Genomic DNA, 72,089 nt, shown 5'->3' on the forward strand with positions numbered 1-72,089 from the left:
TCCTCAAAGTTTAAGGGGAAGCTAAAAAACCATACATACATACATACATACATACATACATACATACATACATACATATTTCACAAGCTAGAATTTGTGGTGGTACACCCCTGTGATCCCAGCACTCAGGAAACTGAGGTAGGATGTTTGAGACTTGAAGGCCAGCCTGACCTATACAGCTAGCCTCTACTTCCAAAATAAAATGTCCACAACTAACACTAACCTTCATGGTCTCTTCCTTCCTTCCTTCCTTCCTTCCTTCCTTCCTTCCTTCCATTCGTTCTTCCTTCCTTCCTTTGTTTATTTCTTCAGGCTCTCACATTTCCCAGGGTGTTCTCTATGTATCCAAGGATGATCCTGAACTCCTGGTCCTCCTGTCTCTACCTCCTGGTGCTGGAATTACAGGAATGAGTTGAGATGTTCAGTTTATGTGATGCTGTGCATCAAATCCTGGGCCTTGTGCATCCTAGGCAAGTAGTCTCCCAACTGAGTAACATCTCTAGGCTAGTTTTCTCCACTTTAAACTGTCCCACATAGTTCCATCTGTAAGCAACTCTTGCTCTCCTTTCCCAGATGTTTTATAAGCCAGATGTGTTCCTTACAATTTTTCATACTTTACTACAAAGTTGGTTTCTGCATTTTACATAGAAAAGGTGTTTTAGAGCATATTGTGTTGTTCCTAAATTTGTATGTTGAGGCCTTCATCTTCACTGTAACTATATTTGGAGACTGGGCCTTTACAGGAATAATGCAGGGGCAGAGAGATATAGTTCATCAGTTAAGAATACTTGTTGCTGTCACAGGGCACCTGGGTTCAGTTCCTTGAATTCACACGATGGTTTATAACCATCTGTAACTTCAGTTCCTGGGGATCTGATATTCTCTTCTGACCTCTGTGGGAGCCAGAACAACATGTGGTACACATGTAGGCTAAATACATATATATGTATATATATATATATATATAAATACATATATATATATTTAGATTTTATACATATATAATCTAAAATTATTTTTTTAACAAAGAAACTATGATTCAATGAGTCCCTTATGGTGGATCTCTCATCAGATATGACTGGTGTCTTAATTAGTAGATTAAGAGTCCCCAGGGATGTGCTAGCATATAAAAGGCCATATAAGTATCCAGCAAGAGATTGGCCATTTGCAATCCAAGCAGAGAGGCATCAAGAGACACAAAACCTACAAACACCTTTCTAGCTGCCAGAACTGTGAGAAAATATGCTTTTGCTGGCAAGGTTACCAGTCTGTAATATTTTGCTTCTGTGACACCAGCAGAACAATGAAAGGGACTGAGGTCAACAAGCTGGTTGCCTCTTCTAAAAACTGTATGTTCACATCAATACAATTTTATTTACAGTGCAGAGCTATTTAAGGTCACTTGCATGGAGGTGAATGCTGCTGAGATTATATAGGATGTACTAGCTTTACTTATGTCTCTTTCCATAACTAAATCCATCTGAAGCCAATTTCATTTACTTTGAGCTATTTTCCTCTTCCATCCTGTGACCTCATTTCTCATTATTTCCCAGCTCTGAAGCCTGCTCAGTCTTAAAAACAAACAAACGTACTGCCTGCTCCCTTTGGTCAGAGCCAGCTGGCCTGGAACACTCTATTTCCTTGCACTTCTTGTCTCTTCCCCTCCATCAAAGAAAGGCTTGCACAGGAAGGACATTTCCCTGTAAACTCCAGTCCCTTTATGTTTGGACAGTGCTCAGCCCAAACAAAGAGGAAAACAAGATACCTATCACCCTCTGAGTACTTTTTAAATAAATAAAAAAGTGTGTGTGTCTGTGTGAAAGTGCATACCAGGGCGTGCATGTTGAGGTTAGAGGACAAGTTGCCATCTTTCATCATGTGGGTCCCAGGGATTTAACTCATATCTTCAGTGTTGATGGCAGACACCTTTACCATCTCAACAGCCCCTGGGAAAATATCTCTCTCTCTCTCTCTCTCTCTCTCTCTCTCTCTCTGTGTGTGTGTGTGTGTGTGTGTGTGTGTGTGTGTGTGTGTGTGCATGTGCTGAAAATTTAAGGGGTTCATGCATCCAGGAAAGCACTGTGCACTATTCCATGGAACTACAACCATATCTTTCAGTTCTGGAAGCCAGAAGTAGAAGTAGGGCATGAAGGTTAACAGCAGCACTGATTCTTTCCAAGGTCAATAGGGAGACTGTTTCCATGCCTGTCTCCTAGCTTCTGGTGGCCTACTGGCAATCTGGCATTTCTTGGCATGTGAGCACTTTACCTCAGTCTCTGCCTTCATCTCGACATGTTCTTCTCTCTGAGCTCCTATCTGTGTCAAAATTATACTTTTTTTTAATAAAGAGAGCAGTCATATTGGATTAGGGTCCCTCTACTCTTTGATGATCTCATTTTTAATAACTGTATCTGCAATGACTCTATTTTTTTCATTCAGTCACATTCCAAGGGGGTGGGGATTAAGACTTTATTCTATGAATTTTGGGCAACATAATTCAATCCATAACACCCACCTCATGCAAAAATATACTCAAAGGTTCCCAGAGCACTTTCAACCCATCTGCTTCTCACTGTTCCTTCACAAGAGATGAAGATGAACGAACAAACAGCAGAAAAACAATGGTGGAGAAGCCATAGCATTTGTTCTGTTGCTGTTGTTTTGGATTTTTGTTTTGTTTTGATTTGTTTTATTCTAATCAAGGCCTCAAGTAGCCAAGTCTAGTCTCTAACTCACAATGTAGCCCAGGATTCAAATTTGTGATGATCTTGCCTTAGCCTCCCAAGTGCTAGAATTGCAGGCATAAGCCTTCCACGATAAGATCAGCAACCTCTCTCTCTTTCTACACACACACACACACACACACACACACACACACACACACACACACACACGGTTGTTTAAGACAGGATTTCTCTGTGTAGCCCTGACTGTCCTGGAATTCACTCTGTAGAGCAGGCTGTCCTCAAATTCAGAAATCTGCCTGCTTCTGACCCCACCCCCAGTACTATATTAAAGCATGCACTGATATAGGATGGCAACTTTTTTCATTCTTAATATATTTTTGCTTGCTTATTTGTTTTAGACAGTCTCTTGTAGCTTAGGCTGGTCCAAGCTTAATATGTAGCTGAGGCTGGTCTTGAAATTCTGATTCCCTTGCTTCTACCTATTATGTACTGGGATTACAGATGTGAGCCACTGTTCCAGGAAGCGTACCATTTCAAAAGAGGATTTGTGAATGTATTGTCTCTGCAGTTCAGCTTTCTCATTGTGCTGTGAAGGAGCTGGGGAGCAATAGGTTGCCAAGAACCTTCAATACAAACAAACAACATTTAATGTATGAGAATTAAATACTTTTATTTCAATGATGAGCTGGGGTGAACCCAAACATCCAAGAATAGGTGCAATTGCTTAGCATGTAAATTGGCTCTGGGTTCCACCCCCAGCATCACGTAGGGGAAAAATCCAGAGTAGTAACTCTTACCCTGAGTAAGGGTTTCCACAATTCCCCCAAACTATTAGCAAAAGGTAGAGATTTTCTGCACCTCTATGCCTTATTTGAAACAACACACATTTTCTACCCAGTTTTCAAATACACCATTCTCCCTAGAGTTCTATGTTCTGGTTGAGAGACCAAAAGAATCTTCTATCCAGCAGAAGAGACTACATGGTGAATGGGGAACTCCAAGTCCCTCCTGCAACAGGACAATGTGACAAGGACACCATGTCCAAGTACAGGGCTCCCAACTTGGCTTTTCCTCCTTGTCACTGCATATGCTCTGTTCTCTTCACTCAGACTGTGCCACTCTCCACTCTTGCCCTGAGACGATTCTGTGTGTCTTTGTGGCTCAATTCTCTTAATGTCTGAACTGAGTTCTTTGTTTTCTCATCTCCAACTTCTACCCTTAGTTGAAATCTGCATCTTCTGGGACACCAGTTTCCCAAAACTCCAAATCATCCCTTTGTCACAGATCAGAGTGTGTCATGGAGGTAGGTATCATTTCTGGGCCTCTATATACCCTCCCATATTGGGTATTGAATAAAACTGTGATGGGACGTCAAGTTTGAAGGCCTCAAGAGATTAAAGCAAAGAGGAGAGCAAGCCAGTTTTACAGTATCTGTGGTCTGATCCAGGAACCTGGATTATGACAAGCTACAGGGACAGATGTAGCTTAATAAAAAGATCTTTTCTAACTGTTTGAAACAGGGCCTCAAGAATCTTAGACTGACCTCAAACAAACACCCAATGTGGCTGAAAATGACTTTGAATTCATGATCCTCCTACTTCTGTCTCCTGAGTGCTGGCATTATAACCATATGCTATCATTGCCAGTTTAGTTGGTTCAGGGGAATAAAGCCAGGGCCTCTAGCATACTAGGCAAGCACTCTGCCAAGTGAGTTACAGGCCCAGTCCCGAGCTTGATTTTTATTTTCTTTTTTATTTTTCATGGTTCTGGGGATGGAACCTAGGGCCTTGAGCATAATAGGCAAATTCTCTGCCACTGAGACATAACCCCTAGACCTATTTCAAATTTTAATTGGTAGCATGTAGTGTGAGAATTTAGATTGTCTTTGGTGCTATAACCAATTCCTTCCACTTTTATTTAATACATTTGACCATATTGATTTTTAAATTGTTAAATCCATTAAAGCATATGTATGCAATAATAATTAGTATAGTTTTTGACAGTCCATGTATGAATATTTCAAGGTTTCTGTCAAAGGTCAGTTTACATAATGATATATTTGGCATGGTGGATTTCTTAGCTAATAATTTCTATTTAGGGAGATGTTAATTGCTTTGACAGAAAGTTTAAAAATAGTTTTAAACAGAAGAAAAAGAGCTAGGCAGTAGTGGCACACAACTTTAATCCTGGCACTCAGGAGGCAGAGGCAGGCAGATCTCTGTGAGTTCAAGACCCACCTGGTCTACAGAGCAAATTCCAGAAAAGCCAGGGCTACACAGAGAAATCCTGTCTCAAAACAAACAAATAAGCAAAAAACAAAGGAAAGGAAACCCAGATATGTAATCCTAGCACTAATGACTGAAGGTAAGAGTTCAAGATTATCCTCATCCTTGGCTGCAAAGGGATTTCGAGGTAATCCTGAGAGACCCTACCAGAGAAAGAGCAGGAGGAAAGGAAGAAGAAATTCTTTTTCTTTTCCTTCCTTCCTTCCTTCCTTCTTTTCTTTCTTTCTTTTCTTTTCTTTTCTTTTCTTTTTTTTTTTTTGGTGCTCATGATTTAATATTGAGATTTTACTTGATTTTATTTTTATGTATATGAGTGTTTGTCTGAATGTGAGTCTGTGAACAATAGAGCCAGAAGAGTGTTGAATCCCCTGGGACCAGAGTTATAGATTGTGGGATACACCATGAGGGTGTTGAGAATCATCAAACCTGGATCCTCTAAAAGAGCAGCCAATGCTTTTAACTGCTGAGCCATCTCTATAGACCCTGGCACTCATGATTCAATTTCTTCCTGCCTGCTTCAGATCCCATCAACCCTATAAAGTCCCTTTCTAGTTTCTGAACCTATTTCAGTTCTTTTCACAGCTCCTCAATTGCGCACAGGTCTTAAGTATTCTGGAAGAGCCTCTCACTACCTCCTCCTGTTTACATGCTATTTCTGTACTCTATTTGTCTACTTTTCACTGCTCCACCCATTGAGCATGTGGCTAGTATATATTTCCTTTTATGCTAAAAACATCATGGTGCAGATAGAATGAGACCAAGAAGGAAGTACAATATAATAGTAACATGTAGCACCAGGGGTTTGCCAAATCTGATTTAACTGAATAACTATGAATTATAGTTGCCACTGTTCTAGGCCCCAGCTAGCCAAATTGAATCAGATGTGGCAGGTTCATTAATCAACTTCAAGTCACAGACAGTAAAGGACCCTGCCAATTTTGAAACCCAGTCATGTGACATCAGACTGTCCTTTGGCAGAATTATTTGAGGACCAAAGGAAGGTCAAGAAATTCACTGTGAGGTTGCAGAGCAGGACATATGAAATTGGGTCACATTAATTTAGATGAGGAATGAAAGAACTGGCTGTTCAGTTAGAACCTCTGGTTTGCTCCTGCATGGTCTTGGAAGCCCTATTCCCATCTTGGTCTTGCTTTCTCTTCAAAACCTGCCTGCTCAGAGTCTCTGAATAAAGAGAAGGCATCAAAAAGCCTAGTTCACATTCTCAGTAGCTACTGTAGCTTCCTCCTCTGAAGTTGCCAGTTGCACAAGTCCCCACCTAAAGCACCCAGCTTTTGATCATACTTGGACACAAACACAGCTTATGGTGGACATATCATCACCCCTTGCCTACAACTTATATATTCTCCTTGCTTTAGTTTGGGTGTACACACCTTCTCCAGCTTCGATCTCTGGGACTGGTGAACTCACCTGAGAGTTGCTTTGCTGAAATAAACCTGTTGTTATACTTTCTCAGTTGGGTTTTATCTGGCTTACCATGTCAGTGGAGAAACCTATCATAGGGGAGGGAGCACAGAAAACCTATTACTGGCAAAATGAAAGCTTTCTGGGATAATTAAATTATGACAAACATTCTGGGTCCTGGGCATTGGTGAGTATAACAAAGCTGAGAGGAAGCTAGAAACTCTTTAGTACCTGGGCAAGTGCAATGGCTCAGTGAGTAAAAGTGCTTGCTGACAAGTGTTGATGACCTGAGTTTTATCTCAGAGACCCACACTGTAGCAGAAGAGAGCCAATCCTAGTATGTTTTGAAATATTACTTTAACTAGGCAAAGATGTGTTGTATTTGTTTGTGCTGCATTTGCTTAATTATGTAAAGATGTGTTGCATTTTTTCCATATTGCCTGCCTAAGGCACTTGATTGGTCCAATTAAAAAGCTGAACAGCCAATAGCAAGTAGGAGAGACATAGGCAAGGTTGGAAGGCAGAGAGAATAACTGGGAGGAGAAATCTAGGCTGGAGTTGGGGAGAAGGAGATAATGAGGGAGAAAAAGAGGGATATGCCCCAGGCCAGAAGCCAGGCAGCCAGCTACCAGTCAGCTAGTCATGGAGATAGCAGGAAAGTAAGAGATACAGAAAGGAAGAGAGAGAGAGAGAGAAAGGGAGGGAGGGAGGGAGGGAGGGAGGGAGAGAGGGAGGGAGGAAGGAAGGAAGAAAGGAAAGAAGGAAGGAAGGTAAAAAACCCCAAGGCAAAACATAGATAAAGAGAAACCGATAAAAATAAGAGCTAAGCTAAGGCCGAGTATTCAAAACTAATAAGAAGTCTCCGTTATGACTGGGAGCAAAGCCTGATATATCATTAGTTGTTTCTGACCTCTGAATAAGAGCCATGACCCTCATGTGAACCACATCTAGCCCTTCCAAGCACCATGCTCACACAAGTGAATAAATTTTAAAATGTAATTTAAAAAAGAATTCTTCAAGCCATGATACTGCTCTGCTTATGGGATACTGGGTAGGCAAACAATTGTCCATGGGCCATAGAAAGCCAGCATAACCTCTTTTACTCTCTCTCTCTCTCTCTCTCTCTCTCTCTCTCTCTCTCCCTCCCTCCCTCCCTCCCTCTCAATCTCCCTCTCTCTCGCCTCTTCCCTCCCTGCTTCCAGCCTCCCCCTCCTTCCACTGATTTTTTTTTTTTTTTGAGACAGAGTTTCTCATAGCTCAGGCTGGCTTTAAACTCACTGTATAGTAAATAATGACCTTCAACTATTGATTATGCAGTGCTGAGGATTAAGCCCAGAGGCCAGGCATGCTAGGAAAACACTCTATCAAGTAAAATACATCCACCTCTTTGGGTTTTGTTGTTCTTTTTGCCTGTTTTGTGAAAGGATCTTATTGTGTAGCTCTGGCTGGTTTAGAACTCACTATGTGGATCAGGCTGGACTTCAATTCAGAGATGTCTTCCTCTGCCTCACAAGTGCTAGAATTAGAGGCTTTTACACCTGGCGTTGTGTGTGTGTGTGTGTGTGTGTTTGTTGTTGTTTGTTTGCTTTGTTTTTGTTTGTTTGTTTGGTTGGTTGGTTGGTTTTTTTGAACCATGGTCTCTTGCAGTCCAGGCTGACCTTGAACTCAGTATCTAGTCAAGGTTATTCTTGAACTGTTCTTTTTTATTTGATTTTAATTTGAATTTTATATTGATGTGTGTTTTCCCCTATATGTACGTCTACACAGCATGGGTGTGTCTTGTGCTCATGGAGTTCAGAAGGGTATCGTGTCCCCTGGAACTTCAGTTACAGATGATTGTGAGACATCATGCGGGTTCTGGAAATCAAACTCATGACCTCCAGAAGAGCAGCAAGTGATCTAAACCACTGAACTACTTCTCTAGTCCTCGGCCTTGAACTCTTAGATCTTCCTGCCTTCGTCTCCTAAATGCCAGGGTTAGACAAATGAGTCACTATGCCACCCTTTCTCTTTTCTCTGGTTCCTTTTAGCTTTTTGCCCTCTCTTTATTCTCTAAGAAATGAACTATGGTGTACATTTTTCTCTCTTAATTACTCATCTAAAAAAGCATGCTGCACTCAAATCTGATTTGGCAGCTCTGATTTGCCTCCAAGTCCTTGGTCTTGAAGCTCCTGCCTAATAGACTAGTCAGTTCAGTTAATGTATTTATTAGGTTTGAAATTCATCCTAATGAAATCTCCCTCTCCCTCTGTTGGTCTTTCACTCTCAACCTTCCTTTCATCTTTGAAATGGAGTCTCACTGTGTTGTCCAGGTTGTCCTCAATTTAATGTGTAGATGATTGTCTTGAACTTATATTCTACTACATCTGCCTCCCTTCTGCTAGGCTGAAGATGTATACCATGTCCAGTTCATGTGATTTATGCTGTGTTAGGAACTGAACCCAGGGCTTTATTCATGCTCAGCAAGCACTGTACCAACAGGGCTACATCCTCTACTCTCAAATGTTCTTCTAATCTCCTCAGAGTTGCCAAGGCTTTTGTCCTTAAGGAGACTACTGGTCTCCTAAACTTCGGGAGCCTCCTCAAATTAATTTAGTCCTTTGGCTATAAAATTTGTTGAGTTCTGCTAGTCATTTCCTGGTTTCTTTTTATTTATTATCTTATTTGCTGCTATGGGGCCTTGGTCTCCTTTAAGCCTTTACCTCCACATGTCTTCCAACAATGGCTTTGGCCTCTGAATGTTTCTTCCATCTCTAGTTATCTCTCTTCTTCAGTCTCTCATGAGTGGAGTTGCCAGGCGAATCTGCCTACATCACAGATTGGATCGTGTTACTGCCTAGCTAGGAAAAGCTTTATGACTGCCTATTGTCTATAAAGAAAGATGCAGTTTCTTTGTGGGATGTTAAGGGACTTTCAGGGGATGAGTTTTTGTCTGATAGACCAAGGCATGTGCAGAGTAAGTCTGGTTAGTGCTTGGGGAAGGGACTTTGAGCTTTCATGGATTCCTGTTCCAAACTATTCTCCATCTTTAGCCATTTCTGTGAAACCTCACATAACTTACTGACCATTTAGGGTTCTGTTCTGTGGATTCATTGTGTTTCACATTTTTTTTCTGGGTATAGAATATTAAACCTCTCCCACAGCCACTATGCAAGTTCTAGCCAGCTTCCAAGACCCTGTTCCATTCCAATCATTCTTTGAGGCTTCCTTAGCTCTCTGTCCCAGTGTTCTTTCCTTCTCTTGAACCTAAATGTCTTTATAGCTTATTTATTTATCTGTCAATTAATTAACTTATTTTGTGCCAAGAGTTGAACACAGGGCTTCACACATGCTAGGTAAGTGTTCTAGTACTAAGTTATATTCCTTAGTCCTTTAAGAAAACCCTTTTTATTTTGAGTCAGGGTCTCACTAACTTGCCCAGGTGGACAACTCACCCTGTAATCCAAGCAGGCCTTGAACTTTTGATCTTCTGGCTTCAGCTTTCTGAGGAGCCAAAAATACAAGCCTGTACCAGTAGGCCCAGTTTAGCATTTATTTATTATATTTAATAGACTGTTTAGTGTGGTGGCCTGAGAGAGCTTGCACACATAGGCCAGACTTCAGCCTTGTGTGTCATTTTTTCAGGAGCCATCTATCTTGATCTTTTGTGAGAGAGTCATTTACTGAGTCTTGGCAATCTCTAAATAGTCTAGGCTGATCAATGAACCCCAAGGATCTGCTCAAATATCTGCCAACATGTTCAGCATCTTTATGACAGTACTAGGGATAGAACTCAGATCCTTATGCTTGTGAGGCAACCTCTTTTGTGACTAAGCTAGCTCCTCTGCCCTTAATGTGGATTTTTTTTTTAAAATTTGTGAGCTATAAAAGGTTTCAAAATGGGCAATGACTAAAAATTAATTCAAATTTAAAGGCATAATGAATATGAAGCAATCCTGGCAGTACATGCAGACATTATGTGACATTCCTGAAGACTTGGTTCTAAAAGTACAACACATACATACACTTTGTATTGCACATGCCATCACAACACACACCAGTAAACATATCTTGGCTCAGACTCCAATTTTTAATGTTATGATATACATTATTATTACTGTACACAAAAACTATTACTTTTTTCTTTTGGGTGTTTAATTGAGACATAGTTTCTTTGTGTAACAGCCCTAGATATCCTGTAACTAGCTCTGTAGAACAGGCTGGCCTGAAACTCACAGAAATCTGCCTGTCTATGCCTTCTAAGTGCTGGAATTAAAGACATGTGCCACCACCACCTGGCCCAATCTTTTCTTCTCTTATATATATATACAAAACCCTCATAATTTGCAAAAAGTATTTTTCTAATATCATCCATCAATATTCAAGTATTAAGTTAATCTATATTTGTATTGTATAGTTAGAATGTTTGATTTAAAATTGTCTCTTTGATTGGCTGACTTGAGTTTAATAAAAATGAAACCATGGTATGGAAAAATGTCTCAGGATAGGGCACCTCTGCCATTACTGCCAAGCCTAATGACCAGAGTTCAATCCTTGGAAACCCACATGGTAGAGGAATGAGTAAACTAACTCCTGCAACTTATCCTCTGATTTCCACTGGTAATGTGCCCTGTGACACACATATCTCACACACCACACATCCATACACAGGTCCCCAAAATAATAGATGAAATGCAACAAAAGTTCTTAAAAATCATTAAGTGAATTTTGATTTGGTAGTAGGATAGAATTTCCAACAATTTATGAAACTATCCTAAATCACATTTCTGCAACTTCAAAGTGGCATTCTCCATATTGACAGTTATAAAATCAAAATATCAACCTACTCTAAAAAATAATGAAGATGCTCTATACCCTACAGCATCAGACATTTAGCCATGATATAGTTTTGGTATAAAAATAAATATGCACATTAATTTAATTAGTGTGCAAATTTCTATTTATGTTTGATAAAAGATAAAAGCTGCATATAGCAAATATGAGTTTAAAGTACATTTATTTATGTATATTATTGATGTTAGATTTGCATTTCTGGTTTGTATAACTATATACTAGGAGTAGCATGAAAATTTCATGGGTGAAAGGTACTGATGATTTTTCTTTCTGGTTCTTTTTTTATTAAATGTATTTCATTTATGTTATATGCCAACTAGTTTCCCCTCCCTTCTCTCCTCCTATTCCCTCCCCCCACCTCCCCTCTATTCTTCCCTATCTACTCTTCCTCTGTTTCTGTTCAGAGAGGGGGCAGGCCTCCAATGGGTATCAACAAAACATGGTATATATCAAATTGAGATAGGATTAAGCTCCTCCCCTTGTATTAAGGCTGGAAAAGGCAACCCAGTATGAGGAACAGGTTCCCAAAATCCAACTAAAGCATTAGGGACAGGCTCTGTTCCCACTGCTAGGAGTCCTACAAGCAGACAAAGCTACACAATTGTCACACATATGTAGAGGGCCTAGATCAGTTCCATGCCCAGGTTAGTTGTTTTTGTGGGTTCCCTTATGATGATCTTGACCCCCCCTGGTTTGTACAATTCTCCCTCCCTCTCCTCAACAAGATTCCCCGAGCTCAGCCTAGTGCTTGAATGTGGGTCTCTGCATCTGTTTCCATCAGTTACTGGATGAAGGCTCTCTGATGACAATTTGGGTAGTCACTAATCTGATTACATGAGATGGCCACTTCAGGCTACCTATCCACTATTGCTAGGAGTCTTCACTGGGGTCATCCTTGTAGATTCTTTGGTGTTTCCCTTGCCTCAGGTTTCTACCTGACATTCAAATGCCCCCATATCAAGACATCTTTTTCAGTACTCTACCCCTCTATCCACACCTCAGCCTGATCCCTCATAATTCCATCCCACCTTCCCCCAAGTCTACCCATGAGATCTCTTCTATTTCCCCTTCCCAGGGAAATCTATGCATCCCCCTTGGGTCCTTCTTGTTACCTAGCCTCTCTGGGTCTGTGGACCATGGCATGATATTCTTTATTTAACAGCTACTATTCACTTGCAAGTGAGTACACATCTTGTTTTCCTTTCTGGGTCTGCCTTACCTCACTCAGGATGATTTTTTTCTAGAACTAGCAAATTTCCTGAAAAGCACTGATTATAAGAAAAGTTTAAGAAGTCCCATTCTAGTGTTAAACACTAGATCTTGTTCTGGTGCGTCAAACTGTCAGTTTTCTCTACATTCATGTATATCTGGTGTCAAGTAAATATTGATAGATTATATAAAAGTTATATCTGACACATACCTACACAGTAATTAACATTGTTAAAGTATTTAAAGCATTTTAAGCATATAGAAAAAATACCAAAGAACCAGAGGAATGTGTGTGTAAAGGCACTTGCTCCCAAGCCTGAGTCTGATCACTGGAACCCTTACAGTGGAAGGACAGAATGGAATCCTGCTAGTTGTCCTCTGATGCACACATGTGCATATGCACACACACACACACACACACACACACACACACACACACACACAAATTAAATAATTTCTTTTTTTAAAAAAGACACCAAAATGACACACAGTCCTATTAGCAATTTCTGCTTTAACAGAGACTAAATATTTATCTAAATTTGGCTTAGAGATTTGAGGGTTGTGCAATACCTTTCATCCCAGCACTTGGTAGGCAGAAAGACAAGTAAATTTCTGTGAGTCTGAGGCTAGCCTAGTCTACATAAAGAGTTCCAGGTCAGCCAGGGCTACATAGTGAGACTTTGTCAAAAAAAAAATAAATAAAACAATACTACACACACACACATAAAATGATTGAATGAATGAACAAATAAATACAACCTGCCAAATGTACTTAGGGATTTTTAACAGAAAGAAGATTAAAAAAAAACATCACAGAGAGCATTTAAATCCCATTTTTCTGCCCCCAACCAATGTATATGACTTGCTTTTTCTGATCTCTCTCCAGAGATCCCACACACATGAAGACATTGACCCATAAAGATTGTAACTTCCAGGCTCCTTTGACAGCTATGAAGTCACTATGTCATAAAAGCTAATCTTGAGCTTCTCATCTTCCTGTCTCTACTCTAGAGTGTGATGATTACAGGTGAGTACCTCATTCCTAGCTAGAATATACATTTTACATGATGATTTGGTTTCTTACTTATTTATTTATTTATTTATTTATTTATTTATTTATTTATTGTTTTTTTCAAAACTGGGTTTCTCTGTGGAACCTTTCCTGAAACTTAGTCTGAAGACCAGGCTGGTCTTGAACTCACAGAGATCTGCCTGTCTCTTTAGATTAAAGCCACCACTGCCTGGCTAGTTACTTATTTTTCAGACATGGTCTTACTATATAGCCCTGGCTAGCATGAAAGTCACTATGTAGCCCCTTGGAAACTTTTATCAATGCTACTGCTTCTGTCTCTCAAGTGCTGGGTTTATAGTCTTATTCACTATGTACTGTAGTGATATCTTGTTTATACTCTAACAAATAAAGCTTCCCTGAAGACCAGAGGGCAGAGCTAGCCACTAATTATCCATAGAGGTCTGTACAGACAGACAGGAAGTGATGCAGCCGCAAAGAGATAAACAGTGATTAGGTGTTAGGAGATAGGAGCTCAGTCTCTCTTTGGCTGGGAACTTAAGTAGGTAAGGTGGCTGTAGTTTTGCTCCTTCATCTCTCTGATCTCTCAGCATTTCCCCTATATCTGACTCAGAGATTTTATTATTAAGAACTACTGGAACTCATGTTACAATGTAGCCCCCCCTGGGGCCTTGTATAAATCCTACTGCTTCTGCCTGTCAAGTGCTAGGTTTACAGACTTGTGAGACTTGTGCCTTCATGCCCAGTTAGCTCCATGTTCTTTTCTTAAATTTAATTTAAATTTTTGTATGTGGGTGTTTGACCTACTTGTATATCTGTGCACCACATGTATGCCTGGTGACCAAGGAGGCCAGAAGAGCACATTAGATCCTTTGGAAGTAGAGTTACAGATGGTTAGAAGCCACCATGTGTGTTCTGGGAATCAAACCTAGGTGGTCTCGAAAAGTCCATTGCTCTTGAATTCTAAGCCATCTTTCCAGATCCTAGTTTCATGTTTATAAGTTCCTCAATCTAGTTTTCCATCATTAGTGACCTCTTTTGGGATAGTCAATCACAGGTTCAGTCTTGGCTGTGGGATGACATATAAAGATGACAATTCTCTGGAACTATTAGCAACTGTTCTAGAGGCGTGTCCACGTGGTAGATGCCTTTGAGCCTGTCAGTGGGAAATTGCCTTAGAAGCCAAGTTCCCTCCTGGGGCCCAGTGCCTATAGACTTTACTTAAGGTTTATCCCCTGAGCATCACACTTGATCTCCTGGAAAATCTTACCAATTTGGGGACAGTTTCTTGGCTGTCAGGGCATTACAAAGCAAGGTTACAGATGAATGCAGAAAGGCACTAATGATGATGAAATAGGTTGCTTCCTAGGATCATTTGTATTTTAAACAGTAATCCCAAACACCATTCTGATACTTAATACAGGTACATGCAAATTACCCTCCTTCCAGAGAATTTTTTGTCTTCTTTGATTCATTTTCCAATGAGCTTATATTATTTTTCATCATCCAGAAAAATTCATTGGAGATGAAGATATTTTAAACAAGTCTGGATCAAGCTGTTTTTCCAGCTTCTTCTGGCACTGCCCCAAAGCAGCAGAATTGTTTCTAGCTGTCCCTTAGTGCCATCTGCTGACAAAGTAGCAGGCATCTGTAAGCACTTCATAGTGGAGTTTACAAGCATTTGCTTCTTTAAAGGGGAAAGAAGCCATGCATTTCCTTGGTTCAGTTAGGTCAGATTTGTTTTGCATTTTCTTGTTTCTTCTGCTGCCATATACCCATCAACCTTTCAAAAGCTGTAGGCCAGCCAAGCTAGTGTGATTACACAACCAGCAAATATCAACACTGGGGAGGCAGAGTCAGGAGAATCAGGAGCTCAAGACCAGCTTGGCCTAATTGAGACCTTGTCTCAAACAAACAAACAAACAAACAAACAAGCAAACAAACACAACACCCACAAAATAAAATCCAAAGGATCTGGAATGATAGCTCCACTGTTACTATCAAGAGTGCTTGCTGATCTTCAAAAGGATCTGAGTTTTATTCCCAGGACCCATGTCATATGGCCTACAAATGCTTATAATCCCAGTTCTGTGGGATTTGATGGCTCTGAAGGCACCAAACTCAAGTGTTCTTTCTTTCTGTCTCTCTCTCTCTCTCTCTCTCTCTCTCTCTCTCTCTCTCTCTCTCTCTCTCTCTCCTTCTTTCACATACAAAATTAAAAATAAAAGCAACAAAGGAAACAAACAAACAAAAACTGGCTACCAAGCCTGATAACCAGAGTTCTATCTCTTGAGCCCACATGGTGGGAGAAAACTAACTCCCATAAATTGTCCTCTGACTTCTATATACACACACTGTGGCATGTATGTGCCCCTACACATAATGTACACACTAAAATAGATACATATATAAAAGCATAATAATAAAAGCTTTTAGATTAGCTAAGATGGTATTGCTTATTGGGTAAACTCTATCTCAAAGGAGTATAGGCCTGAGCTAGCATGTACCCAATAAGGTTTCATGTGATGTCACGTTCCCAGATACAAGGGCCACATTTCAATTTTGACAAGATAGAAGGGAGAAGTACACATGCTAGGGTAGGGAACAATTTTGGGGAGGAGAAAGGAAACTTCCTGTTTAACCTGTGTCAAAACTGTTTTCTTTTTAGTTGACCCACAGTGCCATCTAGTGTCTCAAACACCAAGCAAACGTCTAAACTCCAAAACAGGATTCAGTTAATGGTACTGGCCTGTAATCCCAACTCAGGAGGTGGATGTAGACAAATCAGAAGGTCAAGATTATTCTCTGTTACATATTGAGCTGAGATCAACCTGGTTTATATAAGACATTGCACAAACAGGCAAATAAAGCCTGAGAACAGAACTATGTCCTTAATGGTGCAGTATATGCGGCTTGTTGGTAGTCTGCTCTAGATGAGTAAGTGAGCTCTAAATTTAGTAAGAAACCTTGTCTCAAAGGATAAGATGGCAAGATATTCAGGGAGACACTGGATGTTGACTTCTGGTTTATATACACAAGCACACATGTATCAGCATACACTCATATATACGTATAAGCCTATACACACACACTCCTCACACGAATAAATTTCTCGAGACCAGGCATTGGTGGCATGTGCCTATAATCCCGGCCCTAGGAGATCCAGAGCCTAGATATTGAGTTTAAGACTCAAATATACCCTGGTCTACATGAGATTCTGACTCAAATAAGTAAATTTCTGTTTTAAAGTCACAAATTTTGTGATAACTAGTACAACAGTTGTTAGAGATGAACATGGTATTGTCATTGTTTAGAAATCCCACCTACTGCTGTCCAGTCTATGACACAGAACACCAAAGGAGATGTAGGGAGAGAAATATTTGAGCAATTGGAGATTTTCATCCCTCCTGCCTATTACCACCACAAATACAGAAATATCTTACAGAAATTTCTTCCTTTGCAAACTAAAAGGGCAAGAGAGCTTACCAGAAAATTTTCTATACAAGTTTTTCTCAAGTTAGCAAGTTATGAGGGGGCTTGGAAGATGACCCAGTTAGTGACTGGAATGCAAGTGAGAGTTTGGATCTCCAGAAATCTTGTGAATGCTGGTTGGGCAGGGACATTGGCCCACTTGCTATCCTAGTACATAGATCCAAGGGAAAGCTGTCTAGCTGCATGAGCTGAGTAGATGAGCTCTAGGCTCAAGAGAGACACTGTTCAATAAATAAGGCAGAGCATGATCAAGGCAAAGACCTGATGTCAACCTCTGGCCTCCACATGCACCCTTACACATAGGCACACACTTTCTGTTCACGTATACAGGCCCATATACATGAAAATATGCAGATAAGGCTGGCCTCCAACTTGGGTTGATCCTCTTGTTTCTGAGAATTGAGGGTATAAGAGTATGTCACTGTACTTTGTGTTGTTGTTATTATTGTATCTGAAAAATATAACCACACTTCCTACTAAGGCATGGTCTTTCATGGCACCTACTCCCTCACAAAAGTAAAACAATTTCCACCTACATTAGGACACTGATTTTGCATGTGTTTTCTGATATTCCCTCTTAGATTGCTTCTTTGCCAAGTTACTTTTTAATCACCTTCAAAATTGGCTAAATTGAGAACGTTGCTAGGAAAATTGTCAATGGAATAAATATTCATCTAAATTCATATATTTAAACATCAGTTTCAGGACTCTATTTCATATATGTAATTAAAATTGGTGATAGCAGCTTGAATTCTCACTGGGCAGAGTCTCTGCAGGCTGATCTCTTTTATGGATCCAGTTTAAAGTTTTCATTAATTACACATTTCATCTAATTATGACTCCTACTTTGTGGTTCTCCTATCCTGTGTGCTCTGGATTTAAAGTCAGACCTGACAGTGATTGTTCTCTATGTTTATTCTATTTATGTTTTCTGAGATGAAGACTATACTAGGCTGGATTTGAAGTCCCTGTGTAGCCAAGAATGACCTTGAATTTCTGATCCTCTTGCCTCTACAAATATGCAACATTATGACATATTTGTGTGATATCTAGGGCCTCATACATGCTAGGCAGGTAAGCACTCTGCCAACTGTGCTATGTCTCTAGTCCCTATGTAATTCTTTGCTGTAGAAAGTTGGGTTTGCATCTTGAAATTCATTTTATCTGGGAAACTCTTTAAAAAACCTGTATTGTAGCTGGGGGTGGAGGGTGGTGATGGGGAGTGGGGGTGGTTGCAGATGACTTTAATCCCAGCAGAGGCAGAGGCAGAGGCAGAGGCAGAGGCAGAGGCAGAGGCAGAGGCAGAGGCAGAGGCAGAGGCAGAGGCAGAGGCAGAGGCAGAGGCAGAGGCAGAGGCAGAGGCAGAGGCAGAGGCAGGTGTATCTCTGTGAGTTCAGGGTCAGCCTGGTCTACAGTGCTAGTTCCAGCACAGCCAGAGCTACACAAAGAAACCTTCTCTCAAAAATAAATAAATAAAATGTATTGTAGTGTGTGTGTGTGTGTGTGTGTGTGTGTGTGTGTGTGTGTGTGTGTGTGTATGAATGCCATAGCACACTTGTTCTTTCCTTCCACCATGTGGATCCTGGGATAGAACTCAGATCATCACGCTTAGCAGCAAGTGGCTTTACCACTGAGTCATTTCACTGACCTCTGTCTTGGGTACCCTTCCTGGCAAATGTTGCTACCATTAATGGGAGTCTGTAGCTCCAATGATTTGTCTCTCACAAGGCCATCCTACCTGAGTTTGAGGGCCAAAGCTGTGGGAAGTACAAGCACTCCTCTATGTGTTACAGATAACACCCCAGATGCTGAAGCTTATGAAGACAGCTGCTCCTGCAGCTCCACAACATGTAATCCCCATGTGTTGATGCTGGAAATCGACGTAGATTTTACGTCTTCTGTCATGGCTTTCCCCTAAGGACTTTATAATGGAGTAAATGTCAAAATCTCTGAACCTGAAAAACACTGATTTCACAGTAATTGAACACCTTTAAAATTGTCAATACCAGGTGACACAGTGACACAGAAAGTGGCAATAAGAGGCATATACCTAGCAAAACTTAGCACAGACAAAAACAGAGAGGAACATGGCCATATACCCAGCGTATCGACACCACATAGGATAGGTAGATAGATGAAGGCTCTTATATGTTCAAACAGACTGGGATGTGAGATTTTTCAAATATCAATTTTTGTAGCTTGATTTTCGGTGTTTGGAATCTTTATTTAGTATTGAGACAGGGTCTCATGTATTCCCAGTCAGCCTTGGAATTATTATATAGCTGAGATTGGTCTTGATCCTCTTACCTTTACCTTCCCAGTGTTAGGGTTAAAGGTGTGTGCCACTGTGATCTGTTGGTGCAGTGCTGGGGATCAAAGCAAGAGCTTTGTGAATGTTATGCATACACTGAGCTACATCCCCAGCCTGAGTTTGTAAACCTTTTTCATTTAAAAAAATTTACTTTGTATTGATGTGTGTGTGTGTGTGTGAGAGAGAGAGAGAGAGAGAGAGAGACAGACAGACAGACACAGAGAGAGAGAGAGAGAGAGAGAGAGAGAGAGAGAGAGAGGGAGAGAGAGAGAGAGAGAGAAGAGAGAGAGAGAGAGAGAGAGAGAGAGAGAGAGAGAGAGAGAGAGAAGAGGCCAGAAGAGGGCTTCAGAAACCCTGGAGCTTCAGATATCCTAGCTGTAGTCTGTAGGGCTGTTTTGTCCAGCTGTTTGGAATGTAGGATCAGCTTGTACTCTGTTTCAGGCGGTCTGGTGTGATCCCCCAAGACAGCGCCCCTTACCAGCAGGAAGTAGTTTGGAAAGAACGACGCCCAAATTCCCAAATATTGTGTATAAATGTTTGTTTTCATTTAATTGGACTTTGTTATATAAAATTAAATAAAAAATACTCTATATGCATAAAAAAAATAAAAATAAAATAAAAAGATTCCAAAAAAAAAAAAAAAAAAAAAAAAAAAGAAACCCTGGAGCTGGAGTTACAAGCAGTTGAGTGACAAGCATTTTGTGTTCTGAGAAATGAACTTGGGTTTTCAGGAAAAGCAGAAAGCATTCTTAACCACTGAGCCATCTACCCGGACCCAGCTTCTGAATCTTGATGCCCTTAATTTCCTGAGTGTTGAAGCTGTAGTATGACTTTTAATCTGTACTCAGATGAACATTAGGCCAAATGTCATTTATCTTCAGTGCTTCTATGGCTGATTCTGATTTCTTCATTGCTTTGCTCTAAAATGGAAATAAAATGAACTTTTAAAGTAGTGGTTCTTAATCTGTGGCTTGCAATCCCTTTGGGGAGTTGAATGACCATTTCACAGATCACCAGAAGACACAGATATTTGCATTATGATTCATAACAGTAGCAACTTACAGTTATAAAGTAGCAATTAAAATAATATTGTTGGGAGTCACCACAACATGAGGAACTACTTTAAAAGGTTGCAGCATTAGGAAGGATGAGAACCTCTGCTTTAAAGACAATCAACTGCTCAAAAGTCAGAGACTTGATGTGTAGCTGGGGGAGGAGGTAGGTTTTTGAAGCTGACTAGTTCATTCTATGGTACCAGGCTTGGCCTAGAGATGAGGCACATGTTTGTTATGTAACTCAATATGCGCCAAAAAATTTCAAAGCAATATAAAGAGGCAGATTGTAAGATACAGTGAAAAAATATTTTCCTCAAATGATTGCTATGGGCCACACCTAGTAATTACAATTAAACTTCATTAATGACTGCAAGATTAACACTAAGTTTATCATTGAGCTGAAGTGTACCTTTGCATTCTGTATAATGAAAAGGTCTGTTTAACAAAATAATTACTAGTGCAGACAAGATTATTGAGTGGAGAGATTATTTCTAGTCCTTTCAGAGGCAACCATTTACATACAATATGTAAACACTTAATAAGTATAAGCACTCAGTATACTGGTAGAATCTTATTTGTTTGCTAAAATAGGTTCCATAGACTTTATTTTCAGCTCAGTTCAAGATGCTATGTTCTCTTAAAAGCACAAACATTGGCATTAGATAAAAATATTTTGGAACTAGCTCTACAGTTAAAGAGCATTGTTTTCTAGTCCAGAGGACTAAATCCCAGAACCCGCATGGCAGTTCACAACCATGTTGCCCCAGTCACAGGGGATGTGATGTCCTCTTCAGATGCCAGGCATGCACATGGTACATAGACACTGATACACTTAAAAGAAAACCAAATATTCCTCTTATTACATTAGCAATTATGTAAATATCACCTCATTGAAGGTGAATGAAAGAAAATGTCCCCCAAAGGGAGTGGCACTATTAGGAGGTGTGGCCCTGTTAGAGGAAGTGTGTCGCTGTAGGGTTGGGCTTTGAGGTCTGTTTTGCTCAAGATTCCCTCAGTGTGACTATCAATTGACTTCCTATTGCTTTTGTGTCAAGATTTAGGACTCTGAGTTCCAGCACCATATGTGCCTGGATGCCACCATGATCCCTGCCATGGTGATTATGGTGATTATGAACCTTTAAAACGGTAAGTGAGCCACCCCAATTAAATATTTTCATTTATAAGAGTTGCTGTGGTGAGGGTGTCTCTTCACAGCAATAAAAACCCTAATAAATACAGAGACCAAGCACTAAAATATATGAAATTACCCCACATGAAGATCTGAGTTCAATTCCCAGACCCATGATTTTTGTGTTGTTTTTAAAAGCTGTGCATGGCAGCGTGTATCTGTAATCTCAGCACTTTCGAGATGGAGATAAGAGGATTCCTGTGTGGCTTGTTGGCCAACCAACCTAGTCAAATCTGCAGGTTTTGTGTTTAGTAAGTGAGCAATAGAGAAAGACTCCTGATGTTGACTTCTGGCTTTCACATGTACACACACACATTTGCATGCCCACCTGCATACATATATGCACACATAAACATGTATACCTATACTCAACCCCCACAAAAGTTTGGATTGAGTTTATTGGGGTTTGTAGGGGGAAAACTTGCTCTTTTCTCTGCATCTCTCCAATTTCTTCATCTTCAAACTGTTGACTGAAAATGCTTTTTGGAACATGCCATTTAACTCTTGCAATACATCCTGTCCTTCAGAAGTTCTCCACTTCCTTTGTGTCACTGTGTGAATTCTTCACCCCGCCTATTTCAGTATGTGCATTTGCTTCTCATCACTGAGTTGGGTCTGGGAAGATTCATCAGAAACTTAGAAATGGGATTCCAGGCATGCACCATCTGTACTGGGGATGGAAATCAAGGTCTCATTTGTGCTAGGCAAGCTCTCTACCAACTGAGCTGCATCCCCAACTGCCAAATCTCCTTTTAAACTGGTAGTATTTTAAAGTAAAATATTAGGAATTGTGATATTTAATAGCTAAGTCCTTAGACATCTAACGCCAGCAATGCAATATTATTCTAATGAATAATACTGCTTTATCCTTTAAATACAATGCTAGTATTATAGATAATAATCACTAATTCTTTATAATCATCTACTACCCATGTTATATTCAAATTCTTTGATAGTCTCAAAAATGCTTTTTAAAAATGCTCTTCCCTGGCTGAACTGGAATCCAGATGCAAAGTGGGAGGAGTGATAAGAAAATGAGGACAAGACCAGGCTACAGAAACCCACAGAGACAGCTGACCTGAACAAGGGGAGCTAAAAGGACCCCAGACTGATGGCTGGGAATCCAGCATGGGACTGACTCAGACCCCCTGAACATGGATCTCAGTTAGAAGGCCTGGGCAGTCTAAGAGACCTCTGACAGTGGAACCAGGATGTATCCCTGGTGCACAAAAGAACTTTGGGAGCAGATTCCCCATGGAGGGATACTCCCTTAAACTAGAAGAAGGAGGGAGGGCCTAGACACTACTCCAAATGACTTGATAGATTTTGTTTATCCCTCCTGGAAGATATCACACTCCCTGTAGAGTGGGGGTGGATGGGATGGGAGGGTGGTGGGGAGGCTTGCAAAGGAGGGAGGGAGAGGGAACTGGGATTGATATGTAAAATAAGAAAAAAATTGGCTTATTTGAATAGGCTATAATATGGCCTATACATTATAATTTTATTTGAGACAAGATCTCACTATCGCTATCTGGCCTGAAACTCCCTATATAGACCAGGCTGATTTCAAACTCACAGAGATTCATTTTCCTTTGCCTCCCTGACTGCTGTGACTAAAGGCATGTCTTTCTCTGTACCACATGCTTCCAAATAGAAAGATGAAGACTTCTTACTAATTATGAAAGCTTGGTCATTAGCTTAGGCTTGTTTCACTAACTCTTATAAGTTAAACTATCTTATTTATTTTAATTTATGCGGTCTTGTGGCTCGATATTTCATGTCTCCATACTAATCATGTTGCTTCCTCTCTGTGGCTGGAGCCCTCTCCTATCTTTTCCTCTGAGTCCTCTCTGACTCCAGAAGTCTGGCCTAACCTCTTCCCCCACCCAATTTTTAAGAAAGGATATTGTTATGTGTGTATGCTATGTATCTCTGGGTAGTCTGGAACTTGCTGTGTAGAGGCTGGTCTCCTACCCTTGGCATGAGCCATTGTATCTATCTCTTCCTCAATTTCACTCATGAAAATTCCAGTTCATCTGTCAAGAACCATTTCCAATCTTCCTCTGAGAAGCTTACCTTTATTCTTCCAGACATAAATTACTTGCTGTCTTAAGGTTTCTATTGTTGTGAAGAGATGCCATGACCACAACAACTCTTATAAAAAAGAAAAAACATTTGGTTGGGGCTGGCTTATACTTCAGAGGTTCTGCCGTCATCATAATGACAGGAAGCATGGCAGCACACAGGCAGACAAGGTTTTGGAGAGGAATTGAAAGTTCTATGTCTGCATCTGCACACAGCAGGAAGAGAAAATGACACAGGGCCAGGCTTGAGATGTCTTAAGCAGTTAAGAGCATTTTTAGTTCTTCCCAGAGAAACAGAATTTGGTTACCAGCACCCACATCTGGTGGCTTGCTGTGCAGATCAGGCTGACCTGAAACTCACAGGGATCTGCTTGTCCCACCTCCAGAGTGCTGGAGTTAGAAGAATGTATTACTATGTCTGGCACACCTTAGGTGTATGTTTGTTTGTTTGGAAATAAGAAAGACTTACTTTTGATCACAAATTTAGAGGTTTCTTCTATCATGGCTGGGAACAGAACTATTCACTTCCTAGCAGCCAGGAAGCCAGACTTTTATAGTTTGACAGTTATTTCATTTTAAAACATTGAACATATCTGTTTTTTAGATTTCTGTGACAGGGTAATCTATCAAGGTAGCCATTGTGAATTCAAAAATTATCTTTTCTCCTCTCTGGTTTTTGTTCAGATTTCTTATTTTCTTTTTGTTTGCTGGGGCTTTCCTATGACACAATTGGATTAAATTATTTTTGTTTATCCTTATTCAGGATATGCTTTGTCTTTGTTTCTTTCCTGTTGCTGTGATAAAGTACCCTGACTAAAACAATTTAAGTAAGAAAAGCTTATTGTGTCTCACAGTTCAAAGTCAGGAACCCATAGCTCAAGTGTTAATCCCAACAAGAAGAATAAGACCACTACCACAATTTGAGATGACTTTGAAGCAAGCTTGATTTTTTTGTTATTGGGGTGCACTCCAGAGCTGGCCAGAGACTGTCTCAGATATTAGTTGTACTATGATGGGTGGCACACATTTTGCCAAGTCCAGAGGATTGTCCTCTGCTCAAACTGTAAGAATTTCCTGGATTAGCAACTTTTTCTATTCCCTTCCAGGGAATGGGTTTGATTTTGGAGGAGCAGATATTCCTCATTTATTGGACAGATTATAGTGAAAGCCTTAGCAGGGCCTTGCAGTTGCAACCTTGGAGAGTCACCTGAAAATGGTATTGTTGCCTGGAGCTTGTTCACGAAGTCCCATTCCAGTAAAGGGTAGAAACATTCAGGAATAACAATAAGAGAATTCACAGTTCTTTGTCTTAGGTTAGCATTCCAGTCAGTGGTCCATTTGTATTCTCTGACATCCCCTATTTTCACCCTGTACTTCCATTGTTTGGTTGCTAAGGGGTCCCAGTGGCTCCTATAATACCAATTGAGTAACCCCCATATCCACCAGAAATTTTACAGGTTAGCCCCCTATGGGGATGGTTACCATAGGCTCATGGGGGCCCACTTCAAAGGATCCTCAGCATCAATAACCCTACTTAGCTGGCTTGGATTTGTGGGGGTGGTTACCTGTTTCTAGCCTGGGCATTCATTTTCTAATGACCCATTTCTTTGTAGTAAGTACATTGGTACTTTTGTAAAGGTCTCTTTTTATCATGGTGTGCATGGGCAGAGTTGAGAGTGGCTGGGGTTTGTAGTACAGCCACAGTGGTATACCCTTTCTTCTTTACCAGAAGATCTTCTTTGCTGTCTCTGCTGTCAAACACTTTCTAGGCTATCTCTAATAGTTCTGCCCTATTCGTTTTTGCAAACCCATCCATCTTTTATATCTTTCTATGTATGTCAGCACTTGATTGAGTAACAAAAGTCCAGGTTAATCATGTTGAGGTTTGCCAGGTCCTCCGGATCTGTAGGAATGTATAGCCAATACATGTCCAGAAGGTGCTCCAGTAAAACTGAAGGTGATTCAGGTGGGTCTTGTTGCACAACTGTTACCTTAGATAGGTTAGTGGAGTTTGAAGTTGCCTGGTTCATCCCTTCTAGCAAAACCTGGTGGTATTTACTGAATGATCAACCGCCTCTCTCTGTGTTGTAGTCCCATCGGAGTCTCCTTCTTGGCAGAATGCCCTGATCTTTGACCACTGAAGCTATTCTGGGAACTGTTTCAGTTATTTTCATGAGAATCTATTCCCTTTCTTCAGTAATGAAGAGTTTATGGTGAATCTGCTAACACTTGCCCCACATGGGAAGAAGATTGAAAACGAAAGAATCAATTAGAGAAATTAAGGAATTGGGGCTAGTGTTGAAAGTGGGGATGCTGAGTTTCTGGTTCTTCCTAGTTGTAGTGATCTGTGGTGGAAACAGGGATATACAGGTAACCATTGTCAGGAAATGGCCGTAGGGGAGCAAGGACTGAAGGAGGTGGTACCTCAGAACCAGAATTAGAGAAATTGGGAGGGGCATATGGGATGTCCTAGTGAGTATGGGGAGGGGAAAAGATGGGGAGGTAGGGAAGAGCTGGGGATGGGAAGATAGGCAGAGGTAGAACTAAATGGAAGGGTAGGGGTAAGTGCAGACAGAGGGAAGAACTAGATGGTAGGATAGGGGTAAGTGCAGACAGAAGGAACATTATAGTTAAACAGAGTGAGGAGGCTTTGGGGATGGGGACTGGAGTGGTGAAGGTGGAGGTTGAGGCGAGGAAGAGAGAAGAGGGTAAATATGGCTATATGAAGAGAGAGGGAATCTTCCTCCTGCATCCTGCAGAATGGTCTTCAGAGGGGGCTTGTTGGTATCTACTACAGAACCTCAAAATGTCAATCTTCTGACAACCAGGACTTGGCCACCTTGTCTGTTGAAGGCCATATGGACCTTCATGGGGGGAGGGGGTTGGAAGTTGTTTCAGTCCAAGTCAAGATGTATTCAGTCTGATCTGGGTGGCTGGGCTTACTGAGTGTGATATTGCCTAGGCTATCTGAGAATCAAAAGTACCCTGGGTGGACCAGTCAATCCTGAATGTGGGCCATTCAGTTTCACATAATGTTCAGAGGCAACACTTGGTGATGGGATAATTAAAACCCCCTTAACTATAGGGGGGTCAAATTTAACAAAATTAATTAGAAAACAGGTTAGAGGACTGTTAGGCTTGCTAGTCTTATTACCCATACTGTCTGTCAGTTCAGTCATCCCAAGTTCAAACTAAACTAATTAACACAGAAAGTACAAGAGGCCAAAAGAGGACAGTAAAAATGAAGCCAAAGACAAGAGGTACAAAAGCAAGACAAACAAGACACAAAACCTCAGGTGGGCAGTAGAATGTCATGCTTTTTGCCCTGAAAGGGAGTGAGGCTATTGGGGTCACCTCGAATCCCCTCTATATCCCTGATTAGGGGACCCACAAAACACAACCAGAGTATAACTCACCATGAGACCTCCATAGATACTTGCTGCTTTACTTAGCATGAAAGTTCGCCCAATAGTCCTTTAACTGAAAGCAGCCCTGGTGCCTTGGAATGTCTCAAGGCATGTGCCTCCTGAGGCAGTGCCTCCCCCACCCACACACCCTATCCCCCACCCCAGGACTGAGTGAAGATCCAGGTTTAGAATGGGTGTGTGGTCTGAATCTCTCTGTGGCCTCCAGAAAATGTTAATCCCATCAGTGAGAATAAGACCACTACCACAGTTGGAGCCAAATTTGAAGCAAGCTTGATTTCTTATTGGGGTACTTCCAAGAGCTGACCAGTGACTGCCTCCTATGTCAGGTTAAAGAGAGCAGCCCCAAGTCCATCTCTTGGATCTCCTTTAAGGAGTAAAACCACAAGTAGTTTCACAGAAGGAGACAATGGGGCAGTAAGGATACACACACACAAAAAAAAAGAATCTTAAAAAAACCCATCATGTAGTCACTCACCATGTGATTAGTGAGGGTCAAGGAGGGCAGAGGGTAAGGGCATTCTAAAAAACAAATCAAGGTCATAGGTTGGGGAACAACAGGTTCCAGGAAACAGAAATTCAACTCTCACAGGAAATAGCGACTTAATTTTTTTTTTAAAAAAAAATACAGCATAATGACTCCTACCTTCAAAATTGAATCAGGCAGGTTCCTTACAAGGGCTTTAAAAAGCTTGTCAGATTACATTCATATTCAAGAAAAGGACATGGATGAATAAATATGCTTGGCTTACTTTCTCCAGGTTTTATACTCTAGGATCACATCCCCACGAATGGTGTCACCCCATAGTGGGCAGATCTTCCCACCTCAATTAACCTAATTAAGTAATCTCCCACAGGCATGCCTAGAAGCTAACCTAACATAAATAATTCCAGATCTTGTCAAGTTGACAGTAACACTAACCATCACAATAAATTTCTAATGTCTATAGGTTGACATCTTTTGGCTAGTCTGAAAGATTTTCAATCAAGGCCTCTATTCTCTATTTTCTCCTTATGAAACCATATTTAAATATATACTAGATTGGTTTGTGGATATAGCCTATAGCAGAGTATTTGCCAAGTGTGCAGGAAGCACTGGGTTTATTACCCAGTAGTGAAAATATGTGCATGTTTATGTATATGTGTATGTGTGTTTATGTGTATGTATACAGGCATGATCTTACCTTACCTTCCTTTAGGATTCAGGCATTACGCTGGCCTGCCCCCTGTCACCTGGCAGGGTGCACTGAGGCAGTACCCTGGTCAGCCCAGGGTCCTATGGCTTCTATATCACTACATAGTCTACATGCAGGCATAAAGTTTTCTTTAAGTGGCAAACCACCTACCTCACCTCTCTGAGGAGACAGATATCTGTCTCTCCACCGCTATCTCTTTTCTATGTCTCTTCTTTCTTTTTCTTCTTTCTCCCTCTCTCTGTCCTTTACCCCATTCCATTCCTCCCCAATAAAACTTCCTTCCAATGTAAGTTCTGCCTGATAGTGTGTTTGTCCCCCACCTTGGGACCCTCTGCTGCCCTACCTCACACCATATTCCTAATACTAACACCTTCCACCTTTCTTGGATTTTCCTCCATATCTTTTAACTGTGCTGGTTACTTTTTTGTCAATTTGACACAAGCCCAAATCTTATTCATGAAGAAGGAACTTCAACTGAGAAAATTCTTCCATAATATTCAGGGAAGCCTATGGGGAATTTTCTTGATCAGTGATGTATGTAGAAGAGCCATATTGGATGGTGGTACCCAAGGACATTTGGTCCTGGTGTATATAAGAAAGCAAAAAGAGCAAGGCTAGAGGAGCAAGCCAGTAAACTGTATTCCTCCACAGCATTTGCTTCAGTTCTTGCCTTGAGTTCCTGCCCTTACTTTCCTTGATGCTGAACTGTAATCTTGAAGGTGAAATAAACCCTCTCCTCCCCAATTTGCTTTTGGTCATGGTATTAATCACAGCAAATGAAACACTAACTGAGACACCTTATTATCTCTTTGTACTAAACACAGGAAAAAATCTTGTATTTGTCTTCTAGCTCAACAATTTGGGATTTTCCCCCCTTCTCTTGCTTGTAAAACTGGGCTGGCCTTTACAAATCATAGAGAGCCAGAGTACTGGTCTGGTTCCAATTTAATTATTTCTGTTTGGTTGGAATACTGTTGGGTCTCTGGCAGCTTACTGTTTTCTCAGCTTCTCTAAGCTTTCTTGTTGCTTGTTAATCAGGACATTCAGCTCATTGGCTTTGGCTGCTTTACTTCTTCACTGTGAAGGTAAATCAAATATTTCTTACATTATCACCATGTCCCAAGGTGTCTTAAGTGTTGTTGATATGTGTGTCATCTCAAACTTTCTAGTCGCTGGTTCACTCTTACCTCAGGTCCTAAAAGTTATTGTTTGTCTTTGAGACCATTTAACTACATTTAAGGAGCTTCCTGCCCAGTGCATTTAGTGAATAATTGTGTTTTTGTTGATGTTTCTTCTTATTCATTTTTAGGAAGATGAGGGCATTCCTTACATAGCTGGAGGACAATGAACCACTGATATAACCCAATGAAGCTTTGAACTCCAACAGTTACCCCAGCTTCTAAAGTGCATGCCTTATAAGCATGGACCACCACTGAATAATTTTCTATTATTTTCTGTTTAATACAAAGACTAATTATATAGCCCAAGCTAGATTGTAATCTGGTCCCTTCTGCCTCTTCCTCTGCTCATAGAGTGCTTGGGTTTTAGACATGTGTCAGTCCAGTGTGCTTGAAAAAGAAAAAAAAAACCTTTTATTCTAACTTTCCTTTTTTTCTCTCTTATGTCTTTTTTGTTTGTTTTGTTTTTTGAGACAGGGTTTCTCTGTAGCTTTGGAGGCTGTCCTGGAACTTGAGTTGTAGACCAGGTTGGCCTTGAACTCACAGAGATCTGCCTTCCTCTGCCTCCAGAGTGCTGGTATTAAAGGCAAGTACCACTAATGCCTAGCTTCTTATGACTTTTTTTAAAGAAAAGTTTTATTTTACTTCAATTCATGGATATGTGTCTGTGTGTGGATATATGTATATGAGTACAGGTGCCTGGCAGGGTTTGGGAATAGGGGCCAGCAAAAGAATTCTTGTCCTCTAGGGCTGGAGTCATAAAGGCCATTGTAAACCACCTGATGTGAGTGTGAAGAATGGAACTCTGGCTACCTGGAAGAGCAGCATGTCCTCTTAACTGCAAAGGTCTTTCTGCAGTTCCCCCATTAAAATGCCTATTTATTTGTTTATGTGTGTACACTAGAATAGTTGGAGGTCATAAGACTTCTTGGAGCTGGTTCTCCTCTTCCACCAAGTTAACCCCATGGATCCAACTCAGGTTTCTAGGCTTGACACCAAGCACCTTTACAAAAGTTGAACCATCTCAGCAGCCTTTGGTTTATCTTTTACTTAACATAGTAACAGGTTTTCTTATGGCATTTCATTCATACTTTGTCTTGGTTAGTATCCCCGAACTCATGTCTCCCACTTCCTTGTCTCGAAGGGAATGTTTAAAAAATTCCATTGATTAATATTCTTGTCAGAATTTGGTATTGTGAAACTTAAAATTTTGCTGAATGATGAGCTTAAGTAGCTTGTTGGTTTGAATTTCCATGGTCATTAATAATGTTGAGCATCTTTTCCCCCATTTTTCTGGAGAGCTTGTTTGGATGTTCTACCAGGGGAGTAGAGCTCATCAAAAAAAATCTTCTTCCTTTTAGGGGAAGAACCATACTCATTTATTGGTAAGGTTTTCCTCTTCAATTGAGCATACATCACCACGAGGAACACAGACGAATTAGTGAGGGGGTGATAGGGACAATGGTTTAGCCAGCAAGACCAGCAGACCCAATCCTGGTGGTCAATGAGATGATACATTTCTTGGCGTGATCACCTTCTCTTCCATTTTTTAAAGACAGCCTCTTGCTGTGTATCCTAAGAAAACCCAGAATTCTGCTTCTGTCTCTCTCAAGTGCTAAGATTGCAAGTGTGTACTATGATGGCCACTGGTGATTTTCTTTCTTTCTTTCTTTCTTTCTTTCTTTCTTTCTTTCTTTCTTTTTTTCTTTCTTTCTTTCTTCCTTCCTTCCTTCCTTCCTTCCTTTCTTTCTTCCTTCCTTCCTTCCTTCCTTCCTTCCTTTCTTTCTTTTTAAAGACATTGTGACCCTATTTAATCCTGGCTGATTTTGAATTTGTCCCAAGACTTGGCTGAATTCAGAAATCCTCCTGCCTACTGTCCTGGAATTACAGGCATGCATCACCAGTAAATATTTTCTTTTCTTTCCTCTCTTTTTTAGTTTTCCAGGGACATAGCTTTTATTATATCTATAGACTTGCTTGAAGACTGTGTATCTCATGGAACTCTTAATTTTGTAATCTTGCTTTAGCCTATCCAAGAGTGGGATTATAGGCATTTACCAATGTACTAGGCTTTAAAACCCTGTTCCCCACCATCTCCCCAGTATTGGGGAATGTTTATAGGTATAAACCCATATTCCTAGTCCTCGTTTAGCTTTTTATTTCTAAACATAATCTTACTAGGTTACCTTGGTTGGCCTTTAAGTTGCTCTGTGACCAACACAGTTCTTGAATTTGTAATCTTCCTGCTTTTACCTTCCAAGTAGTTGGGCTCACAGAGCTGTACCATCAGGTCTGGCCAAACATCAGCTCTTAATTTTAGTCATTTTTACTTCTATAATAGTACATAGCAAGTTGTTTGAAATTTACATAATGTACTCATTCACATACTAGTAAATTGTTTGGAATTGTCACTGCTTGATTTGTGTTGTTGTAGCTTATTTATTTTTGGTATGCTATATGCTGCTTATGCATATCTCAAGTGTATTAATTCACTATACTGTTCATGGACTTTGTGATTTTTCAGATTTATATGTGACCTGTCTAATGCTATTATAAAAATACCTACCTGTCTCTAGGACACACATGTCACAATTTTTCAGGGGTATATTTGAAGCATAAATAAGGCACTAGAGACTATGTTCCTTGTAGTTTATAACATTGTGGTGGTTTGAATAAAATGGTCCCCATAGGTACATAGAGTGGCACTACTAGGACATGTGGCTTTGTTGGAGGAATTGTATCACTAGGAGGTAGGCTTTGAGGTCTTAGAAGCTTAAGCCTGGCCAATGTATCACTGGCAATTCCTTCTGCCCACAGATCCAGATGTAGAACTCTTAGCCACCTGTCTAGCACCATGTCTGTCTGAACTCCACCATGTTTCCTGCCAAACTAAACCTCTGAACTGCAATACCCCACTGCTGGCACCAACTTCTGAGTTTCTATTGTTGGGAAGAGATACCATGACCATGGCAACTCTTATGGAGGAAAACATTTAATTGGGACTTTGTGTTAGGAAAGCAGTGGAATGCTTTAAGCACTGCTTAATACCAGTTCTAGACCCAGCAATCAGCAGAATTTGGCAGCTTTGGTCTCATGTTTTTGGCTTTAGAGTCAAGGACAGAAGAAAGGGGTTATGGAATTCACCTCTGAGACTAAGAAAAGCTGCTGAGGCCAGGCATGTGTCCCTGCATGGAGCCTAGAGAGGCCATTGTGTGAAGCTGTGAAGGTGAAGCCTGGATTGCCTTTGAGACCCCAAAATGTTGGAGATGCCAGGGCCCTGGGATACCTTTCAAGAAGAGCTGCTAACAGGGAGTAGAACCAGCCTAAGAGAAAAAAATATTGCTGTAGTCAACAAAGCTGGAAGGAGTTGGAACACTGAAGAACATTTTAACATCAGATGTGGAAATGCAGAGTTTGGAATTTTCCCAGCTCGTTTTTGGTCTTGCTTTGATCCAGTATTTCCTCATAATGTTCCCTTTCCTCCATTTTGGAACAGTTATGTATATCGCGTGCCATTATATGTTGGAAGTTTGTGACGTGCTCTTTCATTTTGATTTTACAGGGGTTAAAGTTAAGAGACTGCATGACTCTCAGAAGAGACTTTAGACTTTTCAAGAAAGACTTAATACATTTACGCATTGTGATATGATTATAAACCTGTAGGGGCCAGGGAAACAGAATGTGGTGGTTTGAAAGAAATACATAGCAAATAAAACATACTCTTTTCCTTGAAAAAGACTTTTAAATTAGTATGTGTTCTGCAGAATGTCATAAGTATCTGATAACAGATGCATCATTTAGGGATGTCAAATAATTATTATACTGGAGAGAGTCATTAATTACCAAATAACCACTGAGGTGCTCTGTGCTCTGGTGATTTGAAAGAAAATGGCCCCCATAGGCACATGGGGAGTGGCACTGTTAGGAGGTGTGGCCTTCTTGGAGTGTCTGTGGCTTTGTTGGAGGAAGTGTATTACCAGGGGACAGACTTTGAGGTTTCAAATGCTTGAGTGAGGTCTATTGTAACATTCACGGGTTTATCTCATTGGCCTAGAACTCACCAAACTAGACAAGTTAGACTGGCTGACCAGGGAGAGCCAGGATTCCTCCTGTTTCTGCCTCCCCAGATTTGAGATCATGAATAGGTGCTACTATTTTGAAGTGGATCCAGAGTCTCAAAGTCAGGTACCCTTGTTTATAAAGCAAGTACTTTATCATGTTATTTCCCCAGCCTTACATTGTCATTTAGTTGTCTATTAAGTTACCCAAACTGCTCTTCAAATCTGTTCTTAGCTAAAGTGGTTCTTGCACTTGTGATGCTCTTGCCTGCTGCTACCTTTCATTTTAGTATTACTTATCCTTGAGAATGGATATTAAAGTGTGTAGAATGTCTTTATATGTTCCTGTTCACATGATATCTCGATCTGGATTGTGTCCAGTTGGTATGGATTGTTATAATGTATGCCTCTTGCATGTATGTGCACTAGTTTATTGCGTATTTATGCATTATAATCATATTCTTTCTGGATGGGTGTTTGCCATGTTTTCAGATTTCTGCTATTATATAAAATACTGTTAAGAATAGAGGAAATGTTCATAGGACGCATGTGTAACACTTCCCTGGGGTATATATAGGGGATTGAGGACATGTTGTACCTTGTACTGGTTGTTTTTGTGTGTGAACCTGACACAAGCTAGTATCATCAGAGAGGAGGGAGCCTCAGGTGAGGAAATGCCTCCATGAGACCCAGCTGTAAGGGAGTTTCTCAATTAGTGATAAATGGGGGAGGGCCCAGATGATGTTGAGTGGTGCCATCCCTGGGTTGGTGGTCCTGGGTTCTATAAGGAAACAAGTTAAGAAAACCAGGGGAAGCAAGCCAGTAAGCAACACCCCTCCATGGCCTCTGCCTCAGCTCCTGCCTCCAGGTTCCTGCCATGTTTGAGTTCCTGTCCTGACTTAACTCAGTGGTACCAGTAATATGGACGTATAAGTCAAACAAACCCTTTCCTCCCCAACTTGCTTTTTGACCACAGGTTTTATTTGTTTGTTTTTGTTTTGTTTTGTTTTGCAACAATAAAAACCCTAAGTAAGACACACCTCATTTACAGAATCACACCGTTTTATAAAGTGATTTTATCAGTTTCCACTGAGTAGTGTATAAAAGATTCTTATATTCTACAGTTTGGTTATCTCTTGATATTGTCAGATTTATAAGTTTTACCAAGTAGTGAGCTTTAGTAGCACATACAGTATTGATTTGAATTTTCATAATAGTTAATGATGTTGTATTTCCCCCTGACATTTATTTATTTATTTTTTCAGACAGTGTCTCACTATATAGCCCTGGCTGGGTAGGGAACTCATAGAGATCTTCCTGCTTCTGCCTTCCAAGTGCTGTGATTAAACACAAGTGTTACCATGCCCTGCTCCGGTTATTTAAAAAAATTACACCCATTTAGTGTGGGTGTGGTGTGGTGTGGTGTGTGTGTGTGTGTGTGTGTGTGTACATGGATATATGCACTTGGGGACGCACACATACCATGGCCTGCTTATGAAAAGTAAAATACAACTTTTGGGAATCAGTTTTCTTATTATGACTTGGTTGCAAGTGCCTTTACCTGCTGACCCATACTGTGTGCTCCCTTTTCTGAATTTTGGAATTTCTATTTGGAACTATTACTTTACTATCTATAGGTCATCTTCCTCTATCTTGCAAAAACCTCCTTTCATGGCAAAGTTGTTTTATTTGATTGATCTGGCAGTTTCAGAACAGGAGTCCAAGGAATGATGTAGATGGGAACTGGGATACCTGCTTAAGCAGCCAGTTAAGCAGTCAGCTGTGTGATGAATGGGATGACACATGTTACAGCTGCATTGGCCTCCCATTCTTTTTGTATTTTTGTGACTATTAGGTCTCAAACCCAGGATAATAGTACACTGAAGTGTCATTAGCATATCAAATTGGATGCTGGCCTCTAGTTTTTTTTCTTGTATCCCTCGGTCCCTATTTGTTATAGGGTGCACCTGGCATACCCTGTCCCCCTAAACTTCTCCAGCCCAGGGGCTGGGGTTTCTCCCTGTAGCTCCTCTGGCCCATATGTAACACAGCCATTTTGGCTATGCTAATCTCTTGGCCAAGGCCACCCTCTTAGTCTGTGGCTTCTTTCCTCTCCTTTCTCTCCTCAGATGAATCAGTCCAGGGTCATATTCATGGGACTCTCCCAGCTGTGTCTGCCTCTGACTGTGCTCTTCCTTTTTACTACATTAAATGTTCTCCTCTACTGTACCTAGGAGCACTCATGCCCTTCCTTTTTTTCATTCATATGGTGCATATGATTAGCATAAATGAGTTCCCTTCCAAGGGACTCAGCCTCTCCCTAACCAAGCTACAGATTTGACTCTCCTAATGTATGTATGGATCATTAGTTTCTGCCATCCATCAAATCTGATCCCACATTTTAGAGCCTGACATTTCAGCTACTTTTCCCCTCCACATGTTCTAACCACCCCCCTCCTTGTGGATGTCATAATGTATCTCTGGCTCCTAGACCCTTCTACACACTCCCCAGACACTCGCCTATTCACTCTTCCCACATCTCTCAGCTCTGGCCTGCTACACCCATCTGGGTCTCTCCACTAAAGTCATTTACCATCTTTCTTTCTCCCTGTTCTCTCATCTCTTTCTACTAGATAAGTGTCATTCCAAGCTGACTGATTTGTCTGCTATTACTACAAAAGCCATACTGGTGTGCCAGGAAGCTCCTCTCACCCTGACTTGGCTCCAATCACAAGATCAAGGGTCAATTTTCCTTTGTGATTTACACCATGTTTTTCTTTGACAAGTGTCCCATTCCACTTGGGGATGCCCCAAACAGAAGTTCTTGTCACAATGCCACTTTAACCACCTTAGTTACTTTCTCTAGGAGTCTGCAATCCTACTATGCTACCCCTTGGCTTCTCTGAGTCCTGCAGCTCATGGCTTCTACAATACGTTGCTACCCTGTCCTCTCTCAGCAATCACGTGCAGTCCCACAGCTTTTGTTCGCACCCCTCCTGAAGTTTCCTTGCCTCCCTTCAAAGCTGCCTGCTCTGTTTCTTCCTAAGAGCTCCTAGGCCTCTTAACCTCCTACAGCTTTTCTAATCTGGAGCCTTCTAGGCCATTTCACGCTCACTCAACTCCCTCTTGGAGCTCATAGAAATGTCCTCTAGCAGAAGTTCAGTTTGCAACCTTCTCTCCTTCTCAGACCACAAATGGCTTTGCCTCAGTATAGATCAATGGTCAAAAATTGATGCACTTGATTTCCAAGTTCTCATAAATTGTAACAACTGCCACAGCACAAATAAATGATCCCCAAATCTCCTATAGCTAAACTTACTTTGCTCTACGCTTCCACAACTCTCTTATCTCTAGGGTTCTACTTCCCACTCTTAAAAGTCTTTTATCTCTATTCTCCACTCTTAAAAAAATCTCTTCATACTATGCTCTAAATGACATCTCAGGATTTGTAAGTTCATTGGGTATGGCTTTTTAAAAAGTCTATAAAATCTTTAATAAGTCAGTTTTCCCTCCTTGGGGGATGTGTTAGCAAGGTCCTTTTGTGCACCAGGGATACATCCTGGCTCCACTGTCTGAGGTCCCTTAGACTGCTCAGTCCTTCTGCCTGAGACCCATATTCAGGGGGCCTGAGTCAGTCCGATGCTGGCTTCCCAGCTATCAGTCTGGGGAGGTGTGTTAGCTCCTCCTTGTTCAGGTCAGCTGTCTCTATGTGTTTCTGCTGCCTGGTCTTGTCCTCTCCATCTGCATCTGAGTTCTACTTCGACTCGGTGTTTATGTATGGGTGTTTGCTCCTGTTTCCAACAGGCATTAGTTGAGGGCTCCATGGATAAGTTAGTTGTTGATCTCACTCTCCGGGAAGGGCATTTATGATAGCCTTTCCACTGAAGCTCAAATTGTTATTTGGCAACAGTCTTGTAGTTCTCTAGACATTTCTTTGTGTTCAATTTTATCTTCAAACCAATATTGGCTCCCTCTTTTGTGTCCTCTCTCTCTCTCTCTCTCTCTCTCCTGTCTTCTATTCCTAACCAGGTTCAATCTTCCTGGTCGCACGTGTTTTCCTTTCCTCCCCCCCCCCGTTTTCTCCTACTTCTCTCTCCATTCGCTGCCCCCCACTTCCTCTATACTCTGGGGGACTTGTCCCTTCCCAGTTCTGTGAGGGACTTTATATGAATCTCTTAGAATACACCTTGTATCCTAGTCCCTCTGGTGGTGTGAATTATAGGCTGGTGATCCTTTGATCTATGTCTAAAATCCATATATGAGTGAGTACATACTGTGTTCCTCTTTTTGTGACTGGGTTACCTCATTCAGGATGGTTTCTTCAAGTGCCATCCACTTGCCTGCGAATTTCAAGATACCATTATTTTTTTTCTGCAGAGTAGTATTCCATTGTGTAGATATGCCACATCTTCATTATCCATTCTTCAATTGAGGGGCATCTAGGTTGCTTCTAGGTTCTTGCTATTACAAATAGTGCTGCTATGAACATAGTTGGACAGATGTCTTTGTTGCAGCAGGAAGTAGTTTGGAAAGAACAACACCCAAATTATCAAATATTGTCTATAAATGTTTGTTTTCATTTAAATGGACTTGGTTACATAAAATAAATAAAAAAGATCCTAATAAAATTGTTAATAACATTCATGCTATATAAAGAGAAATTTTCAAAAAAAAAACTGTAATAAGTAACTTGGCTTAAAACTTATTTTTAAATGGCCTATAATTAAAAACCTATACATGGGTAATCTTATTTTACTACAACTTACTACATATGTGATTCACTTTTTGTGTAGAATATATTGTATATGTAACTTAGATTCAATATTGTTTAGGAAAATAAATGTTTTTAGATAGCAACCATGTGGCTGTCCTTCATCTTGGCAGATAACTTTATCAAGATGTACCAACCACAGGGCTGAAACCCCTCATTACTAATATTAAAGTGTACATACCATGTGACTTCACCATCTTAAGATGACCACGTGGTATAATACAACTAAGGCAGCAACTATAAAACTTCTTAGTTCTACTGAGCCCCCTGCTTATCATTGAGTTTACTTTTAAGATTAAGGAGACAACATCAGGTCTTCAAACACACTTTGTATTGGTATGGATTTTTGTATGATGATAATAATTTAAGGTTATAAACATCTACCCAGATTAACAGAAGCTGACTTAAAGAGTTACACACAACCACTTATATATTTGCTAACTGTTTAACACTAAGCTTCTGTTGTGCTCAGATTCTGAGTCCCAAAATTACCAAGAGATCAGTTCTGTTGCAAAAGCAAAGAATCTTTTATTGTTTTTAATGAGCTAACTGCATTAACTCAGGCTCTTCATCCATTCATTGCAGTGGATGGCAGGAGAAGAACCCAGGGGAACCATTAGGCAGGGAACTTGTTGGGCATCGTAACGGGAGTGTCTAGGGCTATGTAACAGTCTCAAGATTGGCAAGCTTCCGAGGTTGGATGACCTGTCCTGTGTTTATTGGTCAACTGGTTGTTATGGCCTATAAGCCCCACCAAGGGTGTTGCTATGCTTTGCACATCACTGTTGTGCTACTTGTGTCATAAAACATACCCAGAGACATAAAGCACATCCAGAGTCCTGCCAGCTAACTTCTGATAGGCTCCTTGCCACAAGGAGGGTATCTGATCTCCTAGTGACTAGGGCAGGCCCAGCAAGGTCAGACATGTGCTGAGTCAGAGGCGTACATTATTTTTTCTGCAGCCTGTCATGGCTGCTAAAGCAGGGGGCTGATCCTTTCACTTCTAGAAAATTTAGATAAATTACAACATATATTTGATAAATAATGTTTGATTATAAATTCCAAAGTTCTACTCAGGTTCGCAGTAATATTTGTCTGGCTTCTCTGTTTTTTCTCACTTTGTTAAGCTTTATCTATTTGAATAAACTTACTCTTACAAATACAAACAAATAAACCTGTGATATTCCATAATAGTGCACTAGAAAAGGAACAGAAAAGTTCAGTTTTTCTATGGACTGTATTTGTGGTTTAAAGTTTCTACACTTATACTTTATTGTTTTATTTTGATGCTAAATTTTCAACCCAAAATTTAAGTCTGAAACTTAATAGGGATAAATCTTTAAATCCCCTTTTTTGAGATAAGGATTCTCTGTGTAGTCCTGGCTGTCCTGGAACTCACTCTGTAGACCAGGCTGGCCTCCAACTAAGAGATCTGCCTGCCTCCTCCTCCTGAGTGCTGAGATTAAAGGTTTGTGTCACCACCAATTCATAATCTCATAAAAACTACAATTTAAATTGTTAAAGATAATTAGGACATGCAAATTAATGTGTTTTCAAAGTTAAGCCTAAAGAAAGTAAGTCAGGCATACTTCATAGCGGGTCCTCGAACTCTTCAGAGATCTGTCATATTTTAAAAATACATTGACTAAAGTCTATAGCCCTACCAGGGCCATGCTCATCTGAGTCTGTCCTATGCTGTCACCTGGGGCCATGGTGTCATCCTGGCCAGGGCTGCTGCCAGGGCCATGTCTGGGTCTGTGCTGATATTCATGGCTCCTGATACCATGGAAGGCAAAGCTGATGCTAGTGGTTTGGGTCACCACCTGGGGCTATGTTGGTATTTGAGAGCCATGCTACCACTAGAGCCATGCCAATCTGAGTGGCCTGTGCTGCCACTTGGGACCATGGTGACATCCAGGCCCAGGCTGCTACTGAGGACTATGTCTGTGTATGTAGTCCTAACACAGCCGGGTTCTGTGTTGACGTTCATGGCCCATGGTATTACCAAAGGTCACACAGATGCCCAGCATCTGGGTGACAATCTGTGGCCATGTTGGTGTCTGAGGACAATGAAGCCACCAGGGCATTGCCAATGTGGGTGTCCTGTATTGATACATGGGGCCATGGGCCATGTCTGGGTTGATATCTATGGCTACTGTTGCCACTGGGGGCTTAGTGGATGCCTGAGGTCTGGATAGCCACCTGAGACCATATTGGTGTCCAAGGGCCTTACTGCCACTGGGATAGCATATGCTACCACCAGGGCCATGGTGATAACCAGGCCTGAGATACTGCCAAAGGGCCATGTCTAGGTCCAAATTCTTGTTGCAGCTAGGGTCTGTGATGATGTCCATGGACCCTATTACCACAGTGGTCATAGAAACCATACATGTTGAAATCCAAGGACCTGTTGAGCTGGCCCTGCCCTTCACTGACCCTGTAATTGCTGGCCCTGACCCTTGGTGGACACTATAGCAGGAGGTCTGATCCCACCTCGACATGAGTAAGCTAGCTCACACACTCAGGAGAGATATCTCTACCCCTCACCACAGGATTTGAAGAGTTGGCCCTGATAACATGGGCCTGGGAGAGCTGGCTCTGCCCCTTGCCTGGCAGGGGGACAATCCCAATGTCTGGGATCAACTAGCTCAACTACCACCTATATCATGAGCTTTGGGTTGGTCTATCCTAACATCTACTCTATTTATGACCTGCTGGAGTATGTGAAGGGACTTGTCCTGTGGGATGATAACCTTAGGATTTGCATGTTTCGGGGCAACAGCAGGATGTCTGAGAGTAGTTTTATGAGGATCCAGTGATGACGGTATACCAGAGGTCTTAAACTAGATCAATGACTCATTGCAATGAACATTGTATGGGTGGGGCTGATTGGACTAAAGGATGTGACACACCACAGCTCCAGATGCCATTAGGATGAATGGAGAGGTGTTGGAAAGATGGAGGTGTGAGGTGATTTTTATTGTTTTCTTATTTTTCAATTAATTTGGGGGGGCATGATACAGGGGTGAGGGTCAGATATTGAGGAACTTGTAGGTAAATGGGATTGGGGTACATGTTATGAACTTTTCAAAGTATCAATAAAGAATTATGCTTCAAACATACATGAATTGTAGCAATTAGGGAGATTTGATAAGGTAAAAACATCCACAGCCAAATTGTCTGCACATATTTTTTTTTAATTTTATGAAGTAGACTTTCTCTGTGTGAGCTAGACAGGCCTTAGAAATATCTAAAAGTAGCCTGACAGAAGGCTGCTTTCCAGAATACATAAAGGGCTCAAGAAAATGAGCACCGATAAACCAAATAATTTAAAATAGGGTATAGATCTAAACAGAGAATTCTCAACAGAAGATTATCAAATAGCAGAGAAACACTTGAAGAATCCTTCAACATCCTTAACCATTAGGGAAATACAAATCAAAATGATTCTGAGATTACATCTTACACCTGTCAGAATGGCTAAGATCAAAAATACAAATGACAGCTCACGCTGGCAAAGATATGAAGCAAGGGGAATATGCTTGCATTGCTGGTGGGAGTGCAAACTTGTATATACATTTTGGAAATCAATATGGCGATTTCTCAGAAAATTAGGACTTTATTCTACCCCAACACCCAGAGAATGCTCAGTCCTACCACAAGGACATTTGCTCAACTTTGTTTATAGCAGCTTTATTCATAATATTCAGAGCCTGGAAATAACCTCAAATAAAAAATGAATAAAGAAAATGAGGTACACTTACACAATGGAGTACATTACACAATGAAGCATGGGCACCTCTCATAGAGTGGGCCTTAAGTCAAATCAGTTATTGGTTACTTACTCCCAAAAGGTTTGTGCCACTATTGCTCTTTCATATCTTACAGATAGTACACCATTGTAAATAAAGGGTTTGTAGCTGGCTTGGTGTTTATATTTCTCCTTTGGTAGCATTCAGAGTATGGTCCTGTATCAAAAATGCTGGAATTTAGGGATGAAGGCTCTCGGTAGGCACATGCTCAACAACTCCATGCTCATTGAGTTGTGTAGGTGTTTTCATCAGCAATGGGATCTTGCTGCCAATTTGCAAAGAACAACCTATAGTCTTGACAACAGCTTGTTTTTTAATTATTTTCTTTTTCATGTGCAGACTTTGCCATGGGGCCCCTTTGGCCAACAACTTAATTAGATGTAATCCAATCTTTGTACTGGAATCTTCATTTGGTAACAAAAGATGTTACCCCCCCCCCATTATTTGGTGATTTCATTTAGACTGCTTTCACATAAGTACATATTTTAGGATGTTTCTACTATATTAGGTTTTCATATTACATCTCAGATACCCCTTATTTTTAGCGATCTCTCCCCATATTCCCTCAATCCTCAATTCCCTCCCCTTCTCTCTTTTTCCTTCCATTCCAGCTTCCCCCAATTCACCCATATCTGTCTATTCTAATCCCTTTCCTAATGAGATCTATCTATTCCCTCTAGTCTCTTACTCTATACATAACCTCTGTAGTTCTATGGATTGTGGCTTGTTTATCATTGACCTAATGCTAATATCCACAAAGTGAATATACGCCATTTTTTTGTCTTTCTGGGTCTGGGATACCTTATCCATTTACCTTCAAATTTCTTTATGTGAGTTATTATTTTTTTTTATTTTGAGAAAGGTCCTCTTCTAAATGCAAATGTTATTCTAGTTTCCAGAGCTGGCAGATACAGCATGGAAGTATAAGGAGCAAATAGAGGTGGGGCATACAGTGCCCACCAGATTAACAGAATATACTGGGTGATTTACAGAGTTATCGATCCATTGTCATCTCACTCTTTTTGTACATTATCTCCCTGAGTTCTTGGCTGGCCTTTAATTATCTATACTCTGCTCTTAGCTGCTGAAGTGCTATTATTTAAAGGCATGCACCTCCATGCCAACCAATGAACATTCTTTTGAAACAGCATTGTCCCTAGGTAACCTAGAACCTGACCTCTGTCCTAGTTGATCCTGGGTTTACAGTCCTCCTGATGCTTTATTATCAGTGTTGGGATTATAGGCATGGACCATAGGGCACAACAATATGTCCACTGTTCATAGTTTTTTCTCTATCCCTGAATGCCTTCAGTAATTCTACTTATCAGTTTTTATGTAGGTACTCTTGCTTTTGCTTTTTTTTTTTTTATTTATTTGGAAGAAATCTTTTTATATTCTACTTGTGTGGATCCCATTTTGTAAGCTTGAAGGTACAATCTTTCTGGTCATGTTCTTTTTTAATTGAGGTGCCAATATCTCTCTGCATTCCAGTAACTGTGTAAATAGTTCTGATGAAAGGTAGGGGACCAAGTGTCAGCCATTTCAGAGGTTTTTGTGAGCATTTTGGTTCATGTATTTTCCTACATGTGTCATTGTCTGTGAGAAACAATTAGTTTTATGAGCCTTCCCAAGTCTTGGGACATTGGCAATATCTCCTGTCAGTTTTGGTTGTCACTGTTATGCAATAGGTTTTCAGTTAGTGCCATGCAAGTAGACATACTGACACTGCTAGATATGCTGTAGCATGCAGACCATAAACAAATAGTTATGCTGCCAGTAGTTCTAGGGCATGAAGTCCTTGGAGAAAGGTGGAACTTGGGGCTCACTTGTCAGAGTGCTTGCCTAGCATTCAGGAGGTCTTGAGTTTGATCTGAAACATCACAGAAATTGGAGAATTAACTACAACTTAAGGCCACCCTAGAGCTATATAGCAAGTTGGAGCCTAGCTTGAGATAGATGAGACCCCAGCTCAACAAACAAAACCATAATAAAAAACAAAAAACAAAACTCCTGTGATTTTTAACTTATTGGGGTTTTAATAGCTGAAATTTTTATAAGAATTTTGCATATGTACAGAGTAAATGGAGGAAAATAAGTAAATCTCTGTTTTATTTTATAAACACGGGGACCATAGCAATTAGTGAATTTCAATAAGGTAGCACATTCACAGTCAGATTGTCTGCACATTGTATTCTAGTTTGTGAAATAGATTTTTCTCAGTGTAAGCTGAACAGGCCTCAGAACTTTCTAACGTAGCCCAGAAAGAACTAGAAGTGAACATATTTTGGCCTTACCGTCTTCAGTCCTGAGTTTGCAAATGCAGGGCACCAGTGATGAAAAAAGTCAGTTGTTCACTTTTATTGTTTTTTTTTTTAATTTGCTTTTGCTTCTTGCATATGTATTATTAAATGTCACAAGACTGGCCAGATCCCTGTGTAGTGTTCCTTGCCCACAGCTGGGATCCTCCTGCAGTAGCCTGTTTAGTGTTGAGATTATAGCCTTATGCTGCCTCCTCTGGTTAAAAAATTCTTTTGATGAATGTTCCCTATTGAGATCACTACTGTGAAACAATTGGGGGCAGAAATAGGTAATCCCAAGACATGAGGATGTGAATTGGATGCTGTCAGGCCTCACATACTGGGAACTTGTTTCAAACAAAAAGAGTTATCCCCAACCCTAATAAATAAAACAATGATAATTGAGCCAGATTCCTGTCCTGTTTCTATCTTGTCCTGTTTCTATTTCTCTGGTTTCTATTTTGAGCATCAGTTCCCCTCTCTCTATTCTTTCTTTATAAAACCCCAAAATGCATGGCTTTTCACAGGTTCAATTTATATTATCTGTTGTAATAAGGGTTCCCATTTGGACATTTTCCTACACACATACAGTACGTTTCAATCATGTTCTGCTATTCCCCATCTCTTCTGCCTCCCACCTCTCTGATTCCTTTTTATTTTTAAGTAATACCACTATTTATTTTCCTGTTTTCCAACCCCATCTCACGCTCAGTTCCATTTTCCCAACTTTCAACCCATTTCCCTGTTTCTTTTTCCCCTTTCCCAGTCCTTTCTCCCTTTCCTACCCTCATGCAAAATGGTCTTACCAGGAAAGAAACAGAAGGATTCAGGGGACCCCCATCTTTTTAAATGCCTCTTAAACTTTCTTCTGTATTTCTCACATCCTCTTTTGTTAAAAGTTCATATTCTACCCAAAAGTCTGGAAATTTGGGGTTCTTAGAGTCTCAACTGATCCTTTCCTCCTTTGTAATACCAGATCTGCCCTCAACAATCACTTTGGGTATTTGCTATTACATGCCAGTAGGGGGAAATGCAAAACATTTATGGTGGTTTTTCATTTCCTGTTCCCACTGTCACTCCTGATTGGATATGTGAGCTTTTTGGAGTACCAGTGTTGATGCCCAGGTAGACTTTCTCAGGTTTTCTCAGCTTGTGGGTTTGCCAGCTTTGATGGCTTTTTTTCTTGGATGTTGAATGGTTGGTAATTTCAGCTGAGTGGATTCCTCACCTCAACATGGTGGTTAGCAGAAGCTTTGTGAAGAAAGCACCATATCATGTAGGCTTTAGGATTAACTAACTCTACTTGTAATCTTTGGTACCAAGTGCCTTTATCTCACTTACATGCAAATTTTATTTTTTTATTAATTTTTATTTAAATTAAAACAATTTAGTTTAGAAACCAATCTCAGTTCCCTCTCCCTCCTGTCTTCCTGTTCCTGCCACCAACACTCCACCCCACCCCCATCCACTCCTCAGGGAGGGTGAGGCCTCCCATGGGGGATCATCAAAGCTTGTCTCTTCATTTGGGGCAGGACCTAGGCTCTTCCCCATGTATCTAGGTTAAGAGTATCCCTCCAAAGGAAATGGGTTCTTAAAACCCATTTGGACCTACAAATTTTTAGACATGTTGGTAGTTTCATTTAGAGGAGCACAGATACTCTTATACCCTTGAAAGAATAATAGTCCTCTTTTTTTTTTTTACTGAGTTATTTTTAGTCAGCGTCTCACTATATTTCCCAAGGCAACCTTAAATTGCTATGTATCTAAATCTGGTCTTCATCTTGCATCCTTCCTATGTCTATTGAGAGGAATTATAGGCTTGTAACAAAAGTGACTTTGAATTCAGTATTATTTACATTTGACAGTGAGCATTATGTTGTATTTAAGATAACCCTTGATCTGAATTGTGTCCAGTTGGTGTATGATTACTATATGTCTATCTTCTGAAACTGGGTGATTTCATGCTCCTCTTGATGGGTGTTTGTCATTTTTTCAGCTACTTAATATTGTGTGTAATGTTATTGATGTTAGGAACTGTCCCCAGGACCCATGTGTAGCAGTTTCTCAGGATGTATACATTTAATCTTAGTGGGTCAGAGTATATGTGACGGCTGTGCTTCATAATACAGCATGAAACTATTTTCTAGTCATGCCATCATTGTCACTGAGAGCAATGTGTAAAAAATGTTCTTGTGATACAGACTTTTATCAATACTTGATATTGGCAGACCTTCCTTTCAGATGTGCTAGTTGATGAGTTTGTGTAACATGTGACTGTGATACTGTTTGAATGTCCATGATTATTATGGGATCATTAAGATGTTCAACATAGGGAAGTTGTATCTTGGGGTGCAATTATTCTATAGAAGATGTGCTTCTAAATTGGGAAGTAAGGTCCTGTTCTAATGGAAAAATAATCCACTTTGATGTAGTGGGTGGTATTAGAACTGGAGGGCAGAGAAAGATGAGGTGTATGATGTGAAGTTGAGTACCTGCCTAGGCAACCAGATCAGTAGAATTACCCTGAGATGACAGTTGTTACAACTCATATGCCCTTTTCTTTTGATATTTTTCTACTGTGTCCTTGGCTGGCCTGAAAGTCTGTATCTTGGATTCTTGTGATTGCAGGGATATGTCACCTTATCCACCGTGGAAGAGTTTTGTTTTCCTGAGTCGCTATTGTCACTGTAAAACTTAGAAATTGTCATCTGTGCTGAGGTGTCCTGAGCTTGGGAACTTCCTGCGGCTATCTCCTTAGTGCCAGGAATTTTTGTGTGGGATTCATGATCCTGCAATGTGTATCATCATACTTTGATAATTTATGTGTTCTTTCTTCTCTAATGCCTCCAGGTTTTACCCACCATGCTTTATTTAGTTGACTGGATTTTTCTTATTATTTGTTGGAGTTCGTTGTAGGCAGAGTTTTTCGTGGGACCACCGATCTGCTCTATCCCACCAGGCTGCTCTCAACCACACAGAAAATTACTAATTATAAGGTCTTGCTCAATAGTTTAGGCTAGTTACTAACTGGCTCTTACAACTTAAATTAACCATATTTCTTATCTAAGTTATGCATTGTTAGTTCATTTTCTATGTGTCTCCTTTCTTCTGAAAATGGCTCAAGAGTACAGACTCCATCTCCTCCTTCTTCTCCTCCTCCTCCTCCTTCTTCTTGCCCTCTTAATCTTGTTCTCCAACTCAGTCTCTTCCTGCCCAGCTATAAGCTAGTCATCTCTTTATTAACCATTGAGAGTAATACATATTTAGTTTAATATAAGGTCCCTCACAGAAGGGGAAAGGGACAAGTCCCCCAGAGCATATGGGGAGTGAGGGGGCAGTGAGTGGAGAGGAAATTAGAAGAAAGGGAAGGGGAGGAGAGGAAAGCACATGGGACTAGGAAGATTGAGTCAGGGGAGGAATAGATGAGAGAGAGAGAGAGAGAGAGAGAGAGAGAGAGAGAGAGAGAGAGAGAGAGAGAGAGAGAGAGAAAGAGAGAGAGAGAGAGACCATAAAAGAGGTAGCCATTATAGGTTTGAAGAGAAAACTGACTCTAGAGATATGTTCAGAAACCTACAAGACTGACTCCAACTAACAATTTGAGCAACAGTGAAAAGGTTACCATAAATGCCCCTCCAAGATAATGAGATTAACGACTATCTTGTCCACTATTGTGGAGGCCTCATCTAGTAGCTGATGTAAACAAAAGCAAACACCCACAACTAAACACTGAGCCTAACTGGAATCCAGATGCAGAGAGATAGGACAAGACCAGGCTGCAGAAACACATAGAGACAGCTGACCTGAACAAGGAGGAGCTAACGGGCCCCCAAACTGATAGCTGGGAATCCAGCATGGGACTGACTCAGACCCCCTGAACATGGGTCTCAGCTAGAAGGCCTGAGCAGTCTAAGGGACCTCTGACAGTGGAACCAGGATGTATTCCTGGTGCACAAAAGGACTTTGGAGGCATATCCCCCATGGAGGGATACTCCCTTAACCTAGAGACAGGAGAGAAGGCCTAGTACCTACTCCAAATGACTTGACAGATTTTGATGACCCTCCTGGATGGCATCACCCTATATGTGGAGTGGGGGCGATGGGAGGGGAGGGTGGTCGGGGGGCATGAGAGGGTGGGAGAGACGGAAAGGGGGAGGGAGAGAGAACTGGGATCAATATGTAAAATAAAAATTAAAAAAAATAAAAATCAATATACAGGTTGTTCCACAGAATTTCCCTTCTTTTGTCTAATTAAAAGGAAGGTTTTTAGCTTTAACATAGTAAAATTATATACAACAAAAACAGTTATCAAATAAGAATTAGTTATAAAATCCAGTCCATTTGTATTTGCCAAAATTAGAGAAAACACTCGATTTTTTATCTTATCTTTGTGGGTCTAAATTTTATACCTAATTTACCTTTTATCATAACCAAGTATAATTATTTAGTCTTTACCTCCATAAAAGACTTCAAAAATGTATAATATTATCTAACCACAAGGACAGCTTGCTGCCTGGACAGTCACCCAAAGATCTTCTGTAATGTTGAAACATCTATCTTTGACCTATAGACCTGATATATCTGACAGACATTTCTGAGAAGCAGTGAATTTTGAAGAACTGATCTACCTTGTCTTGGCAAAGTTTGGCATTCACTATTTTTGTGTGTCCTGCTGGTTCGGTTTGGATAGTATATACTGTTAGCAATTGAGGCAAGGGCAGTTTATTTGCCCAAATGGGTAAATTTTGCTATAATGAAAGTAAATTCCATATGGAGTTTCTTCAATGCTCATCATCTTCTTTGAAGTAAATTTGTGCTACCAGGAGCAGATATGTCTCACTGTAAAGAAAAGCCTTATGTTATTAAAACATTTTAAGTCAATGTCTTTGATGTATTTAAAGATGATCTATCTGTCTAAATATATCTGTTTAACCTTGAAAACACAAGTTTGATTGTTATAGATGACTAACTACTAACCTATATTATCATAATACATTACGTTTTTTCTTTTATTTATTTATTTATTTTATATAACCAAGTCCATTTAAATGAAAACAAACATTTATATACAATATTTGGGAATTTGGGCATCGTTCTTTCCAAACTACTACCTGCTGGTAAGGGGCGCTGTCATGGGGGATTCGAAGAAGATTCAGAAATCCTGGCTGTAGTCTGTAAGGCTACTTATTCCAGCTGTTTTGAATGTAGGATCACCTGGCACTCTGTTTCAGGTGGTCTGGCTTTATCAAACCACATTAGTCTGGAAGGAATCCACATCTTTTCATTTTCTGTGGAAACAAAAATAGAAATCCTTTTCCCAAGTAACTTGTCCTTCAACTTAAATTTTGGAGTCAAAGCATTTTTTTTAATTTAATTTCTTATTTTACATGTCGATCCCAGTTCCCTTTCCCTCCCTCCCTCCCTCCTTCCCTCCCTTTTACCCACTCTGCCCTCTCACATGCGCTCTAACCCCCCTCCCCTCCCACCCCCACCCCAATTCCATATGTAGGGGAATGCCATCCAGTTGGGGTCATGTAGGTCTGACAGGTCATGTGAATTAGGGACTAGGGCTTCTCTCCTGTCTCTAGATTAAGGCAGTTATCCCTCCATGGGGGATGTGTTCCCAAGGTCCTTTTGTGCACCAGGGATACATCCTGGCTCCACTGTCTGAGGTCCCTTAGACTGCTCAGTCCTTCTGGCTGAGACCCATATTCAGGGGGCCTGAGTAAGTCCCATGCTGGCATCCCAGCTATCAGTCTGGGGGCCCGTAAGATTCTCCTTGTTCAGGTAAGCTGTCTCTATGTGTTTCTGCCGCCTGGTCTTGTCCTCTCCATCTGCATCTGAGTTCTACTTCGACTCAGTGTTTATGTATGGGTGTTTGCTCCTGTTTCCAACAGGCATTAGTTGAGGGCTCCATGGATAAGTTAGTTGCTGATCTCACTCTCCGGGAAGGGCATTTATGATAGCCTTTCCATGGAAGCTCAAATTGTTATTTGGCAGCAGTCTTGTAGTTCTCTAGACCTTTCTTTGTGTTCAAATTTATCTTCAAACCAATATTGGCTCCCTCTTTTATGTCTCTCTCTCTCTCTCTCTCTCTCTCTCTCTCTCTCTCTCTCTCTCTCTCTCTCTCTCTCTCTGTCTCTCTCTCTCCTGTCTTCTATTCCTAACCAGGCTCAATCTTCCTGGTCGCACGTGTTTTCCTTTCCTCCTCATTTTCTCCTACTTCTCTCTCCATTTGCTGCCCCCCCACTTCACCTGAGCTCTGGGGGACTTGTCCCTTCCCAGTTCTGTGAGGAACTTTATATGAATCTCTTAGAATACACCTTGTATCTTAGTTCCTCTGGTGGTGTGAATTATAGGCTGGTGATCCTTTGATCTATGTCTAAAATCCATATATGAGTGAGTACATACTGTGTTCCTCTTTTTGTGACTGGGTTACCTCATTCAGGATGGTTTCTTCAAGTGCCATCCACTTGCCTGCGAATTTCAAGATACCATTATTTAGAAGTGTGATAATTTCTATAGTTCTGGAAATAGTTTAGAAGTATGGAAGACAAGGTCTCCTTGTTACTTCAGAGGCATTATGTTTTAGTTCCTTCCTTGTAGGAACCTGGATCTGTTATTATCTTCTGTAAACAGATTTTTTTTCTCTTGGTCACTTGCTCACAAATAATGACACAGAGACTTTTTATTACTTAAGTTTATTCCTAACTAGTTCTGATAACTGAACACACAATTTTAAATCTGCATTTTTTTAATGTAGCTTGGTTATGTTTACTATGTATTCACCTTCTGTGGGAAGCCACAGCCCCAAGGTGGTGCCTGGCTGGATGCCAGGTAGTCTGAGCTTAGCTGTACACAAGCCTTATTTGGAAGTGCTTGACGGATCTGGTGTGCTACCTCCTTCTGTGGCCTACCCGGGATCGCCAGGTGACATGAGCCGATTGGGCAGTGAGCGCATATTTAAGGGCTTGCTGGGGCTGGGAGGAGCAGAAGAAGATTGTTCGAGGTTCCTGAATAAACTGCTTAAAGAAGAGTTGGAGCGTTGTGTCTTTCTTGCTGGTCGAGGTGGTCGCGACACCCATCCTGCTTGTTAGTATTCAGGCATCTATACTGGCTTGTCCTTGAGGTTCTGACAGGATAATCCCTAAGCTGCACCCACAAGAGCACCACCAGTGCATATTCACTACTTTCCCTTTTAAAAAGGCCCTACCTCCCATCCTTCTCTCTCTCTCTCTCCCTCTCTCTTTCTCTGTCTGATTTTCTCTTTCTCTCCTTCTGCTCCTTCTGTTTGTCTGTTCTCCTCTCTATCTCTCTCCCTCACCCCTCTCTCTCCCACTCTTTCTGCTCTCTCCCGTCTTTCCTTTCTCCTCTCTCCTCCTGCTCTTATATCTGGAGGCCAGTCTCCTCCCCTTCCTTTACCCTTTTTATGATCCCATCCCCTAATAAAAATTCCCTATGCTTGAACTCTGTTGCATGGTGTCTTCCTCTTGTGCGCAGCTTTTCTTGAATTATCACACTGCTTCCTCTCCATCATCTGTCCATCTGGCTGGCAACTCTTTCTTTTTCTCTGAGTCCTGTCTTTCCCCAGAATTCCTGCCTAATCTCTTCCCGTCTGGCTAATAGCCATTCAGCTCTTTATTATACCAATCACAGTGGCATATTTTCACATAGTGTAAAGGAATATTCTACATTTTGCCCTTTTTTGTCTAAATGAAAACGGAAGGTTTTAACGCTAAATTAGTAAAACTTACACAGTAAGAAAAATTATCAGGTAAGAATTACATTTACAATGTCTAGTCCATTTGCATTTGGCAAATTTAGAGAAAATGCTCCATTATCTATCTTATCTTAGTTCAAAGTTTTATACTTAAACCATTTTTGTCATAACTTGTATCACCATCCTAAAAATAGCTTTTTAGACCTTAAAACATCTGTTTAGATAAACAACTTTAAGCTTATATGTTTCTCAACCTTATAAACCATATATCTTATATTTAAATTTATTTTTTTAAATTTGGTAACAAGGAAAACTGTAAAACTGAAACTATCTATTCTTTAATCCCCACCAGAGACCCAAAAATGATAAAATATTACTTGAGTTAACAGGAATTGCAGAAAATGTCAGAACTATAAAAATGACAGCAACATCTGGATACATGGACAATCTTTCCAGTGTTTTTCTACAATGTTGGGGCATCTATCTTTGGCCTATAGGCTTAGAACATCTGACAGACTTTTCTGTAAAGCACAGATTTTGAATGGCTGTCCTACCTTGTCTTGGCAAAGTATGGCAATTGGTTTCTTTTGTGTCTTGTTTGTCCAGTTTGAACAGCATACTCTCAGCAGTTGAGGCAAGGGCAGATCCTTGCTCAAATCCATATCATTTGCCATAAGAAAGCAAATTCCATGTGTATAAGCCATACAAAGATGATTTTTTTTGTTTTATGTTTAAGCAGGCACATCTCTTATAGTTTTTCCTTTCTTTTTGTTTGTTTGTTTTTGTTTTTTCTATAGCTAAGGTTTCGAGGGGTCTTTTCCAATGAAATCTGATTTCTATCAACCTTGAATATTCACATCCTTTGGTGTTTTTTTTTTTTTTTTGAAACAAAATTATAACCTCTTCCCTCCACAAAGCAATACATTTTCTGACTTCCATTTTAAAGTTAAGGCATTCCTAAAATATATAGGCTGGTTTAATTCAGCAGTCATTTCCATAATCCAGTGTTTCTCAGTAGCTATCATTCTCTGTTCAGTAGTGTTCAAAAGTTCAAAATAACATAACATCAAAAAGACCCATACTCTTTGTATATATTTCATCTTTATGCAGCTTATCCTTTTTATATCTTATTCTCTTTAAATACTTCATTTTATTATTTATAAACTATTTTTCTATGATCCCCATAGTCATTTACTTTTCTTTTTTCAGCTTCTAAGCATGTTTTTTAAAAATACTATATCTGTCCAAAGTTTTTCTCAGTCTTTACTAAGTGTCTGCAACCATGCATTTATAGCCTTCTATGATTTACTTGAACCAAACCCTAAGCTTCTATGCAGTGTCTAGGCCCTCTACACCTAACACATGGCCTGGTATGTGGGCTCTGCCTACTTTGGGTTGGTGAAAGTAGAGCATCATGCCTGCAGGCCCAGCCTGGGACTGGGTCTATCTGTCCCAGCTCCAGCAGGTACTTCTACTTAGTCTCCTGCCACCAAGCATCATGTTGTCTGCTGCTCACATACCCCATTTAAGTGCTTGGTAGCAGGACCTCTTAAAAGAGCCATGTCTTTGTACTCTGAGCCTACTTGAGAGACAGCTTTCTCAGTCCCTCTGTGAAAATATATGGCCTCACATTGGGCACTATTTATAAGTTCATTTTTCTTTGAGCTGCCAGCTCACAAATAATGTTGTGGAGACTTGTTATTAATTATAAAATCTCTGCCTTAACTTAGGCTTGATCCTAACTAGTTCTTATAGCTTAAATACCCTTATTTTTTAAGTCTATGTTCTTTCATGTTGCTTGGTTAACTTTACTCTGTACTACCCCTCGTGCTTCCTCTTCATCTTACTGGTGACTTTGATTTTTTCTTCTCTGTGTCCCCTCTGTCCCCAGATGCCCTGCTTATCCTCTTCCTTCCTAGCTAATAGTCATTCAGCTCTTTATTAAACCAATTATAATGAGTAGGGAAGACAGTCCCTGAAACAAAGTACTACTTCATCCAAAGCAAAAGTCTGGTTATAAGTGGAAACCTCTAGTAGAAGGATTATGTTTATTATAGTCAAGTTCTTGTACTTTGTGGTAAAAATATACTGATGGAATCATGATAGTAATTTTATGGCCCTTCAGTCTTCTTTGTAATAAAGTGTTTAAGTGTGAATCAGTTGTGCCTGTTATTAACACATGTGAGTTGTATAAGTTAGTGGATTCAGTATGTCATGCTACATTCATTGAATGTGTGAGGAGTTCACCTGATAGGGTTCATTTGTACTTGTTTTCAAGCTACAAATTGTCCACACAACCATTGTGTACTGTGTATGTTTTTCTATTCCTTGAAAATCCCACTTATTTTGAGCTTTTCCCTCTAAGATTTTTGGGTTAGCCTATGTTTTCTAACTTCTCTAGAGAGTTGTCTCTCTCTCTCTCTCTCTCTCTCTCTCTCTCTCTATATATATATATATATATATATATATATATATATATATATATCCCAGTTCCCTCTCCCTCCCTTCCTTGCTTCCTCTTTCCCTCTCCCTCTTTCCCTCTCTCCCCTCCTCACATGCACCCTGACCACTATCCCATCCCCCTCCACTCCACATGTAGGGTTATGCCATCCAGGAAGGGTCATCTAAATCTTTCAAGTCATTTGGAGTAGGGGACAGGACTTCTCTCCTGTCTCTAGGTTAAGGGAGTATCCCTCCATAGGGGATGTGTCCACAAGGTCCATTTGTGCACCAGGAATACATCCTGGTTCCACTGTCTGAGGTCCCTTAGACTGCTCAGGCCTTCTAGCTGAGACCCATGTTCAGGGGGTCTGAGTCAGTCCCATTCTGGATTTCCAGCTATCAGTCTGGGGACCCATTAGCTCCTCCTTGTTCAGGTCTGCTGTCTCGTCTTTATGTGTTTCTGCAGCATGGTCTTGTCCTCCCTCTCTGCGTCTGGATTCTAGTTCGGCTCAGTGTTTAGTTGTGGGTGTTTGCTTCTGTTTCCAACAGGTACTAGATGAGGGCTCCATGATGGTGGATAAGTTAGTTGTTGATCTTGTTATCAGGGAAGGACATTTATGGTAGCCTTTCCACTGTTGGGGTCAGTCTTGTAGGTATCTTGGCATCATTTCTTTAGTTTCAGTTTTCTCTTCAATCCTATAATGGCTCCCTCTTTTATGTTTTCTCTCTCCCTCCCTCCCTCCCTCCCTTCCTCTCACCCCCTCTCTTTTCTTTCTTCTATCCCCCCCTGACTCAATCTTACTAGTCCCATGTGCTTTTCTCTCCTCCCCCTCTCTTTCTATTAGTTCCCTCTCCACTCACTGCCCCCCCCCACTCTCCATGTGCTCTGGGGGACTTGTCCCTTTCCCCTTCTGTGAGGGACTTTATATGAATCTCTTAGAATTCACCATGTATCCTAGTTCCTCTGGTGGTGTGAATTATAGTATGGTGATCCTTTGCTCTATGTCTAAAATCCATATATGAGTGAGTACATACCATGTTCCTCTTTTTTCTGACTGGGTTACCTCATTCCGGATGGTTTCTTCAAGTTCCATCCACTTGCCTGTGAATTTCAAGATTCCATTTTTTTTCTGCAGAGTAGTATTCCATTGTCTCTTTAGTTTTAAGCCTGTCTTATTCCTTATCATATATTGCTAGGCAAGGGTGGTCACAAAGCTTTATAGCAGTTATATTAGAGAACATTACTGTGTTTTTTCCTTATTTGTAACATGTCTTTAATTCTTCCTTATTTGTACCCTGTTTTGTGTGTCCATGTCTTCTGTGCATATATCGATTGTTTCTTAATAGAATGTATTAGTCAGCGATTTCTTGTGCCTTGCTCCAAAAAATAACTTTCTCTTCTATGTGTCTTGTGGACAAATAGGTTTGTAAATGAATACATAGCTGTTAAAGGAATTTGGTGTTCAAACTTAAAGTAGGAAACCTCCTTATTATTCTGAAAGAAATCATCATATTTTCCAGAACGCCAAAGCTTAAGAAATCAAGAAGACCATGTAGAATTTTATGTGTGTTTGTAACTAAAGCAGTCAGGAGAGTGTGTGGCTAGTATAGCAAATGGAATTCTGGATAAGGAGCCCTAATAAAAGATCAGGCACTTTAAAAATATTCCTTTATTTGTCCTTGAGAGCAAGTTCCAGTAGGTTTCCGGGGATGGCCTCAAACTATCCTATGTGTAAGCATCAACCTTTCACATTGCTGGGACTATAAGCCCCTTTGACAGGTCCGACTACTGATTTTTTATTTCAGTTAGTAAGGAATGCAGCAAGGGGAGTTTCAGTTGTATTTCTAAGCCCGGTAGATGTTCAGATTTGTGTTCAGTGAAAATGTGTTTTCCTTTGCATGAAAGTCTAATGCAAAGAAGCCATTTGATTGGTCCCATTTATGGCAATGACTTTTCTCATTCCTTCTCATCAGAATTGTTGAAGATTTAACAACAAAATTTCATGGGAATGGAGAAATAGAACCCCACCTCTTATCTTGTGGATGATTGACCCTGGATTATTGTTCCTCTGTTTCTTGAGTTCTTGGAGTATAGGCCCAATATACATTCAGTGACCTTTCTAGTTTTCTGTCTTTAATCCCCTAACTAGTGCAGAGTTCTCAGGGTTGCACCTAAACAAAATGACTATTTTCATTTGCCTTTCCCTTTTTAATTTTGAGACATAATCTCTTCAGTTACCCACATAGCTTTCCAGTTATTCTGTCTCTAAGGCAGTCGTCTTTGGGAGTTGTGATACTTTCTCCTCAAACTCTCAAATAGCTAGATCAAATCCATTTGTTCGTTCAATGGTGTTGTTCTTTAGAAGTGAGTATGTCTATTGCTTTGTAATATTTGCTTTCCTACAATTCAAGGAAGGTTAATATGTGTGGGATTATCCTTATATGAGCATGAGCTTGTAATTTATAGATGCTGAAGGTATTAAATGATATGGAATTCAATGTATGTCCTACTTGGATTTAAAAATTCTCCTTGTGGGGATTTGTGATACACTCAGAATTTTGCTATTTTGTCCTCTGCTGCTTCAAGTTTATTTACCTGACCCTAAGAATCACAGGGAACTCACTTTTCACTCTTACATTCATGAGAAGGATGGATGAAAAAGTAGGTGATGCTTGATCTGTATGGCATAGCCTTATACTGTGTTCTAAACTGTATTTATCAGTTCTCCCTAGGAAGAATTGTAAAAGATTCTGTTTATCTGTATTCTTGCCATCTCTTATTAATGTCAGAAATTTGTTTTGCCTAATTGTGAACATTTTGGAAGTAGGTATTTATGGTACTCAACGGCTCCTGAGCAAATTGGAAGCACAGGGTGGGGAAGGGGGAGGGAGGGAGGAAAAAAGAGAAGGGGAGAAGAGGAGGGGGGAGGAAATCATGAGGAATCAGGAAGATTGAGTCAGAGAAAGAATACAGTAGAGCAAGAAAAGAGATACCTTAATAGAGGGAGCCATTGTAGGTTTAAAGAGAAATCTCACACAAGGGAAATGTCCAGAGATCTACAAATAAGAATCTAAGCAATAGTGGAGAGGCTACCTTAAATAACCTCCCCCTATAATGAGATTGATGACTACCTTAAATGCCATCATAGAGCCTTAATCTAGCAGCTGATAGAAGCAGAAGCAGACACCCACAGCTAAGCACTGAGCCCAGTCCTGGAATCCAGTTGTGGAGAGATTGGAGTGATGAGCAAAGGGGCCAAGACCATGCTGGGAAAACCCACAGAAACACCTGACTTGAGCAAGTGGGAGCTCATGGACTCCAGACTGACAGCAGGGGAACTTCCCTAAGACAGAACCAGGCTCCCTGAAAGTGTGTGGGTGTGCAGGTGGGGGTCTTGGGCAGTCTATGGGGCCTCTGGCAGTGGAACCAGTATTTAACCCTGGTACACAAATGGACTTTGGGAGCCCATTCCCCATGGAGGGATACTCTCTCAGCCCAGATACACAGAGGGCATAGGCCCTGCCCCAAATGATGTGACAGACTTTGATGATTCCCCATGGAAGGTCTCACCATTCTTGGGAAGTATATGAGGAGGTGTGATGGGGGAATTGGCAGGGGGGGCATGGGAGGGAGAGGGAACTGGGATTGATATGTAAAATAAGATTGTTTCTAAATTAAATAAATTAATTAAAAAAGAAAATTTCATACATGTATAATGTGGATTTTGGTTATTTCTGCATCCCAATACTCTTTCTCATTCAAATTCTGTTACTTAAATCTACCTTTCCCAAAATTCCCTTCGACATTTATTCATATTGCTATCTGTCCCACTGATTTTGATTTGGATTGCTGGCATGAAGATAGGTAGGGCATTATTTACTGGATCATGGGAAATTTCTCAATGATTGTGGTACTGAAGAAAATTAAAACCTTCTTTAAGTAGGCACTAATGGTCACTAGTCCTGAATAGCATCTCTCCAGTCTGGTCTGTGATGGTGTATAGAGGAACCCAACACTTTGTGTGTGGGGGCTGGGTGAGGGTCTTACTTTTATAACCACAGCTGCTGTGAGATCAGGAACACAGTTGCATGCCATGTCCTGAAAACAATTTCACAGAATTTCTCCTAATCTTCTGGTCCTTTTCCTTCATCCTACTCTTCTTTAGTGATGTTCTCTGGGCCTTGAGAAATGTTTGTGTGCTGGGATATATTCCATCCATTTTTTGGAACAGTTAACTTATTTCCAGCGCATTGGCCTGTCATGAATCTGTGTATTAATTGCACTCACTGCAAAAATAAACTACTCTCTCAAAAGCTCAAGAAGGTATAATCTCAGGCATTTGGAAGAAATCTATACATAAACTGTTTTTTCCATTCTTACTTGTAATGCAAAATGTATTTACCAGTTTCTGTAATACAGCCTGAACTATACCCCTTGACCTAGGACTAGTACTACTGGTTGGAAATAGCTGGGTCTATTCTATTGGAAGTGCCATCTTATTTGACAATGAAAAATAGTTTCATCGGGGGAAGTTCATAGAAAAGAGAATGGAAAAGTACACTTAGTCTAGTCAGTATATTTAAGGAAATCAACTGTGGTGAAGGCTTACAGATGCTCTCCACAGATCACCTTTCTTCCTCTCCCCAGTGACCTTATTTTGAGACAGAATATGTTATATAATAGCATTTAGTTTTCTCATGTAGATATAAACAAGTGTTTGTCCACCTGTGCACTAGGCATGAAAACAGGCATACATATACACAACATATCAAGCATATGGTGTTAGAAATGTTGAGGATGTAGGACTCTCTTTTCATCATGTATATTCTGAACATATAACTCAGGCTTGGTGCCAAGTGACTGTATGTGCTGAAGCATCAACTTTTCCCTTGAGACAGCCTTTTGCAGTATATCTTAGAGTGATCAAAAACTGTCTCTCTTCGTGGGATCAGTTTCTTACTCTCAGTATTATAGGTCTGCCACACTAAGGGAAGGGAAAACCTGAATAAGAATACATTGTGTAAAAAAAAATATTTGAAATAGAAAAAGTAACAAGGTGAACTTGTTTTTGTTCATTCTTTTTTTTTATTTAATTTTATATAACAAAGTCCAATTAAATGAAAACAAACATTTATACACGATATTTGGGAATTTGGGTGTTGTTCTTTCCAAACTACTTCCTGCTGGTAAAGGGCGCTGTCTTGGGGGATTCGAAGAAGATTCAGATATCCTGGCTGTAGTCTGTAGGGCTGTTTTGTCCAGCTGTTTTGAATGTAGGATCAGCTTGTACTCTATTTCAGGCGGTCTGGCGTGATCAAACCACATTAGTCTGGAAGGAATCCACATCTTTTCATTTTCTGTGGAAACAAAAATAGAAATCCTTTTCCCCAGTAACTTGTCCTTCAACCTAAATTTTGGAGTCAAAGCATTTTTTTAATTTAATTTATTATTTTACATGTCGATCCCAGTCCCCTCTCCCTCCCTCCCTCCCTCTCTCCCTCCCCTCCAGCCCTCCCTCCCTCCTTCCCTCCCTCCTTCCCTCCCTTTTACCCACTCTGCCCTCTCACATGCACTCTAAACACTCTCCCCTCCCATCCCCCACCCCAATTCCATATGTAGGGGAATGCCATCCAGTTGGGGTCATGTAGATCTGACAGGTCATGTTAAGTAGGGACTAGGGCTTCTCTCCTGTCTCTAGAATAAGGCAGTTATCCCTCCATGGGGGATGTGTTCCAAAGTCCTTTTGTGCACCAGGGATACATCCTGGCTCCACTGTCTGAGGTCCCTTAGACTGCTCAGTCCTTCTGGCTGAGACCCATATTCAGGGGGGCCCGAGTCAGTCCCATGCTGGCTTCCCAGCTATCAGTCTAGTGGCCCTTAGCTCCTCCTTGTTCAGGTAAGCTGTCTCTATGTGCTTCTGCTGAGTGGTCTTCTCCTCTCCATCTGCTTCTGGGTTCTAGTTCGACTCAGTGTTTATGTATGGGTGTTTGCTCCTGTTTTCAACAGGCATTAGTTGAGGACTCCATGGAGAAGTTAGTTGTTGATCTCACTCTCCGGGAAGGGCATTTATGATAGCCTTTCCACGGAAGCTGAGAGTGTTAGTTGGGAGCAGTCTTGTAGTTCTCTAGACCTTTCTTTGTGTTCAATTTTATCTTCAAACCAATATTGGCTCCCTCTTTTATGTTCTCTCTCTCTGTCTCTGTCCCTCTCTCTCTCTCTTTCCTATTTTCCATTCCTAACCAGGCTCAATCTTCCTGGTTGCACATGCCTTCCTCTCCTCCCCCTCGTTTTCTCCTACTTCTCTCTCCATTCGCTGTCCTCCCCCACTTCACCTGAGCTCTGGGGGACTTGTCCCTTCCCAGTTCTGTGAGGGACTTTATATGAATCTCTTAGAATATACCTTGTATCCTAGTTCCTCTGGTGATGTGAATTATAGGCTGGTGATCCTTTGATCTATGTCTAAAATCCATATATGAGTGAGTACATACTGTGTTCCTCTTTTTGTGACTGGGTTACCTCATTCAGGATGGTTTCAAGTGTCATCCACTTGCCTGCGAATTTCAAGATACCATTATTTTTTTTCTGCAGAGTAGTATTCCATTGTGTAGATGTGCCACATCTTCATTAACCATTCTTCAAATGAGGGGCATCTAGGTTGCTTCCAGGTTCTTGCTATTACAAATAGTGCTGCTATGTTGTTCATTCTTTTTTGTTTAGACATGAAAACCCTGTCAATCACAATGAGCCTGCACTGTGGCAGATGTTTCTTTTCATGCACAACCCATGAATTTCTTCTGCCCCCACCTGAGAGCTGATCCAACAAGATGGCATGGCTTAGCAGCATTTGAATATCTCCCAATTGCATATGTTCAGTGCCTTTCCCTTTTATATTCCTTAACCTTGGCTCTTCCACATCTACACTCTTTTCCCTTCCCTTCTCTTTCCTTCCCCTTCTGTGTCCCCTCCTTATCCTTTCTTTTTGCCTGTTTCCCTGTCCTGCACCTGAAACTTTTGACCTGCATCTTCTCCCCTTCTGCCTCTTCTTGTAACTCTTTCACTGACCATAGCCTCTGCCTGTTCTTCCTTTTCCTTTAATCATTACATCCCTTTCTGCTTTCCCTACTGCCTTTGTGTATTATGAGCCCCCTTCCATTTGTCCCTTCCCACATTTTACTTTTCCTTTACTTGCCATGGTATGTCTCTCCTCCCATTTCCAAAAACCCAAACCATTTTCCCCTTTCAAGGCTGGAGATCCCTCATCACAGTGCATTCCTCCTTCTAAAACTTTTTGCCTTCACAGCCTCCATTTGTTTTCCATTATCTGTTGTTGTTGTAATTCTTACTGATACCATCATCCTCACAGTGTTCCTCATTATTCTGATGCTGATGACTATTCCTTTCATTTGACTTTGCAGATAGCGCCTGGAACACACGTGGACCAGATTGGACTGTAACTCAAGAGATCCTCCTATTTCTGCTTCAGGGGGCCAGGGATTAAAATCGCCTGCAGGCATCCTGCCAGATGGCCATTTTTAAAAATGGATCCCATTTCTCCTTTCACAACATTTTCTGCATGCCCCACCCTTCTATTCCCTTCTGCCCGTTTCTCCATTCCCAACCCCCTTTCTTCCTTTGGTGCCTCTTCTCTATCTGCCCTCTTTCCCCTCACCATTTTACTCTTCTGCAATGCTTTTCCACATTCTCAAAATTCCTGCCTTTCTAAGCCCATTCCTCCTTCTCCTCCTCTTCTTTCTCCTCCTCCTCCTTCTATTCCTCCTCCAGTGATTTGTCCTCTTTCCATACCTTTACCACATTCTCACCTATTTCTTACATTTGTCCCCATTTGGAAATGTACCTGGCTACGTTTTCCTGCATCTCTTTCTAAATAACCTCTTTCTCCTTCCAAACACTTCCCTTCACCGCCATTTCCACATGTTAAAAGTTTCACCCCTGCCCCGTTGGAATTAGACAGTCCTTTCTAGAATGTACCTAAGAGAAGGGATAGGGGAATTACTTGGTCTTCAGTCTCCTTTAAGAGCTTCCTCTGTGCCTTTCACCCAACCGTTACTTATAAATCTTGCCTAAGTTGTAGTGTCCCTGCTACCCCACATTTAGGTCCATATTTCGGCTGAGTTCCAACTCCTCCATTTCCCTCTAGTTAATAAGCAGGAGGGTCCAGCTTCTGTCAAGCAGGCTGTGTCCTTTGGGCACCAGTCTCTGTGTTCCACCCTGCCAGTTGGGGGCGATCTAGGACGTTGCACACTTCCGGTTCCCAGAATGCCCTGGGGTCTTTCTGGGCCGGCTGCTGTGGCGCCGAGGCCCTCAGGCCTGTTCGGGGCTTGTTCTCGGCCGGCTTGTGGGCTTTCTCTGAGTTGCGGGCCCGCTCCTTGGATGCAGTGTGCTGGTTTCGGCCCAGGGGAGCCCTCTGCTCACCATGGCAGTGAGTAGACTCTTTGTCGAGATTCGTCCACCCAACAACTCGGTTTCTCCTCAGGCGTCTCGCGTAACCGTCGCCGGTCGACGGCTTTCTGGAACTTTCTGCATTCTTTATTTTTCCCTTAACCCCAGGAGGTGGACTCGGTGGCTCGGTTCCCCAAGTAGATTTTTTATTACGTTATTTGAGTTGTGTATAACCAGCCTTTCCATTCTCAGTAGTTTTTAAACGATGTTGGCCATTGGTGGGATCGTCCGCGGTGCAGTTTCTTCACCTTGTTTCTCCTACCCACCCTCCTTTCCCTCTTCCTTTCCCTCTTCCTTTCCTCCCATTGCCTTTCTCTTGCCTTGCGCCACTCCTCCTCTCTGCCCAATCCCAAGCTCTGTGTCTCCTTCCCAGGCCTCCCTCTCTCCCACTTCTGTCATCACTGCCCTCTCCTCCCAGTTTCTCTGCCATCCATTCCCTTTCTCCCTGCCCAACCCTTTCTCTCTCACTATCTACCCCGTCTCCCAGTGTGTGCCCCTCCTTTTCCCTCTCCCCTGCATTCCCCTGACAACTCTGCTCTGTCTTTCCAACATCCTCTCTCCTTGGACCTGCACTTTTTGGTTTTCTCCTTTCTCTTTTTCGGGCTATCCAAGACACTTCCATCACTTCCACCGCTTCGCAGCTTCCTGTCCTGTTCCATTTCTGACTTTGGAACTGTTCTTCTCCTTTACCTGTGTTCTCAATCATTTTCCCACCTTTTCAGTGCCTGCCCCCTTCCAGCTTCCCCATTTCGTTTCCTCCCCCCACCCCCTCTTATCAGTTCCCGTTTTACATTTTTCTCCCTGTCCTCTATAACCCTTTTGCCTTGTTCCTTTTGTTCTTTTCCTTCTCTTTCCTACCTCAGCCTCCTTCTTAATACCCTCACCAGTCTCCACTTTCCTCATGCCTATCCTTGGAAACAACCTCGTGAATTTTCCCTTTCCACAGTCCTCTCCCTGTTCCCCTTAACTCCCTTCTTCACACCCATTTCCTACCTCCTCTAGTTTTCCATCCTTTTTTTTCCTTTCCTCCAGGCCTCCAACCCTTTTGTCCTGTGTTTTGTGAATTTGACAAAGAGTTGGCCCATTATTTTAGTCCTTCCTTCTTTCCTTATCCCCTTATGCCATGCTAGCGATGTTGTAATGTAAGAAAAGTGGTGCTTGAGACCAAAATGTCATAGGACAATTTCAAACAGCAAGGATTTTTATTAGGGAAATAGATCATACAAAGGGGAATGAGAAGACGAACACTGACCACTTGAGAAATGAGAAGATGGTGAGAGGATAGAAGAAAGAAAGTAGAGATAGGAAGAGGAACAGACAGGTGGGGAGTGGGGAGACAGAGGAGAATTCAAGGTGTACAAGGCCCCTTTAAAGGGAACACAGTGAATATGCCCAGGTGGTGCTCTTAGTGGCTGTATACATGGTTTATCCTGTCAGAACCCCTAGGATAGGCTAGTACAGATGCCTGAATGCCATCAAGTGATGCCGGCTTACCTACCTATGTTTCCATTTCTTAATGTGAAAAGGCCTTTTCTATTTTATTTGTTCACTACAAAAGATGCTACTTCTGTTTTCCTGTCTTACTTGTATTCGCCTCCTAGTTCCTGTTAGGTGAATGGGGTTTGTCAGGGTTTTCTTTTGCCTTTCTCTTTGAGCTTGGACTGCCTTTTACACTTTCCTCATGATTGGTTGTATTTGTAAATGAATACATTGTGCAAAAGGAGTTTACTTCCTGAAAATAGAAGCATATATATCTTCTTTATAATACTGAGAAAACTCACCATGTATCCAGGAAAGCCAGCACTTAAGAGATCGAGAAGGTCATGCAAACACATAAGATTTTGTAAGACTCTGGAAAAATGGTCAGGAGACCCGAGGAATAGTTCAGATGGTTGAATTTTGGTAAAGGAATTCCTCTGGATTGTGATACTCTTCATAGCTAACACCCATGGCTTGAAAACCATGTCGCTTCATTTGTCTTGGGAGCAGATCTGTTTAGGTTTTCTATGTTAGGCCTTAAATTCTTGGCTGAAACCATCTTCCCTCATGGCTCTTCCCAATTTCCGGGATCTTTGATGGGGTCCTTTGACATTCCATGATTTCAGGTTTCCTTTCAGATTATGGAACAGTAAAAGAGAGCTTTGGTCATGTTTTCTAAGTCTCAGGGTGTGTTTAGTGCCCTTTTTGTTTAGACTTGTGTCAAATTCTACTACAGAAATGCTGTTTGGGAGTGTGGTCATTTACAGGAAATATTTTATGGCTTTTGTGGGTACTTAAAAGATATATGTCAATGTATTTACTTATGTATGTTTATACATACAAACACACACACAGTCACACACACACCATGGATTTTACATTGCTTCATAAATAGTCAACCCACTTCCCTTTTCGTCAGCTTGGCTCTCCTTCTTCTCCTCTTGAGTTCCAGGATTTCAGGAACAGAATAACTTTCTGAATATTTCTGTTGTATCTTATCTGATATTTAGTCATCAGAACATGTTACGTCCCTTAACATGGTTTGTGAAGTTCTCTGAGGGACACACATGTGGAGAAGGAACTTAATTCCTGGTCTAAAACCAGGTAGATACATGACAAGACCAGTAATGGCCTGGAGTCAGGTCCTGATAGGGGTTGTATATTTGGCTTCTGACAACCCAGGACTACCTGACCTGAGAGGCTATGTTTATCATTCCTATGGCCTCTGGTGTGTTCATTCTGGGTCTCACTTGAGATATTCTGTGTTACCTTTGTGCATCATCGGCTTCCTGTAAACTTTGACCCCTTGTATGAGAATTTATGCTGACACTTTCCTGTTTTCCTTTCAGACTATATGTAGGATGCAGAATTTCCTAATAAACCTGATTGCATCAGCAGGAAGCTTGTGAAAGCACACCTGATCAAACTTTTCCTATCTTCTCTAACTTCTGGTCTTCTCGTTACCTATCACAGGACCCTGGCACTGCAAAACTATCTGCTGGACTAGGACAAAAGGTTCCTGAGCATGGACCTGAGAATACAGGAGGAGGAGGAGATGCAGGATCAGGAGGAGTAAGTATTCCATAATATAGAGAGAAATAAGGCAATAAAATAACAAAGGACAGTGAGGTTCTAAAGAGTTCCTTCACTTCTCTCATGTGCTTCTTTTGCTCCAGTATTCTAGAACTTGGAGAGTGTTGTTAACACTGTTAAAAAAAGGTGTTTCTTTCATTCAAATAGTTTTCCTTTTCATCCCTGAATATATTTCAATAAATATAAAGGTGGGAACTTGTAGTTGAGACACAAAAGATTCCCTAAGAGGGCCAAAGTACTTCATGAGGATGGGTTTGAGCTGTCTGTGTAGAGACGAGATTGCTTAGACCCATAGTGTGAATATGATTTGATTATCCTCTGATACACTCAAAAATCTTACCAGTGTAATCTGAAACAAACAGGCATATGTGAGACAGGAGTTAAAGTTCCAAACAACAGGGAATAAAGGGACTGAGGATAAGGAAGCAGCATCGGGTTTTAGATTCCTTTTGCTTCATGATGCTTCAGAGGACACGGACATTGAATGTGTTTCCTTTTTATTTTTTCACATGTATTAGCACACTTAACACATGGCTGCAATTGGCCCTTACCTCCCTGGTTTTTACCTGGTTTTACCTAAGTTATTTGTCTATACATCAGGGCCTCAGGAAAAGTAGCCCCAGACAGGCCTAATTTTTAGTTACCTCCAACCTAGTCTAGGGTATTCAGGACTTCCATGAGCAAAATCACCATTCCTATCCATCATTCCATTTTGCATTTTGAACATATTCTCCCCAGTGGCCTGGGTCATCCTTGTGACCATGGTGCCATGGTGTCATTAGGTCGGTTTGGAAGTAGTGACGTCCTCTCCTGGAAATGTCAGACAGCTGGCTGGAGTGGAGTAGAATCCTGCAATGCCAGCCACAGAGACTAAAGACTTTTTTTTTTTTTTTTGTTTTTTAGAAATTGGTGTCCTTGATGGAATGAAAGAATGTTGTTCCTGATATTTGCATTTACACGTATTTTTATAATGTTAACCTGTGCTGAATCATCCTTGGTGCGTCTCCTGACTGTAATTTATTGACTTGTAAGAAAACCTTTTAAAGATAGTGTCATGAGAATGCGTGCCTATTTAGATGATAAGAGCTATTTTGTGATAATCCCTGATAACTTGTAGAGGTTTGTTATTTTGTTGCTTGGTGCTTTGAGAATAGGCACCTAAAAGATAAAATCCAATGTGACTTTTTCTAAGAGCTGCTTTTACATGTGACTGTCTTCTGTGTAGCATAGGGTTTTAATGTATTCTCAAGTCAGGTTCTATTTCTCCCAGAGAAGACCATGTAAAGGAATCTGCTGCTCTGTTTCTTTTCAACTGTTAATGCTGCCAGAATATTAAGTTTTTCCTACTGGAGAGTTTTCAATACCACATGTATGTATGGCATTAGTTTCAGTTATTTTCACTGTTTTATACAGTTCGTGATGCCCTTTCTCCCAGTGAAAGTCTTTGTATATCTTTCGCTCAATTCGTTCTTCCACAGTTCCATAGTCTGCCTGTAGAGAACTCACAGGTATTCCTTTAGCAAAGCAGGCTGTGTCCTTTGGGCACCAGTCTCTGTGTTCCACCCTGCCAGTTGGGGGCGATCTAGGACGTTGCACACTTCCGGTTCCCAGAATGCCCTGGGGTCTTTCTGGGCCGGCTGCTGTGGCGCCGAGGCCCTCAGGCCTGTTCGGGGCTTGTTCTCGGCCGGCTTGTGGGCTTTCTCTGAGTTGCGGGCCCGCTCCTTGGATGCAGTGTGCTGGTTTCGGCCCAGGGGAGCCCTCTGCTCACCATGGCAGTGAGTAGACTCTTTGTCGAGATTCGTCCACCCAACAACTCGGTTTCTCCTCAGGTGTCTCGCGTAACCGTCGCCGGTCGACGGCTTTCTGGAACTTTCTGCGTTCTTTATTTTTCCCTTAACCCCAGGAGGTGGACTCGGTGGCTCGGTTCCCCAAGTAGATTTTTTATTACATTATTTGAGTTGTGTATAACCAGCCTTTCCATTCTCAGTAGTTTTTAAACGATGTTGGCCATTGGTGGGATGCGTCCGCGGTGCAGTTTCTTCACCTTGTTTCTCCTACCCACCCTCCTTTCCCTCTTCCTTTCCCTCTTCCTTTCCTCCCATTGCCTTTCTCTTGCCTTGCGCCACTCCTCCTCTCTGCCCAATCCCAAGCTCTGTGTCTCCTTCCCAGGCCTCCCCTCTCTCCCACTTCTGTCATCACTGCCCTCTCCTCCCAGTTTCTCTGCCATCCATTCCCTTTCTCCCTGCCCAACCCTTTCTCTCTCACTATCTACCCCGTCTCCCAGTGTGTGCCCCCTCCTTTTCCCTCTCCCCTGCATTCCCCTGACAACTCTGCTCTGTCTTTCCAACATCCTCTCTCCTTGGACCTGCACTTTTTGGTTTTCTCCTTTCTCTTTTTCGGGCTATCCAAGACACTTCCATCACTTCCACCGCTTCGCAGCTTCCTGTCCTGTTCCATTTCTGACTTTGGAACTGTTCTTCTCCTTTACCTGTGTTCTCAATCATTTTCCCACCTTTTCAGTGCCTGCCCCCTTCCAGCTTCCCCATTTCGTTTCCTCCCCCCACCCCCTCTTATCAGTTCCCGTTTTACATTTTTCTCCCTGTCCTCTATAACCCTTTTGCCTTGTTCCTTTTGTTCTTTTCCTTCTCTTTCCTACCTCAGCCTCCTTCTTAATACCCTCACCAGTCTCCACTTTCCTCATGCCTATCCTTGGAAACAACCTCGTGAATTTTCCCTTTCCACAGTCCTCTCCCTGTTCCCCTTAACTCCCTTCTTCACACCCATTTCCTACCTCCTCTAGTTTTCCATCAGTTTTCTTTGCACAGGGCTCCACTCCATTTGTATACCATTTCATTTTCTAAATCATTCCTTTTGTCCAACACTTATTTTTCTCTCCAACCCCTTCCACAATTTCTAACTTGTTTCTTTGTTTGTGTGCTGTTGGGTTGTTTGGTTGTTTCTTGACCTTTCCTGACTCAAAGTATTTGCAACCCCCTTCCCCTTACAAGCTTCCATTCTCTTTCCTGTTCCTATTGCTTTTTGGCTTGTCAATCCTGTTTTTAAGTAGGCACTTCTTCCTATTTGTGAATTCTTTTCTGCTTTCCCAAACCGTTTATTCTTAGTGTTTCCTACACTTTCCCATCTTGTTTCTTGTGTCCATGTCCAGCTCCCTTCTCCCTCTCCAGGCCATTTGCTGCTCCTTTTCTGTTCTTCTCCTTTTCTCCACATTTGTCCCCATGTTTTTCAGGGTATTTTGTTGGGGTAGAAAAAGTGTAGTAGAGAATACATAGGTGTTGCAGTTGATGATACTGGGTGGATTGGGTGTTAATGGTCCTATCAGTTTCCACTTATAGCAATATCTAAAGGATAATTTTGATCTGTATTCTTATGTCCAGCCCTGGATAGCTTTACATTTCAAGTGCTTCAGTCTATATATGTCACATGGCCTTTGATTGTGCTATTATCTTGAGAGACCAACCTCATTAATGATAAACATCAGGTTTTAGTTTTAGATTGAATCTCCTCAGTCTCCCTGTCACTCTGTGTGTGTGTGTGTGTGTGTGTGTGTGTTAGTATGGAGGAAGAGAGAGAGTATTTGTCTGCTTGTGTGAGAGATTAAGGTTAGTGTTTCCTGTATGACTGTGTCCCTGTGGTTGCAATCCTGCCTACTTACTGCAGCCATATGGATTTTAAGGACAGCTTCCTGGAACTATTTCTGTCAATCCACAATGTAAGTTTTAAATTTGAACCTGTTTTCTGTGTTTATAACAAGGATATCCCCTCATTGGTCCCCTTGAGGGTTTATCATTTATTTATTTATTTGTTTTTACATTTGCAGTTTATTAACAAGTATAAATATTCTTGCATGCTTGTTTAAGGTAAGGCCCTTATTTTCTACACATGATTTTGGACTCATGGTCTTCATAAATAACGCAGTTCAGGCTTCAAATTACTCTGTGCCTAAATCATGGGACATTGTCTTATTGTGTCCTTAGGTGGAGAGTGAGTGTCTATTTGCTTGCAACTGCCTCTGCAGTGCTGTGATTTCAGGAATGAACTTCCCTGTGCACTGCTGAACATTACAAATTTTGTCTTTGGATTGTTTCTAATTTTTTTTTTTCATGAAAGTGTTTCTCCAGTTTAACCGTCCTGACTGTGAAGTAAGTTACTGTGTAGTTTAAGCAGTCCTCAAACACAAGAGATCCCTGTGCCTTTTTTTTTTTTTTTTTTTTTTGAGGTGGTGGAAAAAAGGTGACATTTTAGTTTAACCAACAGTGTGTATCTTAGAATCTGACACCTTTGTTGGCCTGTCCTGAGCTCATGATCCACCTTCTTATCCTCCCTAGTTTTTAGGATTGTGGATGTGGGGCTCGTTGACCATACCTTTTCATGCTGGTTTTCACATTCATCTGTGGAATGCTCCCAGTACTTTTACTCATCATGTTTTGTTAAGCTGTTTGGCTTTTCTTAGTCTTCATTGACAGTAAATATATATTTTATATTGTTTTGTTTTATAAATGTTATAAAAAAGAAGGTATTCACTATATGTCTGTTACTAGTTTTGCACTATGTTAGCTGAGTACTTCTTGACCCTTCTGAGGTATGCTGTTTAGTCCCTCTCCTATAGGACCCTAGAAATGTGCTTGTGTTTTGGCGAACAAAACCATTGCTTTTATTGGTCCTCCCCATCGTGGTGGCTTAACTCATTGCATGTGAGTTTTGGTTGTCTGTAGATGATGGAGGACTGGTTTCTCATTGATGCATATCCGGACTATGTGCATATACTGTAAGAAGTATTAGACTAAACAGGACAACCCTTAGAAAGGGAATATTATTCCACCCAATGTGCCAGTATGGCTGCATGTGGAAAACTACAGGAGAAGGTGTATACAGTCAGGATATGGGATTTGTGAACGCAATATAGCTATAGCAATATAATAGGTATTTCACAGTCTTTCCAGGTCCTCCTTGATAAGCTGCGTGATTGTGTGAATCAGTCGTGTTGGTTTTGAAAGATAGGAATTGTACAGGTTAGTAGATTCATCATGTGGGTCATAGACATGAAGTATGCGGAGAACTCATCATGTCAGGCTCATTTGTGCTCTAATTCCAGCAAACATTTGGCCACACTGCTTGTGTATGCACGGTGATTTTCATTTCTTTGACAGTGGCACTGTCTTCGAGTTGTTCTTCTACTGGTTCTGCATTTGTTTATCTGTGTTTTGTGAATTTGACAGGAGTTGGCCCATTAGTTTTACTTCTTTCTTCTTTCCTAATCGTCTCTTATCATTCCAGTGATGTTGTAAAGAATTAGCTTGTGATGTTGTAATTAAGCAAAGTAGTGCTGGAGACAAAGAATCCATGGGACAGGTTCCAGTTAGCAGGGTCTTTTGTTAGGGAAATGGATCATCAAAAGGGGAAAGAGAAGGGGGAATACAGGCCACCTGAGACCAGAGCAGCCTGAGGGAGGAGAGGGAAAGAAAGTAAAGGGAGAGGAACACACAAAGGGACAGAGGTGGGGAGGAAGAGAAAGAAAGAGAGAGAAGGATGGGAGGTGGGAAGTTCCCTTTCTTAAGGGAACCCAGTGAATCTGCACAGGTGGTACTCTTAGTGGCTGTATTGATGGCCTATCCTGTCAGAACCCCAAGGGCAGGCCAGTACAGAAGCCTGAATGCTAAAAAGTGATGCCTGCTTTCCTACCTATGTTTCCATTTCTAATTCTGAAAACATCTTTACTCATTTCTTTATTCACCACCCAGGATGCTACTTGTATGTCTCTGTGTTCCTAGCATCACCTCCTAGTTCCTGGCAGGGGAATTGTGTTTTCTCAGGATTTTCTTTTCCTGGTTCTTAAAGCCTGGTACTGCCTGATACACAAGCCTCTTGATTGGTTAGGTTTGTAAATAAATGTAAACAAGGGTTTACACTTTGACAATTGAAGCAGATATCTTCTTTATGTTCCTGAGAAAACTCATCATGTTTCCAGTAAAGTCAGGGCTTAAGAAATAGAGAAGGCAATGCAAATACATAGGATTTTGCAGGAGTCTAGCAAAATGGTCATGA

Source organism: Phodopus roborovskii, unplaced genomic scaffold, assembly GCF_943737965.1.
Source record: "Phodopus roborovskii unplaced genomic scaffold, PHOROB, whole genome shotgun sequence".
Taxonomy (NCBI): domain Eukaryota; kingdom Metazoa; phylum Chordata; class Mammalia; order Rodentia; family Cricetidae; genus Phodopus; species Phodopus roborovskii.